Genomic DNA, 71,559 nt, shown 5'->3' on the forward strand with positions numbered 1-71,559 from the left:
TGTCGCCCTGCTGGTATTGGTCTCGTTGCACCGATATGGCAACATTTTCTTGATGCCTCGTTACTCCACGCCTGCGCTTGCCCCCTTAGCACCAAAGAGGAAACAAGGACACTGTGCGTGCTGGCGCCCGCCTGGTCTCGATCGTCATGGCTCATGTCACGAGAACCTCGCGAGGTTTTCTTGGCCTTGAACTCTCTGCCCCTCGTGAGCCAGCCTGGTGAGGCCGCTCCTGAGGAGGTCTTGTGTCGTCCACCTCGCGAGGCTTGGCCCCTCGCGAAGGTCTTGAATGCCTTGTTGATGAAGACGGCCGTACAGGCTTGCTAGCAAAGCCACGCCATGGGACGCAGGCAGGCAAGTCTGGGGACCCCCGTTCCCAGAACACCGACAGTAGCCCCCGGCCCAAGGCACGCTCGGGCTTGGCTTCGAGGCGAAGCTAGAGGTCAAGTGCGGAGTGTCGCGGGCCCCAATAGCCTGCAGCCTTGGTCGACCCGTGGCGGTTGATTGGACGTGGGCATCTCCGCTTCCCCATGCTGCCTCGGCAACTGCTCGACTTGACAAGTCCCTATGACATGCAAGGAAACCATCATTACCTGTGATCGTGGGGGGTGCTGGTTGGCCTTCTCCTGGTATAAATGGCAGGAGGGCAGAGCCCCCGTCGCCCATCTTTCCTCTGCCTCTCCCGCTTCTTCTCCTTCCTAGCTCCACTCCTTGCTTGTGCAGACATGGCACCGATCCGGAGGTTCTCGGCAGCAGAGAAGGGTAAGGCTCCCCTTACTGAGCTTGAGCTGCTCCCGCCGAAGAAGAAGAGGTCTCATCGCCGCGAGATGGTCGTGAGGACGGTGGTGTCGCAGCCTTGGTATGAGAGGCAGCCTCCTGGGTACCCGCTGCCCTTATATGCTCATGCCGACGACTCCGGAGGGAGGAGTGGTGAGCGGTGCCGCCCGCGCCAGGGCCGTGGTCACCGTGCCGCGGAGGCGCACGCTGTCGCCCCAGGGGTCCATGCTGTGGACTCTTCGCGCGAGTTCGTGCTGTAGGCGGCGATGCCCCCGAGCACCTGGATACGCCTCCCGCAGTTCTTCACCGCCGAGATGCCGCCGAGGGGCCTTCACGAGCTTCGGCTGCAACACGACGACTGCGACGCCCCAGCGACTGGAGTGGAGATTGGAGCCGTTGCCTCCGGGAATATCTTCATGACCCAAGGCTGGGGCGAGATTGCCCGAGTCTGCCATGCGGAGGGCGCCCTCGCGATCCACTTTGAGTACGACTGCGCCTCTGTGTTGTTCTTCAAGGTCTTCAACGTGGAAGGCCGTCGCCTGGAGTGCTGCCCTGAAGGAGGTCGCCAGGACGACACTGCGACGGGCACTGGGCCCGCCGCAGGCCTCACCTGCCGCTCCTCCAGCGACAGCGGCGACTCCTGGTGGTCCAGCGACTCTCCTGAGCTCTTGGAGTCTCCGGAGACAAGCGATGACAGCTACGTGCCCCCGAGCTCCCGCCGAGCCCGGAGCAGGGCTGCGGCGTCCAGCTGCCGTCGCCGCTGATCTGGATGGGGTTGGCGCCGGCCTCTCGCGGCCCACTGCTGATGATGGCGTCGGCGACATTGGATGCGTGTAGATAGAACTCCTAGGAATTCCTTCCCTTTTGTTCCCTGTGAGGAATCAAGAAATGAACCCCGTGGGGGCGTGTAAAGCATATGTAATGCATTTTGTCAATATAGCCCTCATTATGAAGATTTGTGTGCACATATCCTGCCGAGGCTCGGCCTCCCCTTTCCAATCCTGCAGCAGCTTGGTGCTCTACGCTGACAGGTCCCGGTTCCCATGCAGGCTGCACCGTCACTGGTATGCCAGGTCGTGTGTCGTGGTCAAGGCCAGGAGGTGAGCGGCCCGAGGTCCAGTAAGAGCTCCTGAGGCGCAATGCTCAAGAGGTCCCCTTTAGCATGCAAGCAGCTGTCTTAGGATGGGAAAGGAAGAAAACATTGCCGCAGCAGGGCAGCGAAGGGAGTGAGTGAGGGTCTCGTGCCGTAGCGACTGGTGGATCCAGAGCGAGAACTTATCTTGGTTCTCTAGGGTCGGCTCCTCGAGTCGTGCCAGACTCACACGTCGGTCGCCGTAGTGTAGCTAGGTCGGGCCCGTGCGGGTCTCCCCCTCCCCTCCATATTCTTCTTGGTTCTCTGCGTCCTTAGGTCCCGGCCCTCGAGAGAGCTCAGCCACTGCTGGTATGCCAGGTTGTGTGCCATGGACAAGGCCAGGGGGTAAGGGCTGGAGAGCCAGTAAGAGCTCCTGAGGCGTGATGCTCAGGATCCCCCCTTTTAACACGCAAGTGAATCGCATGAAAGAAGAGGGTGAGTCCGCGGTACCGCCTGCTGTGGCCCTCAGGAAGTTCCTGCAAGTTAGTGCGAGGAAGGGCACCTGTCGCCGTGGTGATTGCTAGTTCGCTTCTGGTGCGTGAGAGGGGACTCCCTACTATGGAGAGCCCCCGGGGCGTGTACAGCCCCGCCCTGACATGTGGCTTGCACGGCAGGGTCAGACAAGGTGTGTCTGGACACTCGTGAGCCAGTGTGGGACTCACGAGGCCCTACCTCAAGGTGGGTTGCGCCTGGTCTTGGTTCTTGTTCGCTGTCTTGGTCCTACGAGATGGTTAGACAACGCGGAGGGTCCTGAAGAAAGACGGATGGCGTGCGGCTCCCATGGTGGGCGACAATCAAGCAGGTGATAGTCATAGATAGATTAAGCATGGAAAGCATACTGGCTTAAGTAAATGCAGGGAAGATGCATGCCACTGGGTCCGGTCCGAGCGGCTTGGGGATGATGCAACCCGAGGGGCGCCCCCAACAAGGAAAGCTAAAGACATAAAAAGGGATACATGCCACAGGGACGGACCCAAGCGGCCTGGGAATGATGCAGCCCTGGGGGCGCTCCCAGATGAATGAACTTGGAAAATGTCACCTGGTTCTATTGATGAAGGAGAGTTGGGGCAGCTGAAGGTATGCGGCGAAGGGGCTACTCCTCATGAGCCACTGGGGCCCTAAGCCTCGGGAGGCTCTTGGGGTCCAGGGGGTTCCTTGAGGACCGTCTTCATCTCTGTCAGCATAGCGTGGTGCCTGGCCTCCTAAGCCGCCAGGATGCTCCACAGGTTGCGCTGATAGGCGGTCGCCACGCTCGGCAGGCCCAAAGGCATGCGAACGTAGCAGTGTAGTGGGCCCTCACAACGTCCCACGCGCGAAGGCCAGAAAAGCTCCTGAGAGGCGGCCCAGTTGAGCCCTGGGACGTCGATGCAGACGCGCAGCCCGGCATCCTCGCCTGGATGGGGAGCTGCACCTGGTGAGCCGGCCGCCGTGCATGGCCCTTGCGTCTTGCAGTTCCTGAGTGGTCTTGGTGATGAACTCCTGAATGGTGGGCACTCCTTGCCCTGTGTTCTCCTGAGGGAAACGTGCCGCGAAGCACGCCTCCAAGTGGTGCCCAAGCGCCTCCCTCATGATGCTGGCAAAGTCTGAGGCCCTCCAGAAGAGAGCCCCCGAGCCCTGCCCGAGAGGGGCGCTGGGCGCGCTTTCCTATGCAATGGAGGGAGGCGCCTCGGGCGCTGGCGCCGATCCTGACGAGGCACCGCTTGCCTGAGGCTCTGCATGGCACAACTACTTCTTCTTGGGGGTGGCCTCAGGAGGGCGCTCACCCTAGCTGTCGGGGTCGACGATTGCTGCAGCTTGGAAGGCACGCTCGAGGGAGCACACCGCGTCTCTTTCCTCGCACGGGACTGTGATGATTCCGCCGCTTCCCGGCATCTTGAGGACATTGTAGCCGTGATGGGTCACCGCCATGAACTTGGCCAGGGCTGGATACCCGAGGATGGCGTTGTATGGCAGGCGGATGTAGGCGACATCAAAGTCGATGAGTTCGGTGCGGTAGTTGTTGCGTTCTCCGAAGGTAACGGGGAGGCGGACCTGCCCAATCGGGGTAGTAGAGCCATCGGTCACTCCTGAAAAAGGCTTGGTAGGCTGGAGCTGGTCATATGGCACTTGGAGGTTGTCAAACGTGTCGACGGACATGACATTAAGCCCTGCACCGCCGTCGATGAGGGTCTTAGTAACTTGCACATTACTGATGATTGGTGAACAAAGCATTGGGAGGACGCCTACAGTTGCTGCGCACTTGAGCTGATCTGTCGAATTAAACGTGATGGGGCATCTGGACCATCTGAGCGGGCGTGTGTCCTCGAGCTTGGGGAGGACTGCATTCACTTCGTGAGCAAACTGTTTGAAGATACGCTATGAGGCTGGGGTTTGAGCTCCGCCCAAGATGCAAGCGATAGCGCGCGGCTCCTGGAAGCCCCCTGCCCCCTCGTCTTGATGGTGGTCATCATTCCTTCTGGGCGGTGATGGTAGTGGAGGAAGGCCAGCGTTGCCTTGAGGACGATCCTCACGAGGCTGGTCCCTCCAAGCGCCCTCGCGAGGCTGATCCTACCAGCAATCCTCACGAGGCCGGTCGTGCCATTCCTGACGCGGGTCGCGGTCGTCCCAACATCTGCCACCACATCCTCCTCCTCGGCCGTAGCCCCGGTCGATGCGCTCGGGGCGTCGACCGAAGCATCCTTCTCGAATGGCTCTGAGCTCTTGACAGTTGCTGGTGTTGTGGATATGCAGGTTATGGAAGGCGCAGAATGGTCGGCTTCTCTTGGATGACTCGGGCTGGTCTCTACCGCGCTTGGTGTCTGGGTCCGCCGCGAGCACGACCAGTCCTTTGCGCTTCACGTCCTTGGCCTTGGTCTTCTTCTCCTCTGGGTCCGCAGCAGGGAGCTTGAGGAGGGAGAGGCGCCCCTCCTCAGCTCTTGCACACTTGGTTGCGATGTTGAACAGCTCCAAGGTCGTGCACATCTCCTCATGGATGGCGAGCTCCTCCTTCATCTTGACGTCGCGGGCGCCGCCAGAGAACGCTGAGATGATGGCCTCGTCGGTCACCTCGGGGATCTTGATTCGCGCGCTGTTGAAGCGCTGGATGTACTTCTGTAGGGTCTCTCCTGGTTGTTGCTTGATGCGGCGCAGGTCACCCGCGACCGGGGGCAGTCGCGAGTGCCCTGGAAGCTGGCGATCAAGCGGTTGCGCATCTCGTCCCAGGAGGAAGTCGAGCCTAGAGGCAGGTTCAGGAGCCAGGTGCGGGCGCCATCCTTGAGAGCCATGGGAAACCAGTTCGCCATGACTTTCTCGTCGCCGTAGGCCACCTCGATGCTCAGCTCATAGAGCTGCAGGAACTCCGCGGGGTCGGGGGTGCCGTCGTAGCGAGGAGGCAGATCTGGCTTGAACTTGCCCGGCCAGGCGACGCTACGCAGCTCGGGGGTGAAGGCGCGATAGCCGGCCGGGGTCACCGGGGCCCGCCTTGGAGGTGGAACTTGGTCTTGGCGCCCACACGCCGCTACGGCAAGCGGCAAGGCCGGCCTTGCCGTAGCAAACGATCCTGGCATGGTGGTGCGAGGAGTGGCGGAGCGTCCGCTTGCGGTCGAGGGACTTCTTGACAGCTTCTTTCTTCACGCGTGGGCGCCGGACGCGGTGGGTCACGCCGTGGATCCGCGCGCCTTGGCGCTATGGCGCTGTCTTGGTGCAGAGGTGGTGGAGGTGCTTCGTGAGTTGCGTCGCCCGTGGCTGGTGGAGGGCGAGGCAGAGAGTGGGACGGCGTAGGGGAGCCCCCTGCGGCGCGGACAAGCTCGGCGATGCGGTCAAGCCAGTCCTCGTAGAGGTTGTCGACTGGGCGGTAGCACAGGAGCTCGTGCGCCATGAGGAGCGCGGCCCGTGCGTCCGTGGGAACGCGACGAGCGTGAGACAACGAACCAGCGGGAGTCAGTGGTGGAGTGGCGGTGCAGCCGTCCGGTCGCACCGAGGGGTGCAGCGAGGATGCTTGCTGCTCATTCCCCGCCGGGCCGGTGGCGGCAGGCGACGGAGAGCGACGAGGTGGCCCGCCGATAGGGGCCGTCTGAGCGACGCGGGTGGCGAGCGCAGCCCGGCGCTCGGCGCGGGCGCATCGTGTGTCCGCCATGGAGACGATGAAGCGACGTGACCCGAAGCGACGGAAGGGAAGCTTCGGCGCACCCCTATCTGGCGCGCCAAATGTCAGATCACGGGTTCCGGCAAAACCCTTAAGGTTCGAACACTGGGGTGCGCACGAAGATCTCCCCCCTGCTGATCCACGTCCTAGCTCGGCTAAGATCTTACGAACTAACTTGACGAACTCGCAACACAAAAGACATAAGATTTATACTGTTTCGGGCCACCGTTGTGGTGTAATACCCTACTCCAGTGTGGTGGTGGTGGATTGCCTCTCGGGTGAGGATGAACGGTACAAAGGGAAGAACAACCTCCTGAGGTTGGGGTGTTCTTGTGCTTGGCGAACTTGTGTGTGTTCTGGTCTCTCTTGATCTGACCCGATCGATCCACCCCCCTAGCTATGGTGGTGGCTAGTCCTATTTATAGAGGCCATGGTCCTTCCCTCAAATATTGAGCAGGAAGGGAGCCAACAACTGCCAATTTGAAAGGGGACAGCTAGTACAGATTATCCTGACAAAAGTGGTCTTCGCCTACAAAAGACTCTGGTGGTGACGCCGTCTTGGGCTCCACGATGACCTCCATCTTGCCGTCCTGCTGGTCTTGGCCTCGTTGCACCGATATGGAAACCTTTGCTTGATGCCTCAGTACTCCGCGCCTGCGCTTGCCCCCTTAGCACCAAAGATGAAATAAGGACGCTGCGCGCGTTGGTGCCCGCCTGGCACCCGCCTGGTCTTGATCGTCATGGCTCACGTCACGAGAACCTTGCGAGGATTTCCTGGCCTTGAATTCTCTGCCCCTCGTGAGCCAGCCTGGTGAGGCCGCTCCTGAGGAGGTCTTGTGTCGTCTGCCTCGCGAGGCTTGGCCCCTCGCGAAGGTCTTGAATGCCTTGTTGATGAAGATGGGCCGTACAGGCCTGCTAGCAAAGCCACGCCATGGGCTGCAGGCAGACAAGTCTAGGGACCCCCGTTCCCAGAACGCCGACAGTTGCTTCTTCAAGATGATGTCCATCACGCTGAACTGCTTCAATACCTCAGCTGACATGGCAGCTGCAATGTCTCCTTACCGACCCGTTCCATCACCTCGGCTACACCGGGGGCTTCACCATCTCTTCATCAACCTACTCCAGAGACTTCGGTGTCACCAGCCGACCAGCTTCATCACGTTAGCTGGACCACGGGCTTTGCCTCGGCAAGCCAACCTTTGCCAGCATCGCCATGCCGTCGCTTCATGGATGTGCGGATCGAGTCCCAATTTTGGGAGTAACCTTTCTTCACATTGCTACAATAGATAAACCAGGTGCTATTAATCCTAGTAATTTTATCTTGCTTAGGTTTACTTTTTCCGAGGAATTATTACTCTGATTTGTTCCACCATCTCTACACATGCCTGTTATGGCCGCATTAACGATGCTTGTGTGATGGTTTGGTTAGCTTCCCGTCCGCAGTTCGGCGAACGTCTCATCGGGGACTCGGACCGCCCTATGAATACAAGCTTTGTCACGCCAGCGCCCTGCACTGACATTGGCTTCGAAGCCGGGCCACATCTCTTTAAAAAAATATTTTTCGTAAATTAATTATGCGAGGTTTTTCTTATACATTTATATTATTATTTTTTGGACTGCACTGTTTTACATGTGTAGGTAATCGACTTCAACTATGCCACGCGGTCACTTCGGCAAGCCGACGCCGTCGTCCCAATAATTGGCGTAAATTGGCTCACGTGATCACCTTGTTGGTCGAATTGCCATACCGACATGTTCGGTTGCCTCGGTCACTTCGGCATCGCTGACAGAGCTCTACCTCATCGAGTGTTCGGCACACGGACCATATTTCTTTTATTACTCGCTCTGCATAAATTATTAATTATGCAACGATTATTATTATTATTATTACTATTATCTTCGGCTTGCACTATTTTCTGTGCACAGGTAAATGATCTGGGTTGGGCAGCGCTGTCACCTCGGCGTACCGACGTACCACGTCACCTCGGCTGGACTGGGGCTTCGTCATCACGTCATTAACCTACACCATGGACTTTATCGTCATACTGCCGGCCTGCTCTGTCGCCTTAGTCGGACTGGAAGTTCCACCCCGCCACATTAGTCGTGCTATGTCGCCACTTCGGAGTGCCGAGCTCTTCGCTCCGCCACCTCAGGACCGGCATGGGGGCTGGCACCTCGTCCCGCCGTAAGCTCGGGCCGCGTATCGACACCGAGCACATTAACCAGCTAAGTCGCTTCCATGTTCATTTTATTAATTCTTGTTCGGTTCGACCAAACATTATATTTATGCTAAAATATGTTTGTCAAAAACAAGGTTAGTTAAAAACCACTTTTCTTTGCCCATGTTAACCGGGGCTCTTAAATTTATATGAGCCATTTTATAATAAATGTTCTTCTTCTAAGTCATTGCAAAGTCTTTTTCTACCACTCCTTTCTCGACTCGAGTGTGTGGTCAATAGCTGGATAACCTGTTTTTCTCTCTAATGCCATTCGAGTTTAGTTCACTAAACTGGCTTAACGAGCAGTACTCCGCCTTCGGGATAGGAGGTTGCATCCTTAGGCTGACCCTCTTGAAGTCTTGAGATCGGATGTGTCATATTAATGCACGACAGAAGCACAAAAGTAAGACCAATTTTCGGATTGGCACCAAATGACTTGATTTAGTTCGGGCATAAATTTTTTACTGAAGTTTTTTGGTTTTCCAAGCCTATGGCACTTTTAAACTATTTGTGTGTTTTCAGCATAAGTCTCGCAGTGGAACGCCGGACACCTTTAGAGATGCGGCAAAAACATTCTCGGATATTGCTATATATGCATCGGTTTTGAATTGTGTCTTCGGTCAATAGTTGGGTTGCCCAGCTCCTGTGCATGCCTCATATGTCCCGCTTTGTTCGCTAGGTGTGCAAAGGGAGAACCACTGCAATTGTTCTTCCAGCTCGAATGATTAAGCACCTCAGTGGAGAAAGCCGAAAACTGACTGTCACAATGGGCGTAAACTGGTCAGCGATCCGATGACGGTGTCAAACTATAGATCGATACCGATTACCCCGTGATAAACGATGGGCCTTTCATAACATTGGCTGAAATGTTAATGGCTAGACTTCGGTCGGTGCCGAACACTAACTGGGGGCTCGTAGCTAGCTTCCCTAGTTTAAAGCTCCTATGACTAAGTGAAAGTTATAAAGCCCGCGTATCTGATTCCCTTGTTTTCCACTAACACAACCGCCTTCGGACACCGAGACGCCGGCTAAGGGATGTTTTGTTATTGCGGAAACACCCTGCGTAGCATCTACAAGGGGGTGGAAGCCGACGATGGGCCACTTTCAACTGATAAACAGTCGCAACGAAGTCAAAATAAACATATCATCAGCGTTTGTATTTAATGTACGAGGGCTGCCTTCCGTAATCATCGTTATAAAGCCATAAATATACATCAATTTGACTTAAGATTTTGGCTCCTGTGCTTACCCCTACGTTCCCGATTGTTTGGCTAGGCAGTAAAGGGAGCACCTCTGTGATTGTTACTACTGGGTCATCCGAGTTAGTACCTCAGACTGGATGAAGCCGAAAGCTAGCGATCTTAAAGGATATAATTGGTCGGCAACGACGGAAGTGAAAATTTAGGTTCGTTAAAGACCACATAGTTCGGGAACTTTCCCCGAACTAAATCCTCAATATTTTTCTCCCGCATTGATCGGAGGTGAAGTTTCATGATCATGGTCGGCATGACAACCCAAAGAAAGGAACTGATAGCGGGACTATTTTCTTTGGAAGATGTTTTTTTTTACATTACATAGTAATATAACATTCTCTCCGCATACCTTTGTTTATAAAACCGTATGGCCGGATTGCCTTGTTTGTCGTAAATCTTTTCCCTCATAAAGGCTTTATAAAGTGGGACAAACACTCCCTGGCTACTGGCCGAGGAGGTTGAAGTCGATGGTCGGTCAACAAAGTTTTGTACAGTGCGGATCCGAGCATGAATGATGTAGAGTACTTGGATACATATAATCACACACGTAATTTGTGATTTTACTCCGAATACCGATTCTAAATTCGGCCACCCGTGCCCGCATTAAGGCTCGGGGGCTACTAGGCTTCGGGATTATCATTTACTAATATTAAGGGGCACATCGATCCCCTGATCTAGTATTGCCACCCGACCAGTGTCTCGGGGGCTATTGCATTTCCTATTCAATGCAGAAAATTCAAAGTGCTCAGTGTTTGGCTTGACCGAACTATGGGCAAACGTGTCTTTGGACAACAATAGGTGCCATTTGGAACCTATCCGACATCAAGCTAATACATTATGGTGACTTCTCGAGATCCTCTCTCAAGGGCCTGTCCGCCGATCATTATCTTCTCTAAAATATTACACCGCGTTTCTATTCCAACATATGTTGTTGAGTTAGGATTTGATCCTTAGGCCGATTTCTCGAATCGACATGGATCTCACGGGCTACTGGCATCAACGGTTTCATGTTTTTCTTCAGGTGCATTTCGGGTTTTAGACCGACACACACCTTGAGGGCTACTGGTTATATATCTCGGCAAAGAGTAAATTGCACCAATCAAGAAAAATATATCTGCAAAAAATTAGCCCAAGCCTGAGGTGGTGCATCACCTCGGAAGCAGTCCGGCATAAAGCTCAGATACAAGTGGCTGGCTCCGTAGAGGACATTTCCAGCATTAAGCTCAGATGAACTCATTCAAATCTTTTCAAGCCAAGGTGATCTATGACATCTCGGATATAGTCCGGCGTTGGAGCTCGGATACAGTCCGACGTTGGAGCTCGGATACAGTCCGACGTTGGAGCTCGGATATAGTTTGACGCTGGTGCTCGACTGCAAAAGATACCTTGAATGCAGTCCGACATTGGAGCTCGGATGCAAGAGGACACCGCCGCACGGGAACAACACGGGAACAACTTCAAACCCGAGATATGGCGTAAAAAATAACAAGGCATTGATAAAGGCCGAGAATTTAAAGGGGCTCCTCGGATACCCGACGTGTAAACTCTTCGGATTTACTTCGGCGATCCTCAAGATCGAAGATGAGAAGATTTGTTGAACCAGTTTTCAAGACTGACGACCAAAGATGCAGAAAAGTTCGGAAGAATCGAGGAGCGTCCCCAACTTGAAGACCGATTCAGGGGGCTACTGACGGTGTCCTGGACTAGGGGGTACTCACCACATCGTCTCCCGACCAGCTGGATCGGGCCGAGGACCCCACAATGATTCACTAATGGGCCACTTCGGGCAGCCCATGCCGAATACAAGGAGGATTCTACAAAGACTTGGCGCACAAGACAAGGACTCCTCTAAACCCTAGGCCTACAGTGCATATATAAACCGAGGGCAGGCTAGTCAATAGACAATCTCATATTCATTAGAACAATCTCGTGGTAGATACATGCACTCTATACTACACCTATATGAATACAATCAAAGGAGGACATAGGGTTTTACCTTCATCAAGAGGGTCCGAACCTGGGTAAAATCTGTGTCCATGTTACCATCGCTCCAAGACGCCTAGCTTAGGACCCCTACTACGAGATACACCGGATATTGAATCGACACCTGCCGTCCTCATTGATGATGATGCCGGTGTTGCGGGTGTGCCGCTCGAGCGGCTTCTCCGCTGCGGGCTCGGCCTTGACGTCGAACACCGCCGTCGAGTTGGAGGAATGGGAAGAGGAGTGTGAGGAGGAGTGAGAGGAGGAGCCGAACCTCCTGGGCATCCATTGCCCGACGCTCCAGCGGGGGACCGGGGCGGCCGCCGCGGCAGGGTATGCCAGCGGCGGGTCAGTGCCGTCCTCGAGGTGCTGGAGCACCTCATGGAGCGTGCGGCCGGGGGTGCCCCACCATACGTGGCGGCCGTCGCTGTTCTTGATGCCCCCACCACCGGCGTCCTGTTTTGGACACTAGCCGCTGCGCCTGCCGGCACTGGAAGTACGCCGCCCATGACACGTGGTTGTCGGTGGCGTACTGGGGGAGGGCGCGCTGCTCCTCCGTGAGGGACGCCCGCACGTGGTCGACCTCGGCAGCGAAGATGGCGGGGAGCGCGTCGACGTCGGGCACCAGGGGAATGGAGACGCCCCCGTTGCTGAGCCTCCACCTCGTCGGCCCAGCGCGCATGTCCTGTGGCGCCGGGATGTTCGCCTCGAAGAAGAGGTAGGCCTCCCACTCGTGGAGCGAGCGGCAGTCGAAGCCATTGGTCGCCGTCGCGTCGCCAGGGAAGTGCTCGGCCATCGGATGGGGTTGGGGAGAGAGGGGAGGGGAGGAACGTCGGCGGGCGGCTGCGCACGGGAGAGAAGCAGAACTTGGCGGCGGCTATGGGCTGGTGTGGCCAGAGGCGAGGGGGAGGCGCTGGTTTTATAGCCCCACGCCATGTGTACGCGTGGCGGGAGGAAAGGCATCGCCCGTGAGGAATCAATGGCAAGGCTGACCGGCGGCAGCCTTGCCATTGGTTCCCCGCGGGAAACCGAGGCGTTCTGAGGACGACGAGGCGCGTGTCGCTGACTTGGCTGGCCCACGGCTCTTTCACGTCAAAACGCTCGCCCCGGCGCGCTGGGGGGCGCCAGGGCGAGTGGTTTTGGCGCGAAAAAGCCGCGGGCCAGCCGCGTCAACGACACCGCGCCTCGTCTTCCCCCAACGCTTCGGTTCCCGTGGGGAATCAATGGCAAGGCTGCCGCCGCCGGTCAGCCCTGCCATTGATTCCTCACGGGCGGCGCGTCATGAGACGGCGCGCCGCCGCCTCCCCTCCCTCGCACGCGTACACACGGGCGCGACGCGGCTATATAAACTGGTTGCCTCGCTCGCCTGTGGCCACACCAGCCCAGCCCTCGCCACCGAGCTATACCTCTCCCGAGTGCCGCCGCCAAGCCTTCCCCTCTTCCGAGCGCCGCTGCCTAGCCCCTCCCCTCTCTCCTCCCCTCCCCGATGGCCGAGCGTTTCCCCGGAGACGAGGCGGCGACCAACGGCTTCGGCCGCCGCACGCTCCGCGAACAGGAGTCCTGGCTCCTATTCCAGGCGAACATCCCGGCGGCGCCGGACATGCGCGCCGGGCCGACGGGCTGGAGGCTCAGCAATGGGGGAGTGCCCATTCCCCCATTGCCTGACGCCGTGGCCAAACCCGCCTACTTCGCCGAGGAGGTCGACGTCGTGCGCGCCTCCCTCACCGCCGCCCAACTCTCCCCCCAGTACGGCGCCGACAACCATGCGGCTTGGGCGGCGTACTTCGAGCGCCGTCAGCAGCAGCGGATGGCGTCCACCAACGGCGCGACGGTGGTCGGCGGCTTGAAGAACAGCGAGGGGCGCCACCTGTGGTAGGGCGTCCCCGGCCGCACACTCAAGGGCGTGCTGACGCACCTCGAGGGCGGCAACGACCCGCCGTTGACGTACCCCCCGGCGAGGGCGGCCGCCCAGGCGCACCACCGACACGACGGGCCATGGGCGCCAAGGAGGTTCGGCTCCTCCTCTTCTTCCTCCTCCTCGCGCTCTTCCCCGAACTCCTCCGGCACTCCGGCGTTGCTCGGCGTCAAGGCCGAGCCCGCGGCGGAGTCGCCGCTCGGCCGGCACACTCGCAGCGCCGGCGTCGTCATCAACGAGGCCGGCCGGCGTGCCTCCTCGTCGGCTCCTCCTCCGCGCTTCGTCAAGCCAAAGACGGAGCCGGGGCTCGCGCCGGTGAAGGCAGAGCCGGGGCTCGCCGCCGTGAAGACGAAGCACGGCGAGGTCGAGCGCGACGACGACGCGACCCTTGAATGGGCACGCCAGGACTCCCTCAAGATGGCGATGGAGCGCCAGTGCGCCGCCCTGCAGCGCTTCGCGGAGCGCCGCCGGGGCCGCGACGAAGGAGGAGTCGTCGTCATCGACGACGCACCGCCGCCGCCACCAGTCCGCCATGGCGACGCCGGGTCCAGCAGGGGCGCCCACGTCAAGGAGGAGAAGGCCGACGACAAGGATGGCGGCGACGACGGCGACTCCTCGGTGTTCAACCAGTTTCTTTTAAATTAGTTTATTATATATTTGTTATGTAATGAAAATCGGCGAATTTTGTCCAAATATATGTTCAAGTTGGCTGAAATTTGTGGTGTTTAGCCGAACTTCGCCGAACTGTGTCGAAATTTGCTATACTTTTTTAATTTTTAAACGCGTCTGGGGCGACTCTGAGGCCGTCGGCTGGGGACCGACTCGTCGAGATCCATTTTTTACGCCGGCTCACCCACTCGACGATTTTAGGCGCCTACCGCTGGAGATGCTCTTAGGGTGCAGCTCGAGATGGTATAATTGTTTGGCTTTGAGAGTAGTAGACGGCGAGTCGCCAGTTTTCCCCCACCCTCCCTCCACCAGAGACGACAGAGCACGGAGAAAGCGAACGACCGCGGCGATGCTCTACATAGTCGGCCTCGGCCTCGGCGACGAGCGCGACATCACGGTGCGGGGGCTCGACGCCGTCCGCCGCTGCGCCAAGGTCTACATGGAGGCCTACACCTCCCTCCTCTCTCTCGGCCTCGACCCCGCCTCGCTCGCCAACCTCGTGCGTTTCTCTCTTCTCTTGGATGGCCACCACCTGTTCGCGCAAATGTCTGCGCGGCCGAACCAGGGTAAGTGGTCGTCCCTCATCTCCCTTTGCTTCTCGTTTCTTTGCAGGAGAAGATGTACGGCAAGGAGATCACGGTCGCCGACCGCGAGATGGTAGAGGAGCGCGCGGACCAGATGCTGAGCGAGGCCGCGGAAGCCGACGTCGCCTTCCTCGTCGTCGGCGACCCGTTTGGGTAATGGTTGCTACGCTTTCTTCCGGTATTTGGATTGGCTCGCTCTGTTGGGTCGTGCGCGTGTAGGATATGTGTGCTCATTTCTATTTTTTCAGAGACTTCGATATTGTGCGATTCTGTTCAGTGTGCTATTGGCAGTGCGCTCATTTGCTCGTATGTGGATGCTCGTGTGGTCAATTATTTATACTAATAATGATCTGGTTGTGTTTTGCATAAGTATTTGGTATCAATTCTAGACTTCTTTTAGGGAAACAAGCAACTCCCTCATCCCACACGCAAGCATGTTTTTGTGCATTTGTGTATATATGCACTTATTTGCATGCGCCTTTAATCAAACAGACTGTACATTTATATATGTGTATCCATGCTATTTATTTTCTTTGTCCATTCACATGTTTGCCCTGGATGCATGATCCTGTTTTTTGTACATGCCATTGTGTAAGCTAAGTGTGTGGACTTTCTCCCATGTGTCATTTTCTTGTTGCATTCACAGATTTTTATATTAGTTTAATAAGTCAAACGTTTAACCTGCACATGATTGTGATGAAATTTGCAGGGCGACCACACACACTGATTTGGTTGTTCGTGCCAAGAACATGGGGGTAGAGGTTAAGGTTATCCACAATGCATCTGTCATCAATGCTATTGGCGTTTGTGGGTTGCAACTTTACCGCTATGGAGAGACCATCTCTATACCTTTCTTCACAGAGACATGGAGACCGGACAGTTTCTATGAGAAAATTCAGAACAGTCGTCGACTTGGCTTGCATACTCTTTGCCTACTAGGTTGGTATTGCTTTCTTGAACCATGCAAACAACATTTAGCACTTGGTATTCCTGAGATTAACCATGACAGGCTGAGACACATGGCATGTCTGACTGTTAATATTTCTCTTCATGATATTGGGTCTTCGTTCTTTTTATGAAAAATGCACAAATGCTCAACATATTTATATACCGTGACAAGATTAGGATATAATTCTGATGACTGTGTGACATTATTAGACAGTTGCGTATTTCCTAGTCACTGTTTCTTGTAATAGTGAAATTATTATCACTTTGTCTGCAAGTTATGATATAATTCTGATGAATATACGCCATTACTAGTCATTTACACATTTCCTAGTCATGGTTTCTTGTAATTTAACAGCAACTGGCGCTCCTCCAATCACTTTGTTTGCAAGTTAAGATATACTAGTTCTGATGATTTGAATGTACGGCAAATTTGTTTTCAGTACTAGTCCTCATACTACTACTACCACTTTATCGGCTACTGCTAATGGGGCTTGGTTAGGGGTTCTTGTTATCAGATAACTTAGTAGTTCTCTTATCCAATGCAGACATCCGTGTTAAGGAGCCAACACTTGAGTCCTTATGCAGGTAATTTACGTATTATCTATCTTTGTAGTATGTTCTCGTGAATAACAAAATATTTCTAACGAGAATTAGATATGCACTAGAGATCTCTTGTCTATGCATTCTCCTCCCAAAGACTTGCTCAATGTTGTGTGATGTAAGTAGTCTTTTGCCATTTTGTATAATTGAGATGTTTGCTTTCAGAGGAAAGAAAGTGTACGAACCAGCAAGATTCATGACCGTGAACACTGCAATAAGTCAGCTTTTGGAGGTGGAGGAACTGCATGGGGGATCTGGTATTTTCTAGTGTTTGTTAACTTATTTTCCTACGAGTTAGCTTTATTTGGAACATTCTGATCAATGTCACAACCTGATAAGAGCATCTCTAGCAGATCCACAAAAATCCGGTACTGCAAAAATCATTTTAGGGTTCCCACGAAAAGTCGAAAACGATTTTGCAGGAACGTGAAGGCCCTGAAGGCCCCGGCGGAACAGATCCTGTAAATCTCGTACTGCAAATTTTAAAACATCTTCGGCTAGAAAATAGTTCAACACAACCATAGTGCATACATAGCAAATTAAACATCTTCGCGCTACAAATTAAACATAAAGTCGACGGTCACTCGTCGACGCCGAGGTAGAGCTTCACGACAGACTTGTGGAGCGCGTTGGCGAGGTCGGCCTCCTCCTTGGCAACGGTGAGACGGTCGGCGACACCTTCTTCTCTGGCCGCCAAAGCCTTCTCCGCTGCGACGAGCTACGCATCGTCCTCTTGGCAACTTTGAAAATGCGGAAAGAGTTGGTCGTGGATGATAGGAGCTGGGATCCTACCAGTTCTAGCCCTTAGGTTGTAGGGATGGAAGGGAGGATGGCGAGGGACTGGGCGCGGGCGGTGGCCAGTCGGCGCCGTGGCCGCGCGACGAGAGGAGGAGGAGACAGGGTGGCGGCTAGGGTTTTAGGGTTCCGGCTCCTGAAGGGAGCCGGGCAATAGTTATGACTTAATTCCAAAAGGTGGCCTTACAAGTGTTTATATAATCCTCGAAGTGCTAATAAAAATAAAGATAAGTTGGGCTAAGCCCCTAACTAGACCCGCCATTGGGCCTCCGCCGGCTATATGAGACGCCGGTCATAACATCTCTTCCCGCCTGCACAAACAGCTCATCCTCGAGTTGGAAGTCTGGAAAATGCTGGCGGAACTCCTGGAGCCGCTCCCAAGTGGCGTCCTCCTCCGGAAGGCCTTGCCATTGGATCAACAAATGCCACACGCCGCGGCGCTACTGGGCCTTCAACACCTTCGCTGGGCCCGGAAGAAGACGCCCATCGGAGGTTGGAGGAAGCGCTGGCGCAGCCAGGGTGGCTCACTGCGGAAAGGCTTGAGCAAGCCCACATGGAAGACGTCATGGATGCACGCGCCGGCCGAAAGTTGAAGGCGGTAGGCGACCTTGCTGATGCGTTCCACCACTGAAAATGGGCCCGCGTAGCAAGGGCCCAGCTTGCGCTTAGCGCGCGGATCCAGCGACTGTGTAGAGCGGTGAAGGAGCCGCAACCACACCCAGTCGCCCACCGCAAACTCCGCCTCGCGGTGGTGGCCGTCATAGTACTTCTTGGACAGCTGCTAGGCCTGGAGTAGACGCTGGCGCACCTCGGTAAGGATCTTGTCCCTGATGCGGAGGTCGCCAGCCGCCTCCGTGCGGGCCGTCCTGGGGTCAACCGGTAGGATGAGTGGTGGAGGGCGACCATAGACGACCTCAAAAGGTGTGGCGCGCAGGGCGGAGTGGTAGGAGGTGTTGTAGCAGTACTCCGCCCACGAGAGCCAGTCCACCCAAGCTCGGGGACGATCACCTGTAACACAGCGCAAATACATAGCAATCACCTTGTTGACCACCTTGGATTGGCCATCCGTCTGGGGGTGGAATGCCGTACTGAGGCGTAGTTTCACGCCGCCATCCGGAAGAGATCCTGGCAGACATGACGAGTGAACACCGGGTCACGGTCGCTGACGATCGAAGAGGGGAACCCGTGGAGGCGGACGATGCCGTCAAAGAAGGCACGCGTCACGGAGGCGGCGGTGTAGGGGTGGCCGAGCGCGATGAAGTGTGCATACTTGGAGAAGTGGTCGACCACCGTGAGGATGACGGACTTGCTTCCCACCTTGGGAAGGCCCTCGATGAAGTCCATGGAGATGTCGGCCCAGACCTGAGATGGCACCTCAAGGTCTATAGTAGGCCCACCAGCTGCAGTGTCTCCGTCTTGTTGCGCTGGCATGTCATGCAAGACCGCACCTAGTCTCGCACCAGCGCCTGGTTGTCGGGGATGTAGAAATCTGCCCGGAGACGGTGGAGGGTCTTCTGCACGCCCTCGTGACCGACCGAGTGGGCTAGCACCAGGGCCTGGTGACGGAGGTCGCCGTGATCCGGTACGAAGAGCCGACGCCCGTGCAGGACCAGGCCATCCGCCAAGCGCCACGGCTCCTCCAGGTCGCCGGCGTCGAGGCGCTGCCGAAGGAGCCGCGCATTCAGAGCGCTCGCAATGCCCTGGCGGATGTTGTCGATGAGGGCGAAGGAGGGCCCAGAGCGGATGCAGAGGGCTGCGCCCGCGGGCCCGTCCGTGTCGGTGTCGTGGTCGGCGTCGCGGCGAGACAGTGCGTCGGCCACGGTGTTGAGGCGGCCCGGACGGTACTCGACGGTGAAGTCGAAGCCAAACAACTTGCTGATCCACTGATGTTGCGGCACGGTGGAGAGGCGCTGGTCCAACAAGAACTTGAGGCTGTAGTGATCGTGCGAATACGGAATGGCCGCCCCCACAAATATGGCCTCCAGTGGCGCACCACCTGCACCAAGCCAATGAGCTCCCGCTCGTAGGCCGCGAGCTTGTGGTGGCGCGCTGCGAAGGACCTGCTGAAGAACGCGAGTGGCCCGTCACCCTGATGTAGGACGGTGCCAAACCCCACGCCCTAGGCGTCACAGTCCACCACGAAGAGCTTGTCGAAGTCCGGCATCTGGAGGACCGGCCCCGTCGTGAGCGCCTGCTTGAGGGACGTGAACGCCTCGGTTGCCTCAGTATCCCACGAGAAGGCGTCGCAATTGTAGCACAACCCCTGACGGCGGCGCTTGAGCTGCTCGGTCGGGGTGAGCCGGCGGAAATGACGCGTCGCGGGGGCCTGGGCCAGACGTCCCGCCGCTGGTGGTGTCGGTGGCGGCCGGGCGGTCTGTCGGGCGCCCCGGGACGGTGACGCCTGCTGCATGGCCACCGCGCGCCGCTCGAAGGTGCGGGCATAGTACATGGCCGTCTGGAGGTCCTGTAGGCCCTGCATCTCCACGTCCACGCGGATATGATCCGGTAGACCGCCAACAAAGAGCTCGGCCTGCTGGCGAGCCGTGATGCTGGGCGCGTGGCACGCCAGGGCCTGGAAGCGGTCGGCGAAGTCCTGCACCGAAGAGGTGAAGGGTAGGCGCCCAAGCTCCGCCAGCCGGCTCCCGCGTACCGGTGGCCCGAAGTGTAAGAGGCAAAGCTCGTGGAAACGCTCCCACGGAGGCATGCCGCCCTCATCCTGCTTGAGGGCGTAATACCATGTCTGTGCGGCGCCTTGAAGGTGGTAGGAGGCGATCAAGGTGCGGTCGGACGCGAGCGTGCGTTGCCCCTTGAAAAACTGGTCGCACTGATTGAGCCAGTTCAGGGGGTCCACTGTGCCGTCGTAGGTGGCGAACTCGAGCTTGGAGAAGCGCGGCGGTGTCTGGCCATGGACGGTGGAGGGGTACACCTCATCGGTGCGAAGCAGCGAGGACGACAGCGGCCCACCTTGGAACAGGGGCCCGTCGACGCCGCCGTAGGGGTCGGCGGAGCCCGAGGCCCTGCCGAACTGGATGGCCGAGGACGGCACCGGCGGGGACGACACGTGTGGCTGTCCGGAGGCTGTCGTGTAGACCGGCTCGAGGGACCCGGCGAGCCAGGCCGGTAGCGGTGATGGCGATGGGGGAAACTGGACCTGGTGGACGGGCACCCCCGGAGCCGTCGTTGGGGCACCCTGGGTCGCGGCCGGCGGCGGCTGCAACTGCTGGTGCGGCAGCGCCACGGTGGGCGTGACATGGGGCTGTTGCTGCGGCTGTATGGTGGAGGCGCCGATGTGCGCCGCGGGTGGCGGCTATTGCGCGGCGGGAGCGAAGGGCGTCGCCGAGGGGTGCGGCGGTGGCGCGGTGGCGAAGGGCCTCGGCGGCTGCGGCCCGTAGTGGCTGGCGAGGAAAGTGCGGATGCCCGCGACCGCCTGGGTGAGGTCTCGGAGGACAGCCGTCATCTCCTCCGGGGTGTAGACGACAGGGGGAGGGGGGCGAGCGGCGGAAGACATCGGCCCCGACAAGGACGGCGCCCTAGCCGCGGAGGTGGCCGGCGGCGAGGTGGTGGTCGGCTGCGGTGGAAGCGTGGTGGTGGGAAGAGGTGCAGACATGATCGATCCCGAGACAGCTGATACCAGATTGATAGGAGCTGGGATCCTACCAGGTCTAGCCCTTAGGTTGTGGGGATGGAAGGGAGGATGGCGAGGGGCTGGGCGCGGGCGGCGGCGAGAGGAGGAGGAGGCGGAGGAGGCAGGGGGCGGCTAGGGTTTTAGGGTTCCGGCTCCTAAAGTGAGCCGGGCAATAGTTATGACTTATTGCTTAATTCCAAAAGGTGGCCTTACAAGTGTTCATATAATCCTCGAAGTGCTAATAAAAATAAAGATAAGTTGGGCTAAGCCCCTAACTAGACGCGCCATTGGGTCTCCGCCGGCTATATGAGACACCGTTCATAACAGTGGAGCTCGTGGAAGCCGGCCCAAGGGCTATGCCCGCCGCTCCGGGAGAGCCGGCCGTGGTTGTGCGCTTGCTTCGAGCGCCATGGCTCAACGGCGGGCCGGCTGGAGCTGCTGGCCTCCGCGTCGTGCCGTGGGAGCTTGCGGAGGCGACCCGCCATTGCTGCCACACCCTCCAGTGCCACCGGCCATCGAGGAGAAGGAAAAAAAGGAGAGAAGCGGCGGAATTTGTCGCCGGGGTTGGGGAGGTCTAGCGGTGGCACGGGCGGATTGCGGCGGAGGGGATAGGGTTTGCTAACCCTAAAACCCGGCCAACCCCGTACATATAGCTCCAGAGGGGTGGATTTGTGGGCCGCCCGTAAATTTTTTATGGGGCCGGGCTTCGTTTAGTGGATCTGTTCAGGCCCAAAAAAACGGAGATCCTGCAAAACGGATGGAATTTTAAGGGCCGGCGAGCTTTTGCGGGATCTGCTAGAGTTGCTCTAAATTCTGCAACAATGATATTCTTAAGAATGCTTTAGATGTTCTGTTTACTATATATATTAAACTGAGTCTTACTGCAAAATGAACATTAAAAGATGATCTATCTATTTCCAGCATATGGTCCAGATTCGCTATGTATGGGTGTAGCTCGCCTTGGAAGCGATGATCAGAAGATTGTGGCTGGCCCCATGAAGAAACTACTAGATGTTGATTTTGGACCACCCCTTCACTGTCTCATTATAGTGGGAGAGACTCACCCTGTGGAACAAGAGATGCTAGAATTCTACATGATCAAGTAGTGATGAGCTTTCGTGTGAGTTTCACTCCTTCCCTCACTGAAGAAAATCTATGGTTATTAAAAGGGATCTTTACACCTTTTGCTGTCACCAATGTTCACTCATTGTCTATTTATGTCTACATTATTAGATGAGGAACTTGTAGTCTAGATGCACGGTCCCCATATGGAGAAAAGAAGCTCTCTTGAAGCGTTGATGTTTGCTTGCACTCGAAGTGTCCACCAGGAGTTTGCTGCTGGATCAGCGGCTACTCATATACCGAATAGACCTCGAGAGATATTGTTACTTATTCACAAACGTTGATCAGAATACTAGCTGCTATTGCAAGGTCATCACTGAATTCTCTTGTTCTTCCATGTTGTATGTGCACACGCCCATCATTTTGAAAGTTTGCAGATCCATATTGCATTAGCACAGCACGGTCAGTTTGAGAAGGTTTCCATGGTCAGACCCAGAGAGAGAGCAAGGCCACCAAACAAGGCAGCACTGGTCACATTACAAAGAAGTTCGTTTGTGTCTAGCGAATAGGGGTGTAGTGCTCCATCTGCATCTGGTGCAGCGCGGCTTCAGAGCCGAAGCTGTGGCGGCTCGGGGACCTCCTGGAGCGGATCCTCGACGGCGTCATCGGTCCCCCCTTGATGCGCGGCGAACGCTGCGCAACCGGCGGCCTGCTGGAGCGAGAAAAGCCCATGTCGCTGGCGACGGACGGCATCGGCGACATGGACGGGATGGGTGACATGAGGCGGTCGGCGAAGCACTGCTCCGAGTATGCGTCGGATGGCACGGCGAAGCGCTCCTTGGGCGTGCTCATGGACCGGAACTTGGCCTTGGCGGACGCCGTGGACGCCATGTACCCCGGGAAAGCCACTGCCGGCGAGCAGGCCTGCAGCCCATCGTCGATGCTCCCCCTCCCTGGCGTGCGCCTGGCGCGGCCGAAGGACCGCCTGGACGAGTAGCCGAGCCGCCTGCCATAGCCGTCGTCATCGCGGTCGTCGTCGTCCTCGAGGCAGGCAAGGGAGTCCCTGGAGCGAGGCGGCGGCGGGTGGGGGTGGGTGACCACGTCGACGGCCACGTCCTTGTCGAAGGGCTGCGAGCCGACCCACTCCTCCAGCCAGCTCCAGCGCTGGTTGAGCGTCTCCATCTCGTCCCTGGACATGGGCTGCCTCCTGATGCCGATCTTCTCCTGCCATGCATGCACGCCAGAGTTTGTTTTGTTTGTCAGCCACAGTTCGTGCGTCCATCCCGGAACGGAATGTTGACACTTGAGAGATTACTGGAGTAGGAGTATTACGTTTTGGATGGAGGCGTACTGCAGCGCGCGCACGCGCTTGATGGCGGCTTCCTCCCTGCTCCTCATCACGGCGCCCATCTCTTCCTTGGAGAGGGTGCTGCCGTCCCACCCCCGGCTGCTCTGCTGCTGCTCCTGCACGGCACACCACACGGCATGAGGAGAGGAGGAATAACGAAATATACTCCGACTGTAGCAGTACTGCACATATTCGTTCCAGGACACGGCTTTGCTTCAGCGACGGGACGGGACGAGATCAATCATTTCCCCCGGACGGCACACGACACGGCATGAGGACGCAGCAGTATTTTTCACGGCGGTCGAAATATGCGATCTCGCTTTTCCTTTCACTGTAGTACTACTTGCACTAGTACTATTCTCGGATCTGTACGACTGCTTGAGCCTCCTGTCCTGGTGGGCCGATTTTTACCGGCTACGTACTACAGTAGTATTACCTCTGTAAACAAATGTTTTAATGATCTAAAACGTCTTATGCTTATTTACAGAGGGAATAGTGCTTTGTACTATATTATATTTGCGTGATGATAATGCAGAGCGTTAGATCCGTAGAATGATACGCGATGCAATGGCGTACTGCAAGCAAGTCGGCACATTTGGGCTCTACGCTACAGGCTACCAACAAACCGCGGACACACCACGTGCCGAAACGCAAGTGAATAATGTGGGCAGGCAGAGGCAGCGCACATTCGACTCGACAGGCACATGAACACCAACATCCTTCACATGCGTATGCATGCATGCGTGTACGTACTAGAACTAGTCACTAGTGGTCCACATCCACATCAGGAGGAGGAGGAGGGGGATGTCAAAGCAAAGCTGCAGCAGCCAGCAAGCAAGGAGACACATCGACGACGTGACCGCTGCCAACTTTAACCCGCATCACATGCAGATCCAGCCGCAGCCGCATGCATGTGCGTCGCAAATCATTCGCACGTTCATTCACACCGGCCGGCAGGCGATCGATCGACCAGGCGCCGCAGAGTGACCAGTGAGTGAAACATTTATTTATTTTCTCGAGAAAAAAATGAGCTGTGGAACTTACTTGCAGCGCGGCGGCGTACAGCTCCCGGCCTCTCCTCAGCAGGGCGTCCATGCCGTCGTGGGAATGCTCCTGCTCGTGCTCGACGTCGGCCCTGGCGCGCTGCCGGGCCTGGATCTTCACCAGCGACTCGAGGCCCCGCAGCGTCGTCGCCGTCTGCCGCCGCACCGCCTGCCCGCGGATCACCGCCTGCAACCTCACCAGGCCCTTGAGCGCGCGCAGTGCCCTCCGCGCCTGCGCCCACAGCGACAGCGTTACTACAGGACACGGACAGCTTTAATTTTCTTGCCCAACCAGAATGCTTACGAGGTATCCGCGGTAGGCTGACTGAATCGCGACGGCGGCGAACAGCTCGTGGCCGGAAGACGCGGGGTCCTCACGCGCCGGCGCCGGCGAGGGGGGTCCTGTGAGGCGGACCACCTCCGCGGCCGCGTGGGCGGCCGCGACGGCCGCCTCTGCGGCCGCTGCGGAGGCGAGCGCGACCGCCACCGCGTGCTTGCTCTGCTCCTCCTCCGCGTGCCTGATCTGAATCTGACCCGTCGCCGGCTCCGGCTCCGGAGCTGGCAGGGCAAACGAGTGCTGGGTCTTGAGCTTCCCTACCAGCCATCTCTTGCTCTTCACCTTCTGCAAAAAAGGAGAAAATCTTGCACCATGGAATCACCCGTAATTTTACATGAATTTTCCGGAGATTACAAGAAACAAGATTGGGACGATACCTTGTCTGGCTTGGGTTTCTGCTTGGGCTCGGAGATGAAGAGCCTCTTGATGCGCTCGAACCACCCCTTCTTCTTCCTCTCCATTCTTCTGTCTATCTGCTCTGGGATGTCTGGAACAAGGGGAAACAAACCACCGTTCAGCCGAAATGTATAGAAGCCACGAGGATTGGCGGTGGATCATATGTCTCAGTCGTACGATCTACGGAGATGTTGGGAAAAGGCCTAGCAGGATGGCTCTTTGCTGGAAACGCAAGTCACTGTCCATGCGCAAATCAAGAAAGAGCACGAGAAGAAATGTAGAGCATGGGATTTGGGCTTTCTCATGTCTTGTCTTTTCCAAGATAAGAAACCAAATCAAACCGTGGAGAACTGTGAATCATTTTCGGAAACAGGATTTCGATGCAACAAATCAGAAGCGAGGTCGCACCACACGCGAACAATACAATGATGGGGACCTGCTCGCATTGCATCTGAATTCTGAATCGAGCAGAGCATCCGGAGCACTGGGAGAGAAATGCAACCAATATACGGAGGAAGGAACAAAGGGGGCGAGCAGAGAGAGATGTAGATGGAGAAGAAAAGGGAAGTGAATTCCAAGTACGTACCTTGTAGGGGAGTGTGCAGTGATCCAAGAGCGCCTCAGTCTCTTAGCAGCTTCTTGTGGAGCTGATGGCAGAGAGGGAGGGGTGGCCTCATGTAGGCAGATCAGAGTCGTGCTCGCCACATGTGGGAACCAAATTCCAGTGGGGAGCCAGCAATTAGTCGTGAACCCCACATGTGTGAGAACGAACTTAGGACACACAGTCTCTCTCCGAGTCCACTGTTTATATAGGAACAGGATGGCCCATTTGCAACCAGCCCTTTGAGAATTGGTGGCAAGGTGTGAAAACTGATGTCAGGTATATATATCATATTCTGCAAGAAACAAAGAAAAATCAGTGCTATTTTGCACAACCCAGAGCCGTCACTCTTTCCCTTCCCATGTCTCCATTTTATTAAGGTCGACGGTAACGTCTTCTCTTGTTGAACGCAGGGTGGTAGTACAAACAATCCGGTGGGTGCAACTTGACAAATAAACAATGGGATGAAAGGACGCAGGAGAAAAGGGAAAGCTCCCTTTACAATTGCACGGCTGTAAAGGCATGGATCAAGGTCTGTTTTGTGGGCACTGTATCTGGGAGAAGATCTGATCATATAACACTTTGTGGTCACCGACCGCTGGTTTGGAGATCTGATCAAGAAACATAGGGTATGCTGATTTTATTCATTCTGGAACCGAAAGAGAATACTTAATTAGGACGAAAGGACATATGTTCACAACACTACAAAACGAATGAAGATAAAATTCTATACACAAATATATTTAAGGTAGTAACAAATTATTGCATTCTGTAATAAAAAGGGTTACCATCGGTAAGTACAGACATATAGCTTAGGGGCCCCGAATTTGGCACTCAAGTCGTTCCTCGGTAGGCACTCGAAAGGGATAATGACGTACCCACAAAGTAGAGCATTTGGATGTTACACGAGCCTGTAACAGTAGGGTCACCATGTTATTCGAGCCTGTAACAGTAGTACCCATAAACTATTTTCGATCGGAAATACTAACTAGCGAACGTTCTCTACGAGGGGGGTGGCAAGCGAATGTTTTCTAATGGCATTTTTAGGTGGTAGGAGATGGAAATTTCTGCCCATTTTTGCTGCAAAATTTTCTTCTTTTAATGCCATGCGTCTCTGAAGAAATTCTCTGAAGAACCGGCTAGAAAAACGTTCGAAATAGCCACCCATCCCAGTGAATATTCGCCAACTATTCAGTTTCTTTTTGATTAATCTCGACCAGAACTCATGAAATGTCGGCAAATTTAGATTAGATTTGAATCTAATCGAAATTTTGAAGTGATTAATATTTCGGTACCCACCGGTACATTACAAAATCTTCTTCAAGTTTTTTTTTTCCTTTTGCCGAAGCACCGGGCATTTGTTCTAGGGGCAGGAACCTATGTACCCTAAAAAGAACATTTATTCAAGGGCTTTGATGGCAAGAAAGAGTACTCATTTGACTTGTTTTCCACAGGACCTCCAGATCCAATCCGCCAATCTAGGTGCGTGGAAAAGGCAATAATACCAGCAACCATGTGGTAGGACCAGCCTCCCACACACAAGTTGTATATCTGAACAATTATTGAAAAGGTTAACTAACTAACTAACGTGGAGAAAAGGAAGAAAAATGCCATCTAGCCCAGATCAGATGCCATACTGAAGGGCGGCTAGTGGTGCCACGGCTGCATCAGCTCCACTACAGACCATGGATCGTGCAGCTAAAGCAGGGGAAGAGTGAGGAAACTAGGAGAGGAGAAGAGGGACATGTCATATCTGCATATACATCACCTCACAAACATCCTCAGAAACAAAGCTTCCGGAGCTGCTCTGCTCTGGTCAGTTTGTTTGATTGTTTATTTATGCACTCCAGTAGTTCTGAGGACCAAGACTTCCTAGTCCCTGCCAATATTCTGCCATTCAAATTATGCAACCCAACAGCGCCCTCGTTACTACAGTGAGTCGAAGCGGATAAATTTCTCAAGTCGTTGTTCTGGCTCCAAGATCCAATGCCAAACTCGCTTGACTTTGAGAGAAGCTGCAATCTTAACCACACCACTGCATCAGGTTTACCGGTTCAGAAACCTAATTTATACTGGACATCAGTTTTAGTACATGACATGAATCCCAGATCCAATGCTTTGATGATGTCCTTTATTCCAATGGGAGCAAGCATTATTTTTTAATTTATAAAGGGCGGTTTTATTAATCCAAATATAGCATCAAGTGAATACAAAGCATGATGATCAACATTCGGCCTCTGCATAGTTAGGAGATACACAACCAAACACCAACAATCGGACAAAATAAAAGATAAAGGCCGATGTTTCAACAACAATAAAGTGTCGAAGCAGGTGTTGGACCGATCCGGAGATTCTGTTGTCATTCATGTTGGGTAAAAACTGTTAGGAAATATGCAACTTGTATTCCCATGAGGCCATAGGCCGATATATATATACATGTACAGGTGTGGAACATATGCAGGAAACCCCTCATACAACGGGATAAATACAAAGGGGTACATGACTTATATTATAACTCTAACACCCCCCCTCAAACTCATGGTGGATGAACAACACTGAGTTTGGAGAGATAAAAGCCATGTTGTGCTCGAGTCTGAGCCTTCGTCAGGAAATCCGCCAACTGTAACTCGGAAGGCACATACTGAAGAGCAATAACCTGATCCTGCACAGCAACGCGCACATAGAAAGCATCAACACCAATATGCTTGGTGAGCTCATGCTTCACAGGATCGCGTGCAATGCTGATAGCACCTGTATTGTCAGATAAAAGCAGAGTCGGTGTAGTGACAGAAACACCAAAATCCTGAAGTAACCACCGTAACCAAGTCACCTCTGCCGTCAAAAGAGCCATTGCTCGCAACTCAGCCTCAGCACTCGAACGGGAAACTGCAAGCTGTTTCTTCGTCTTCCAGGCAATGAGAGAACCACCAAGAAAAACACAATAAGCAGAAAGTGAACGGCGATCGGAAGGATCACTAGCCCACGTAGCATCCGAATAGGCCTGGAGCTGTAAAGAACTGGAGCGAGGAAAGAATAGACGGTGAGAGATCGTGCCTCGAAGATATCGAAGAACACGAAGGAGATGACTATAGTGAACCGAGGTGGGGGCAGAGACAAACTGACTCAGAATATGAACCGGATAAGAGATGTCCGGACGAGTGACAGCTAGATAGACAAGACTGCCAATAAGATGACGATAACGCGTCGGGTCAGGGAGAGGATCACCATCAGTAGCACGGAGGTGAACATTGAGCTCCATAGGAGTCTCAACAACGCGCTCGTCAGTAAGAGCAGCACGAGCAAGAAGATCCTGGATATACTTTTCCTGGGATATAAAAAAGCCATCAGAGGTAGAAGAGACTTCAATCCCAAGAAAGTAGCGAAGAGGTCCAAGATCAGACATAAGAAACTGCTCACTAAGACGGGCCTTTACAAAGGCAATATACTCGGGGTCATCCCCCGTGATGATCATGTCATCAACATAAAGAAGAAGAAGAGTCCGACCACGAGGAGAAAGGTGAATAAACAATGCTGGATCATGAGCACTTGCTAAAAAACCAGCAGTAGTGATCACAGAGGCAAAGCGCTCAAACCAGGCGCGGGGGGCTTGTTTAAGGCCATAGAGAGAGCGACGAAGACGACATACCATGCCATCAGGAACATAATACCCAGGTGGTGGCTGCATGTACACCTCCTCACGCAGCTCACCATTAAGAAAGGCATTCTTAACATCAAGCTGAGATATAGACCAGTGGCGTGCAGAGGCAACGGCAAGAAGTGTACGAACAGTGGTCATATGAGCCACAGGAGCAAAAGTCTCGTCATAATCACGACCATGCTCCTGCTGAAAACCATGAGCCACAAGACGAGCTTTGTGACGCTCAAGAGAACCATCGGAGCGAGTCTTAACCTTGTAGACCCACTTACAAGTGATCGGACGGACGCCGGGAGGAAGAGAAACAAGATCCCAGGTACCAGTGCGTTCAAGAGCAGCAATCTCCTCTGCCATCGCAAACTGCCATTCAGGATGAACAACAGCCTGATGGTAAGAAGTCGGCTCAAGAACAGCAGCACCAGCGGTGGGAAATCCAAAGCGATCAACAGGCGGACGAGGACGAGAACGCAAGCCATAAGTAGGCTGAGAGGAAGATGATGACCCATCCACAGAGGCATCGACTGGTCGTAGACGATGAGTGTAATGCTAAGGAAGAGATGGAATAATAGAAGGAGGAATCGGCAAGGTAGAATCAGGGGGTGGCGACGAAGAAGTCACCGGAGATGAAGGTGTAGAATCCGGTGACAGACTGGGAGAGGAGACCGGGGAGGATGGTGGCTGCAAATCAACTAGATGTGGAGAAGGAGAGGAAGTGGAACGGAGAGATACAGTCTCGGCGGGGGTGATAGGTGAGTCAGGAAAAGTGAGGAAAGAGATATCCTGCACTGAAAAAGTCGAGGAAGATGGGCGTGGGTAGAAGGGACGAGACTCTTCAAAAGTCACATCTCGAGAGATACGTATCCGACGACCAATAGGATCCCAACAACGATAGCCCTTATGCTCATCACTGTAGCCTAAGAAGACACACTCAACAGACTGAGCGGTTAGTTTGGTGCGTTCGCGAGGGGCAAGAAGAACATAGCAAACACAACCAAATGAGCGAAGCATCGAATAATCGGGAGAACGATCAAAAAGTCGCTCGAAAGGAACACCACCCTGTAGAGCAGCGGAAGGCTGTATATTGATAAGATAGGTGGATGTGGAGACGGCCTCAGCCCAAAAATGAGGTGGGAGAGAGGCAACAATCATCAATGCACGAGCCGTCTCAAGAAGATGTCGATGCTTTCGCTCAGCCGCACCATTCTGAGCATGAGCACCAGGACAAGAGAATTGAGAGAGAGTCCCGTGCTCAGCAAGAACACCACGCAACATCTTAGAGATATACTCGCCAGCGGAGTCAGCACGAAAAACACGAATGGGTGAAGAGAACTGAGTATGAACCATGGCAGCAAAACGCTTATAAATAGACAACACCTCAGAACGAGAAGTCATGAAATAAAGCCATGTGTAACGAGAGAAATCATCTATGAAAATAATATAGTATTTATGACCACCTTTCGAAGCGAAAGGGGCCGGACCCCATACATCAGAATGGACTAAATCGAAAGGACGCTTAGACACTGACTCACTATGTGAATATGGTAACTGAATCTGCTTGCCAAGACGACAACCCTGACACTCTAAAGAGACATCTCCTGAGACAGACCCCAGAAGGCCTCGACGAACTAAAGAAGACAACCGAGAACCACACAGATGACCAAGTCGATGATGCCACTGCTGGAAGGAACCAGTGATGGAGGCGACAGAAGCGGAAGAACTGGCGATGGTGGTGGCGGCAGAAGGAACATGAAGCCAGTCCAACTCCCAAAGACCCTGAGAATCACGGCGGCGAGGGCCAGCCCCAACCAGAGTGTGCGTGTGACGGTCCTGGACAGAACAAGAGTCAACGTCGAGGATGACGCGACAACGAGAATCCGTAAGTTGACCAGCAGAAAACAAATTCATGGTAAGTCGAGGAACATGAGCAACATCAGGAACAGAATAAGAAGGAGTAGTAAGATTGCCTCTACTAGCAACAGAAAGTGGAGTACCATCAGCAGTGAAGACATGAATAGGAGAATCCAGTGATCGAAGAGAGGACAAAGTGGAAGAATGAGAAGACATATGAAAAGAAGCTCCAGAGTCCAGAACCCATGGGGATGTACCTGACTGTGTAGAGGGTGATTGCTCAGTGCGGGAAGCATCAGTCACAGAACCGGCAGTACCCGTCGAGGAAGAACCTGAAGCCGCGAGCAGACGCTTAAGTCTCAGAATATCCTGCTCAGTCAAAGCAATGGCTGAAGCTGTCGAGGTAGATGACGAAGTCCCTGAAGATGATGATCGAGCTTTGCGTAGGTGTTTCTTCTTCGTGTAGCACTGAGACTCAAGATGACCATCATTGTTGCAATAGGCGCAATGTGGACGGGGGCGACCTGAGCCTCCAGAAGGAGTGGGCAAGAGCGGCGGAGCACTCGAGCGAGAAGTGGTCGATGGAGCAGGTGGCGTAGGAGCACGAGTAGCAAGCACAGAGGGAACCTCCAGCAAACCAGCACCACGTAAGCGAGTCTCCTCAGCACGAATCTCAGAAAGCGCCTCCATGAGAGAAATACGGCCACGAGCAAACAACTGAGCACGCTGGGGCTCAAACTCCTTACGGAGCCGAGACAGGAACTCATAGACGCGATGAAACTCCAAATTGGCCTGGACAGCCTGGCAACAGGGGCAGGTACGACACCCAGCACTACGGAGAGAATCAAGCTGGCGCCAGATAGCAGAACTCTGTGCATAGAAGTCATCAACAATAGAGTCACCCTGCTGAAGAGCATGCTCCTGACGGATCACAGAGAGGTATAAGGCATCACCAGAGGGCTGATAGCGCTCACGAAGACGGGTCCACATCTCAAAGACAGTAGGAAGACCCAGAAATTCAGAAGCAAACTAAGGCAGAACACTAGCAGTGAGAACAGCTGCAGCACGAGCATCATCATCAAGCCACTGGTTGTAAACAGACAGAGCACCATGATACGTCTGAAGAGCCTCCTCATAAGCCAAAACCCTCTCATCATAAGCACGATCAGCAGCCTCATCAGCAAGCTTAGCCGCATCCTTGGCGACCTGATTAGCATCCGTAGGAAGAACCGATGGAGTTGGCGGAGTAGGGGCCACCGGAGGAACTGGACGTGGCGGACAGCAGACCTCGCCAGAAAGAACACCCCAAAGACGGATGCCACGCATGTGAATGCGCATGAAGCCAGTAAACTCGGTGTAGTTAGTACCATCAAAGATCACCGGACAGCGAGGGACAGCAACATAGCCCGATGCAGCAGACATTTTTTTTAGAACCGACTAGAGCACCAGCAGAATCAGGCGCGAGATCGGGATCGGGAGTAGCTTGGGCAGGAGGGCGCTGGCGACTGGATCAGAACCAGGGAGATCACGGCGTTGACTCGATGGTTGGTTGCTAGATCGATGAAGCCAACTTGTTCCTGGGCTGGAGTCCCGCGCGTGGAGACAGCTGTTGCCTGCCGTGTGTAGCCCGGATCGAAGCTGGCGCTGGTCCGGCGACTGGCGGCCTGTTCTGGCGAGAGGCGTCCGGATCCGATGAGGGGCGGCGAAAAACCAGGCTGGCTGTGGAAGATCGATTGCGGGCGGAGGCTCCTGTGCTGACTTGATTTAGAGTGATCACGGGGCAGGACCTGGAGCTAGCATGATAGGATCTGGAGCTAGTGTGATCTGGACGGGAAGGAGTTGAACGGCGGCTGCAGGGAAGGAGAGGAGCGGCCTTGGGTTGACCGGCTGCTACGGGACAGAAAAAGGCAGCGACGACGGACACGGAGATCAATAGCACGAGTTGCTGCGTGCAAAAAATTGACCTAGCTCTAATACCATGTTAGGAAATATGCAACTTGTATTTCCATGAGGCCATAGGCCGATATATATATACATGTACAGGTGTGGAACATATGCAGGAAACCCCTCATACAACGGGATAAATACAAAGGGGTACATGACTTATATTATAACTCTAACAAAAACCTCTCTGGTCACCCACTCCAACCACGTACACACTGCCTTGAACAATGGTTCATACTATGTTTACTGTAGCATAGACCACATAATTTTGTTTACAACGGAAAATAACCTGCAAAAGGGTGGAATTTTTGCCATTAAACAAAAAACCATTTGTACATAGCTAAACGACCATAATAAGGCATACACTCCCATCCTTATTAGTGATGTAAACCTATTTGGGATTCTATCCAACCAGTGACTACAAATATTGGCAATACTTGTGGGCGGATACAAATTGGACGCTATTTGGATGGTTGACTACATAAAGTGTGCAAAACTTGCACCGGAAAAGAGGTGTTTGATTGTCTCATGATGAGTACAAAAACTACACTTGTTACTTCCTTGCCAATTACGGGCAAAGTTGTCTTTTGTTAGCACAACTCCACTCTATAGATACATATAAAAATCTTGATTTGTAGTGAAATTTCCGAGTTCCAAATTTGGATATTATTCCCCACTGGGATCTCCTTACTCGTAAGTGCACGATACATAGTCAATTGTGAAGGACCCAGATGTAGTGTGATTCCAGCGAAAATTCTCCCGCCATTGTGTCAGGTTAATCGGATCAAATCGGGAGATTAGATTTTGCCATGACAAGACACATGGACCAAGCAAATCCCGCCCATATGATACATTTGAAGGTGATGAACTGAGCACATCTCAAGCATATCATTTTTTTATCATGTACAATGCAATACAAGGCTGGATATTATTCCCAAAGACTGGCATTGCCTGTCACTTGTCCTCCCAGAAACGTATCTCCGATCCATCCTTTATCGCGAAAGATCCAAAGTGGAAAATATATTTATTTACCGCCATCAGACCAGGCCAGAAGTGTGATCTGCATGTTTCAATGCATTTCACGTTCAATACATTTCAAGGAAGGTGGAACAAATTCTTCTTGAGAATCACTGATTTGCCGCACAAGTAGGGAATCATTTTTTATCCTTAAATCATGATGAACCACTTTCAATTTCTCTAGATCTTGCTTTATTTTGAGGAATTTAAAATGAAGCTTATCATGATCAGATGAAAGAGCCTCATGGAAATTCCTCAAACTATGACTGAATAATCTTATGTTCATTAGTCAAAGCCTGGATCTTCTTCGTTTCCTCTATTAGTAAATCTTCTTGCTTACCAAGAGTCCTTTGTTGTATCTTAGCTAGAGAGGAAAGCTTTGAATAACTAGGCTTCTTAAGACCTTCTAATTCATCAGTAAGCAGATCATCAACACTAGAGTCATAAGAGGGGCTCCTTGAGGATACCTTAGAGTCTTTAGCCATGAAGCACATTGTGGCGACACCACCATCATTGTCTTGAGTGTTGAAGATATGGATTGACGAGTGGGCGATGAAACATGTGAAATACCAGCCATGTCGGAATCAGGTTCCTTGATAGTTGAGGCGGCTTCAGGGGCTTCTTCGAAACCAGATTCCCTAGCTTATGAATCCATTTCCTTACCAAGATAGGCTCGGGATTGATGTGAATTATTCTTGTACGATGAGGAATTGGATTTGGAACTTGAGATCTCTTTCTTCTTAGATTTCTGCTTCTTTGCTCCTGCTCTTGCTCACTTTGTTGCCTTCTTCTTTCCAAACAGGACAATTTGCAATGTAGTGTCTGACTTATTTGCACTCGAAGCAGTTTCGCTTCTTGTGGTTACTTGATGAATTCAAGTCATCCTTTAAATTCTAGTTGTAGCAGCCTCCTCTCCTGAATTGGTCAAACTTCTTCACAGGCAATGAAAGGTTTTTACCAAGCGAGTCAGGGTCAACAGTGATGGAGAACGTTGCATGGAAAACAATTATTTTTTCTATGAAACACCCAAGATCTATTCTATGGAGATGCTAGCAACGAGAGTGGGATGTATAGTCTGGACTTTAAAATACTAACTCTATGGACCAATTATGTCGAATAATAACATAGACAAGCTCAAATTTGATAGAATATGGATGTTTGATGGACCAATGACCGTTTCTTACGTGAATTGCAAATATCATGATCCCATCTTAATATTTGGATACAATTTATATTTTTAATCATTGAGTGGACTTCATGTTGAATTCAAATATTTTAAACCACCTTAAGTTGAATTCAAATGTATGCTAGTTCCTAGCCAGCTATTTAGAATGTTCATTATGTATAATGTGCTTTATACACAACATAAACTATACTCATGTTTATATTTGAATTTCTTAACCGATGTATAGTCCGGACTTCAAAATACTAACTCTATGGATCAATTATGTCGAATAATAACATAGACATGCTCAAATTTGATAGAATATGGGTGTTTGATGGACCAATGACCATTCCTTACGTGAACTGCAAATATCATGATCCCATCCAAATATTTGGATACAATTTATATTTTTAATCAATGTGTACATCAATCTTTTACGTGTAGATTCACTCTCCATAGGCCCCTCCTCACACACGCGCTAACTTTCTCTCTCACACTACGCGCACACGGTGTATATCCATCGACGGTCTCTCATACATGCTCACACATTCTCTCCCGGGGTGTCTTTATCGCACACATGCTCTCTATATCACCCTCACTCTCTCTCACAATCATTTACGACTGTTTCCACAAACCTTTCTCATGAGCACTCTTCCTCTCACACGCATACGCACGCACGATACCCATCAATCCTTTTTCTATACATAGACCTGCTTATGTGTCTCCTGCACACACATTATCTTTAGGCCTGTCTCGCATGCATTGTCTCCACCTCTCTTCCTAGTTAACGAATATGATTCTAATAGAGCATTCAGAAGGATGCCCCTTACAGTTAGGTTGGATGAATTGTAATATCGGAGACAATGGTTTACCTTAGTTCGGGCCTTTGTTGCGATCCACAAAATACCGTACTCCCGATCATGTATATTTGTGAGTATGGTGTGTAGAAAGTACACTACGTGGATACCAATGGATTTTGTGTATACTATCTAAGAACTAGGCCCCGGTCTTGTACATAGCTAGGACCTAGGGTTACAAATCCTAGCCGGCTTTGTCAGTGGACATATAGTCCTTCACGACTCTGGTATCTTTGTCTTGTACGACTAGTCCTCCAGGTGGGTCTCCTTGAAATGTGTCACATGACGACCAATGTGGCGCATGACAGAACCAATCCAGGGGCCTCACCTCGGCTCACAAAACTTCGCACGGTGACACACCCTCTACCCCTAGGTCTCGGTATCTTCTCACACCCGCACATACCAACACACACACACCCACACTGCACAAACTATTTCTCCCCATGCCTCTATCCCCTTCTCCCTTGCACGGACACACTCAAGGGCATCTCTCACCGAGACATCCTATTCATCTCTCTCTCTAGATCACTCTCATTTATCATGCTATATCTCTCTCATCGCTCCCCTCGCCGGCCCCTCTATCCATGCCTCTCTTGAATACATACACATACCCTCTCTAGGCCCTGCCAAATACGTCAACTACACATTCATACATGTTACATCTTATCATGTGCCCCATTGATCTAAAAAGCCCTCTCTTCACTTTTACTTCACATACAACATTCCTTTTAGATAAAAACTACACAAAGTGTGGCCAAAAATTTATTTTAGAAAATCATATATACAACATTATAAAGTTATATGGAGTATGAAAGTTAATTTGCATGGTGCACCCAATGATATTTATCCGCATTGTGAATTTTTATATTTTTATACTATATATAAAGTTAGTCATAATAAAGAGAAACAAAGAGCATCTCTCTCTCCATCGCACCCCCTCTACGCCCCTTTCACATACGCACACAAACTATCTATAGGCCCTCTAAAAGTACGCCCCTAGCACATTCACACATGTTTCATATTTCTCTCGCGAGATATGCACCGACGATCACTGTATTTAAAGCAAAAGCATGATACATTCATTGGACTTCAGAATCCACTCATTACGGTCACCATTTATGTCTTGTGGTTATTATATAGTCATGGGCTCACTGTACAACTCTGTATTTGTTGAAGTCATGACTAGTTGACTAGTTAAATGCTCCACGTGGCGCATCTAGCGTTGCATCATCAGCACACATTATCTCACTACCATAGGACCCACCTGTCAATGGGTATAATAACAAAAACAAATGATAAAAAATATTGGACGGTGGGTATTCGAAGTCGTGATCACGGGCACATCGAACAAGGTGGCCTTGTATTGGTATGATGAACCGTCTCTTTCAATACACATGAGCTAGTGTGATGATTATACACACACACGCATGCACATGAACTGCATGCATGCACACACACATGCACGCAACACTCACACGCACACACGCACTCATGCATGCACACACCACATGACCAACACACGCTCACACTCAAGTGCCCAACCTACATGTGCACACATCAGGCCCTGGCACACATATACAAAACCAGGCGGTTCCCGCGCACGGGTTCGAGTCTTGTCGCGCCTGCATAAATTTGTGTTCATCTTACATTTTTCCTTTGTGAACTAACAGGTGGGACCCACAAGGAACGTGGCCAATTTAACTAGTCAACATAGTGTCATGCTGACTATTTGATCGATCAACAGAGTGCAATCCGATGCTGAACGGTGAGCAAGTGACCGTATAGTCACCGCAAAACGTATATAGTGACCATGTAATGAGCGTATTCTAAAGTTCGGTGACCGTATTAGGCTTCTCGCTTCAAAAGCACTGACCGCCAGTGTATTTATCTCTTCTCTTGCTCTCTCCCTGGAGCCGAGTAGGCCAACCTCCCACTGCCTAAATTGGCGCACGCCACCCCATTATTGTTGTACTAGTTTCATAAGAGCGAACAAGCATTCACATCTACGGTGCAAACTCTAGATATGAGTTACAAATGCTATGAAGACGAATACAAATATTTGAATCCACTTTATGCCCAATTTCTCTCTGCAGGTCCTCCAAAAATACATCTCTACACGTCCTCGCATGTTACATCTAACAACTATGCAATACAACGCTACTACACTCTAACACAATAAATCAGATGTGTTTTTAGTTTTACTAGATCTCATATTGTTATTTCAATTATTCAATTTGCGTACATTAAAATTGCATTGAAATGTATGGCTAGTATAATCTAGTGATATGAAAGGTCGACTACACACACGTACATGCACACACAAAAAAGGGCCCATTACACATTCAAGCACTTCACATCTTTCTCTCGCTCTCTGTGTCAAACCGACTATGACAAACTACCCTGCCTACCACGAGAGAAAAATCCCGCCCTCGCCTGTTTAATCGGCTTTGTATCGATGGATCGTGTGAAACAGCAAAACTACAGTAGTACTACAGTACAAGTAATAGTTCACTGGGCCGCCGTGTCATGTACTCCTCCATCGTAAGAGTGGAGCGCTCGCTTTCATAAATGTTCTAGTCCCTTTCGCCGACATGTGGGACATCAAGCAACCAGGTCCACGTGTCGTGCACCAAATAATAGTGCAAAGCAGTAGGGGGACGCACCCCGGTCTTGGTCCTGTAGTTGTAATGAGAAATGAGGTGTCAAATCACAAAGCTGCACCTTTCCCGTAGTTAAGTTGGAGGGATGAAGTGATGCTCAAAAAAAAGTTGGAGGGACGAAGCTACCATCATTTCACTCTTTGTTGCATCTACTTCTCCCACATCTTCTTCAAGTTAACCACGTGTTGCTTCTGCCGTTGTTTTGCCTCATGTGGGACACTGATTGGCTTGGTACATCACTGACACGTGGGACCACATGTCAGCAAACCACCAGGCCAACCTCCCCTAAAAAAACCTCTCATGCCTTCCGCGCGACAAAATCACCTTCTTTTTACTAATCTTGATATATTTTTTAGATCAATATAATCGAGATTTGTATAGATAGCACCAAGGAGCAAAACCAAGTGGTACGCTTAAGGGCATCCACAATGTGTAGACAAATGGTAAAATAGCTTTTGGCATCGATGGGAACCATTGTGGAGGGTGCTGTCAAAGCTAAAAGAGAGGGAACCGAAGCTCCCTGGTGCGCCGATGCCAAATTGATTGAAGGAATAGAAAAATGCAACCTCTCTCCTCTTTCTTCCGTGCTTGGACGCATGCATAGAGCACATAGTCTACTTGTAACGCCCTCGATGCGGCTATAGCTCCCACGTGTCGAGGCACGACTTAGAGACATAACCGCATTGAAAGCAATGTCGCAAGTTAGGCAATCATCACAACATCCCATGTAATATAGATAATAAAAGGGGAGATACATAGTTGGCTTACACTCGCCACGTCAATCAAAGTACATAAATGGCATTACAACATTCAAACACTCATGGCCCGACTACGGCGCCAAAATAAAAGATAACCCAACATGCGACACGGTCCCGATCACCCCAACTGGGCACCACTACTGATCATCAGGGAAAGGCACGTAGTATCGTTGATAGTCCTCGTCGAACTCCCACTTGAGCTCGAGCGCGTCACCTGGAGCGGAATCATCAGGCCCTGCATCTGGTTTAATAGTAATCTGTGAGCCACAGGGACTCAGCAATCTCGCACCCTCGCGATCAAGACTATTTAAGCTTATAGGTAAGGCAAGGTAATATATGTGGAGCTGCAGCAAGCGACTAGCATATATAGTGGCTATCCTGTTCACAAAAGAGAGCGAGAAGAGGAGGCAAAGCGCGGAAGAGTAACTAGAGGACAACCTGCGGCAAGCATTACTCCAACACCGTGTTCACTTCCCGGACTCCGCCGAGAAGAGACCATCACGGTAACTCACACTGTTGATTCATTTTAATTAAATTAAGGTTCAAGTTATCTACAACCGGACATTAAAAAATTCCCATCTGCCCATAACCGTGGGCACGGCTTTCGAAAGTTCAAATCCCTAGAGGGGAGTCCCAACTTAGCCCATGACAAGCTCTCACGGTCAACGAAGGAATAGACCTCCTCCCGAGACATTCCGATCAGACTCGGTATCCCGGTTCTTCAAGACACTTCGACAGGTTAAAACAAATCCAGCAACACCACCCAGATGTGCCGACAAATCCCGATAGGAGCTGCACATATCTCGTTCTCAGGGCACACCGGATGAGCAAGACGTCGGGTAGGCCAGCCCAGAGTTGCCCCTGGTAGCCCCGGACATCGCTCGGTTGGACCAACACTCAGAGGAGCACTGGCCTGGGGGGGTTTAAATAAGATGACCCTCGGGCTCCGGAAACCCAAGGGAAAAGAGGCTAGGTGGAAAATGGTAAAACCAAGGTTGGGCATTGCTGGAAAAGCTTTAATCAAGGCGAACTATCAAGGGGTTCCCATTATAACCCAACCGCGTAAGGAACGCAAAATCCGGGAACATAACACCGATATGACGGAAAACTAGGGCGGCAAGAGTGGAACAAAACACTAGGCGAGAGGCCGAGCCTTCCACCCTTTACCAAGTATATAGATGCATTAAGATAACATGGCAATATAATGATATCCCAACAAGTAAATAATGTTCCAACAAGGAACGGCCTCCAATCTTCACCTGCAACTAGCAACGCTATAAGAGGGGCTGAGCAAAGCGGTAACATAGCCAACGGTTTGCTAGGACATGGTGGGTTAGAGGTTCGACATGGCAATTTGGGAGGCATGATAAGCAAGTGGTAGGCATCGTAGCATAGGCATAGCAAAAGAGCGAGCATCTAGCAAAGCAAAGATAGTAGTGATTTCGAGGGTATGATCATCTTGCCTGCAAACTTGTCAGAGTTGACTGGATCCTCGAAAGCAAACTCAACGGGCTCCTCGTTAGCGAACTCGTCTCCCGTATCTACCCAAACAAGACAAACAAGCAACAAGGACACAATCAACCACATGCAAGGCTCAAACAATATGATGCAAGGATGATATGCTATGCGGGATGCAATACGGGATGCATATGCAAGATTTGACAAGGAATGCATGAACCTGGCCTCAACTTGGAAATCCAAGTGTGCCACTGGAAAGATGAGATGAAATCGCTTGAAAACGATATAAAGAACGCCGGAATCGGAGTTACGGTTTGGAAATGGCAAGCAATTCTAATATGACCACGTTTTGCGATTTACAGCAAGTAGCCATCTAAATGCAACAAGATGAACATGCTACAGCACCCAAACATGACAACAATACATGGCAGGAATCCATGCATGATGCTTAACAAAAGTCTAGCACTGAGCTACGGCCAATTCATCCATTAACAGGTTCAAACAAGCATGGCAAAAATGCATATGGTAAACAGATCTCAGACTTAGTGAAATTAACACTTGTCTGGAATCTCAGATTAGATACCACACTTTGGAGCATGAAAACAATATGCTACAGGACCTGAACATGGCAAAGTAAAGCATGGTATGGAGCTACTCAAAGAGCTTAACAAAATTCCCTTAGTGACCTTGAGCCAAAAGGGATCAGAAAATACATTTGCAAGCATGTGAACATGGCAAAAACATAATCAGATCACAGACTTAGTGAAAACTGGAGCATGCTGAAACAGATATCAAGTAGGCATGTTTACGAGCTCGATGCACTCACTACAGAGCAAGTCATGACAATCTAAGCATACACCCATCAAGAACACACAAAATACAAGCTAGACATGGCAAGAACAATATCATAGCATGCACGGATCAACTACAACATCATCGGCAAAATCGCTAACAAGTAGACAATTTGCCCAGATTCACGAAATGACAAAAGTAGAGCTCGATTGACTCAAGCTAGGGTGCTCCATAATTGCAAACAAAGACATGGATGGATATAGCACTACAAGATCAACAAAATATCCTTACTGATCATCCTCAAAAGAGGCACGGATCACTAGGAAACAACATGAACATATGGCCATATGAGATAACCAGCTCAAGGACTTAGTGGAAATGCTAAGTCCCTGAAATCAGCATTAACAAATGCCTCACTTTGCAAGCTCGTGCTAGTCACCACACACATCACAAAAATACATGGGTTGCACCTCTGTAAAGATGGCAAAACCCTTAACAAAACATATGTAGAGCTCATGGGCATATCATGCACAAAATAATCATGGCAAAAATGACAAATAACTAAATGGAGCAGCAGATCTGACAATTATCTCAAATAGCACTCTTCTAACAGCATTTCGGGCATCAAGATGAACTCAAATGAAAATGATGCAATGAGATGAAATGATGTACTCTCTGAGACGAACATTTTGATATGCTAAATGTCCAAAACGGAGTTACGGATGAGGAGTTACGACACGAGCAAATTATTTGGGTTTCGGGCAAAGAAAGTCAACCGTGAGTTTTAGATCTCAGATCTGGCACGTCTCCCGAGGTTCGCCGGAATCGGAGGTGAGTTCGCCGGAGTAGCTCGAGGACGCCGGGATGGAGTGGACGTCGAGGAGGAGGGAGGAAGAAGACCGGGCGGTGGTGGCGATGGCGGTGGCCGGCGTTGGCGGGGTTCGGCCGCGGCGGAACGCCGGCGGGGACCTTCGGCCGGACCTCGCGCCGGCGAGGTGGTGCGGCGCCGGCGAATGGCGGATGCGGCAGCCGGAGCCGAGGAGGAAAGCGGCGCGGCGCGGGGGCTTCGGGGCCCGGTCGGGCGGAGGAGAGGGCCGGCGGCTGGGAGGCGGCGATGTGGGGCGCCCGCGCCACGTGGCGTGCCCCGGTTGGCTGCGGGCGGCGGCGGCGATGTGTCCGAATTAGGCGGCGGACATGTCCGTCGGCGGCGGGGCGATTTTAGGGTTTCGGGGGAGAAGGGGATCCGGATTTCGGGGGGTTCTATTTATAGGCATAGAGGGAGCTAGGAGAGTCCAAATGAGGTGCGGTTTTCGGCCACGCGATCGTGATCGAACGCTCTAGATGATGGAGAGGGTTTTGGTGGGTTTTGGGCCAACTTGGAGGGGTGTTGGGCTGCAACACACATGAGGCCTTTTCGGTCCCTCGGTTAACTGTTGGAGCATCAAACGAAGTCCAAATGGTTCAAAACTTGACAGGCGGTCTACCGGTAGTAAACCAAGGCCGCTTGGAAAGTCTCGGTCCAATCCGTAAATGTTTAATCCCCACACACGAAATAAAGGTAGAAATGACCACCGGAGGAGAACGGAGCGCTGGAATGCAAAACGGACAACGGGGAAAATGCTCGAATGCATGAGATGAACACGTATGCAAATGCAATGCACATGATGACATGATATGAGATGCATGACAACGATAACAACACACGGAGACAAAAACCCGAACCCGAGAAAATAAAATAACTTAACGACGGAAACGGCAAGAGTTGGAGTACATATTAGGAAAATCATATCCGGGGTGTTACACTACTCCCTTGTTACTTCTATCACAAATCACAAAGTAGTGAGGCATCAAATCACAAAGCACAGACGAAGCAACCACCATTTCACTCTTCGCTGACTCCGCTTCTCCATCATCTTCTTTAAGAAACCACCTTTACGTAGTAAGCTGGATAGACGACGCTATTGTGCTACATTTAGGCCTCCTTTGGTTCAATGGACTGACTGGATGCAAAGAAGGCAGTTGACTCAGCTTGCAGGTGATACATATCCGTCGTATCTATAATTTTTGATTGTTCCATGCCAATATTATTCAACTTTCATATACTTTTGGCAACTTTTTATACTATTTTTGGGACTAACATATTGATCCAGTACCTAGTGCCAATTCCTGTTTGTTGCATGTCTTTTGTTTCGCAGAATATCCATATCAAACGGAGTCCAAACGGAATAAAAACTAACGGAGATTTTTTTTGGAATATATATGATTTTTGGGAAGAAGAATCCACGCGAGGCGATGCTCGAGGGGCCCACGAGGTAAGGGGACGCGCCCTGGGGAGGCAGGCGCGCCCCTGACCCTCGTGGCCACCCCGTAAGGCGGTTGATGCCCTTCTTTCGCCACAAGAAAGCTAATTTCCGGATAGAGATCGTGTCAAAATTTCAGCCCAATCGGAGTTACGGATCTCCGGGAATATAAGAAACGGTGAAAGGGAAGAATCGGGGAACGCAGAAACAGAGAGACAGATCCAATCTCGGAGGGGCTCTCGCCCCTCCCATGCCATGGAGGCTAAGGACCAGAGGGGAAACCCTTCTCGCATCTAGGGAGGAGGTTAAGGAAGAAGAAGACGAAGGGCCCCCCTCTCCCCTTCTCTTCCGGTGGCGCCGGAACGTTGCCGTGGCCATCATCATCATCACCACGATCTACACCAACACCTCCGCCATCTTCACCAACATCTCCATCACCATCCCCCTCTATCTACAGCGGTCCACTCTCCCGCAACCTGTTGTACCCTCTACTTGAACATGGTGCTTTATGCTTCATATTATTATCCAATGATGTGTTGCCATCCTATGATGTCTGAGTAGATTTTCGTTGTCCTATCGGTGGTTGATGAATTGCTACGATTGATTTAATTTGCTTGTGGTTATGTTGCTGTCCTTTGGTGCCCATCATATGATTGCGCGTGTGGATCATACCCTAGGGTTAGTTGTATGTTGATAGGACTATGTATTGGAGGGCAAGAGTTACAGAAGCTTCAACCTAGCATAGAAATTGATGCATACGGGATTGAAGGGGGACCAATATACCTTAATGCTATGGTTGGGTTTTACCTTAATGAACATTAGTAGTTGCGGATGCTTGCTAATAGTTCCAATCATAAGTGCATAGAATTCCAAGTCAGGGATGACATGCTAGCAGTGGCCTCTCCCACATAATACTTGCTATCGGTCTAGTAAAGTAGTCAATTGCTTAGGGGAAATTTCGCAACTCCTACCACCACTTTTCCACACTTGCTATATTTACGTTATTGTTTCTTTATCTAAACAGCCCCTACCTTTTATTTACTTGCTCTTTATTATCTTGCAAACCTATCCAACAACACCTACAAAGTACTTCTAGTTCCATACTTGTTCTAGGTAAAGCGAACGTCAAGCGTGCGTAGAGTTGTATCGGTGGTCGATAGAACTTGAGGGAACATTTGTTCTACCTTTAGATCCTCGTTGGGTTCGACACTCTTACTTATCGAAAATTGTTGCGATCCCCTATACTTGTGGGTTATCAAGACCTTTTTCTGGCGTGGGGTGAGTATTCTCGTGTGTGCTTGTTTGCTTTATCACTAAGTAATTTTTATTTTCTATTCTTAGTTGTTCTTTATCTTTAGTTATGGATATGGAACACGAAATACCAAAAAAATTATGTGTACTTGCTACTCATGGAGATGGGGAACCTCCTAAAACCCTCGATGCTGGTTATGTGAAAAATATTATGTACTACTTTAATAATCCCGAGAAAACCCCATTCAATTATGTAATGGGAGTAACTTTGGATCAACGTGAATACTTTAGGGATTACCACTTGACACAAAAGGGAAACTATTATGGGATCAAATTCTTATATTGAATTGGTATGCTAGGCAACTATGCTTGAGATATGATTATACTTGTTGCTCTAAGATGAAGGCTCCACACGTTCCCTTTTTATGTGAATTTAATGATAATAAAACCTTAGCTTCTTATGCTAGAGGCATATATGATTACTATGATGTGGAACAAATATAAGAATTTGTTGCTTTTATGGGTGCTTATGAAATTGAATCTATGTTTAAAGAGTTTAAAGATTTTGATGATTCGGTTTATAGACCTGAAAATTTAGCTATCCTTAAATATTGCTATGAGAATTATGAATACAATTACGATATTAATGCACTTATTGAGAAAGTCTCCGCTGTCCAAGAAGAGACTAATATTTTGCAGGAGTCTATGGAAGAAGAAATTGATGAAACTGTGAGCTCATTGGATGAGAAAGATGAGGAGAAGAGCGAAGAACAAAAGGAGGAAGAGCGGATCGATCACCCGTGCCCACCTTCTAATGAGAGTAACTCTTCAACTCATACATTGTTTAATTTCCCTTCGTGCTTACCGAAGGATGAATGCTATGATAATTGCTATGATCCCATCAATTCTTTTGAAATATCCCTTTTTGATGATGCTTGCTATGCTTGTGGCCAAGATGCCAATATGAATTATGCTTATGGAGATGAACTTGCTATAGTTCCTTATGTTAAACATGAAATTGTTGCTACTGCACCCACACATGATAGTCCTATTATCTTTTTGAATTCTCCAAACTACACTATATCGGAGAAGTTTGCCCTTATTAAGGATTACATTGATGGGTTGCGTTTTACTATTACACATGATGATTTTGATGAATATAATATGCATGTGCTTGCTGCTCCTACTTGCAATTATTATGAGAGAGGAACTATATCTCCACCTCTCTATGTTTCCAATACGATAAAATTGCAAGAAACTGTTTATACTATGCATTGGCCTTTACTATGTGTGCATGAATTATTCTTTTATGATATGCCGATGCATAGGAAGAGAGTTAGACTTTGTCATTACATGATATATGTTACCTTGTGCTCACTACTAAATTACAAATCATTGTTAATTAAAATTGGCTTTGATATACCTTGGGATCCGGGTGGATTCATTACTTGAGCACTATATGCCTAGCTTAATGGCTTTAAAGAAAGCGCTGCCAGGGAGACAACCCGGAAGTGTTAGAGAGTCATTTATTTCTGTTGTGTTCTTTTATAAAGTTTAGAAATAAAAATAATGTGCCAAGGTTTGCCTTTAGGATGTTTACATTTGCTTGATGGTTTGTACGGTGCAGGACAGAAACTTTGGCTGTAGTGCACGATTTTACATCTTTATCTGGAATGTCAAATGGTTCTGATTCTTCTTGCACTATCTTCCTATACAATTTTTTTATTTTTTCTAATTTTTGTAGAATTGTTCAAGCATCATAAGTATGGTGAATGTTCAGATTATTACAGACTGTTCTGTTTTAGACAGATTCTGTTTTTGATGCATAGTTTGCTTGTTTTGATGAAACTATCGATTTATATTAGTGGATTAAGCCATGAAAAAGTTATATTACAGTATACAAAATGAAAAAACAAAATATGAATTGGTTTGCAACAATACTTAGAGTAGTAATTTGCTTTATTATACTAACGGATCTTACCGAGTTTTCTGTTGAAATTTTGTGTGGATGAAGTGTTCGATGATCGAGAAGGTCTCGATGTGGGAAGAAGGAAGAGAGGCAAGAGCTCAAGCTTGGGGATGCCCGAGGCACCCCAAGTAAATATTCAAGGAGACTCAAGCGTCTAAGCTTGGGGATGCTGGGAAGGCATCCCCTCTTTCTTCAACAAGTATCGGTATGTTTTCGGATTCGTTTCGTTCATGCGATATGTGCAATCTTGGAGCGTCTTTTGCATTTAGTTTTGATTTTTCTTTTATGCACTATGCTGGTATGAGATAGTCCTTGGTTGATTTATAGAATTCTCATTGCACTTCACTTATATCTTTTGAGTATGGCTTTATAGAATGCTTCATGTACTTCACTTATATCATTTGAAGTTTGGATTGCCTGTTTCTCTTTCCATAGACAACCGCCATTTGTAGAATGCTCTTTTGCTTCACTTATATTTGTTAGAGAGTGGGCACATCTTTTGTAGAAAGAATTAAACTCTCTTGCTTCATGTATATCTATTTAGAGAGATGACAAAAATTGGTCATTCACATGGTTAGTCATAAAATCCTACATAAAACTTGTAGATCACTGAATATGATATGTTTGATTCCTTGCAATAGTTTTGCGATATAAAGATGGTGATATTAGAGCCATGCTAGTGGGTAGTTGTGGATTGTATAAATACTTGTGTTGAGGTTTGTGATTCCCGTAGCATGCACGTATGGTGAACCGTTATGTAACGAAGTCGGAGCATGATTTATTTATTGATTGTCTTCCTTATGAGTGGCGGTCGGGGACGAGCGATGGTCTTTTCCTACCAATCTATCCCCCTAGGAGCATGCGCGTAGTACTTTGTTTCGATGACTAATAGATTTTTGCAATAAGTATGTGAGTTCTTTATGACTAATGTTGAGTCCATGGATTATACGCACTCTCACCCTTCCACCATTGCTAGCCTCTCTAGTATCGTGCAACTTTCGCCGGTACCATAAACCCACCATATATCTTCCTCAAAACAGCCGCCATACCTACCTATCATGGCATTTCCATAGCCATTCCGAGATATATTGCCATGCAACTTCCATCATCATCATATACATGACTTGAGCATTCATTGTCATATTGCTTTGCATGATCGTAAGATAGCTAGCATGATGTTTTCATGGCTTGTCCGTTTTTTGATGTCATTGCTACACTAGATCATTGCACATCCCAGTACACCGCCGGAGAAATTCATATAGAGTCATATCTTTGTTCTAGTATCGAGTTGTAATATTGAGTTGTAAGTAAATAAAAGTGTGATGATCATCATTATTAGAGCATTGCCCCAGTGAGGAAAGGATGATGGAGAATATGATTCCCCCATAAGTGGGCTTGAAGTATTATTGTTTTTATACTTCAACTCAATAATACTTCAAGCATTTTTTATTTACTTACAACTCAATAATACTTCAAGCATTTTTTTGTAAAGACATGATTGCTTTATTAGTGGGCTTGAAGTATTATTGTTTTTATGTCAAATGATAGACTATTGCTTTGCATCACTCGTATCTTAATATTCATGCCATGATTAGATATGTGATCAAGATTATGCTAGGTAGCATTCCACATCAAAAATTATCTTTTTTAACATTACCTACTCAAGGACAAGTAGGAATTAAGCTTGGGGATGCTGATACGTCTCCGTCGTATCTATAATTTTTGATTGTTCCATGCCAATATTATTCAACTTTCATATACTTTTGGCAACTTTTTATACTATTTTTGGGACTAACATATTGATCCAGTGCCCAGTGCCAGTTCCTGTTTGTTGCATGTTTTTTGTTTCACAGAATATCCATATCAAACGGAGTCCAAACGGAATAAAACTTGACGGAGATTTTTTTGGAATATATATGATTTTTGGGAAGGCAGGCGCGCCCCTGACCCTCGTGGCCACCCCGTAAGGCGGTTTATGCCCTTCTTTCGCCACAAGAAAGCTAATTTCCAGATAGAGATCGTGTCAAAATTTCATCCCAATCGGAGTTACGGATCTCCGGGAATATAAGAAACGGTGAAAGGGAAGAATCGGGGAACGCAGAAACAGAGAGAGATAGAGAGATAGATCCAATCTCGGAGGGGCTCACGCCCCTCCCATGCCATGGAGGCCAAGGACCAGAGGGGAAACCCTTCTCCCATCTAGGGAGGAGGTTAAGGAAGAAGAAGACGAAGGGGCCCCCTCTCCCCTTCTCTTCCGGTGGCGCCGGAACGCTACCGTGGCCATCATCATCATCACTGCGATCTACATCAACACCTCCGCCATCTTCACCAACATCTCCATCACCTTCCCCCCCTCTATCTATAGCGGTCCACTCTCCCGCAACCTGTTGTACCCTCTACTTGAACATGGTTCTTTATGCTTCATATTATTATCCAATGATGTGTTGCCATCCTATGATGTCTGAGTAGATTTTCGTTGTCCTATCGGTGGTTGATGAATTGCTAGGATTGATTTAATTTGCTTGTGGTTATGTTGCTGTCCTTTGGGGCCCATCATATGATTGCACGCGTGGATCACACCCTAGGGTTAGTTGTATGTTGATAGGACTATGTATTGGAGGGCAAGAGTGACAGAAGCTTCAACCTAGCATAGAAATTGATGCATACGGGATTGAAGGGGGACCAATATACCTTAATGCTATGGTTGGGTTTTACCTTAATGAACATTAGTAGTTGCGGATGCTTGCTAATAGTTCCAATCATAAGTGCATAGAATTCCAAGTCAGGGATGACATGCTAGCAGTGGCCTCTCCCACATAATACTTGCTATCGGTCTAGTAAAGTAGTCAATTGGTTAGGGGCAATTTCACAACTCCTACCACCACTTTTCCACACTCGTTATATTTACTTTATTATTTCTTTATCTAAACAACCCCTACCTTTTATTTACTTGCTCTTTATTATCTTGCAAACCTATCCAACAACACCTACAAAGTACTTCTAGTTCCATACTTGTTCTAGGTAAAGCGAACGTCAAGCGTGCGTAGAGTTGTATCGGTGGTCGATAGAACTTGAGGGAACATTTGTTCTACCTTTAGCTCCTCGTTGGGTTCGACACTCTTACTTATTGAAAACTGTTGCGATCCCCTATACTTGTGGGTTATCAGCAGGCAACACTTGTGAACGACATACCATCGTCTGCCTCAATGGTGTGCTCCGTAGAACGCACTTCGCCAAAGCCATAGCGATCGAGATATCATCGACGTCATTGTAATGGGGAAGGAAGTCAAATAGTTACTCCCTCCATTTTTTGTATACAAGGCCACTATCAAAATTACAATTTGCAACTATATAAGGCCAGTAACACTAATCGAGTCAAAATTGATGGGGTTTGCCTCGTACTACTAGCAACCAACGACATTAATATCCCTAGCATGCATGTGGAAGTGAGAAGGTTGGTTTGCATGCGCTGCATTAATCAACCAATGGGCACTGAGAGGGTTGGCTTGTTGGGCGTTGAAGAAAAAAGACACATTAGTTGACATGTCAAACAAGGAGGAAAGCTAGCTTTTAACATTGGGTTAAACCAACTTTAATGCTTACCCTGGTATCTGTAATATAAGTTTGTCGCCTTGTATACAAGAATTTGGGGATATATGATTAACACGATGATTGCGGCCAGAGGGGCGAAAAGGACACCTTTTTACGGGATTTAGTAGAAAATTTAGCGTCATTATAATCGGGAATTCCATCGATGTGTTGCGCGATGTCAAAGTACCACCAAATGTTATCTTCACAATTTTATTGTTCAGGGGGTTATCTTCACAAGGTTAAAACGAGGAAAAGGAACACTCACAGAACACCTGTCGCGTTCGGATCAGACCAGCGCATGTTTGATCTGCTCCGCCACTCAACACAAATCGGCTTCACATTTCATTGGCATGCGGGGACGCATGTCAGCAATCCGAGCATGGGCCAAACTATCCCAGCCCATCGTCGCATTTATAATTAGGATTTGCATCGATCGATCCCGGGAAGGAAAACCCGCCCTTCTTTTTAACACAGTACAGTACGTACTGAAATCGAAGTCGCTCACCTTCGTAACCCAAATGTTATGATTTACAAGTTCAAAATGAAAAGGATGTAAACTTACGCACGCCTATCACGGTCGCACTGCACCCTCACACAGTCGGTCCACCACACCGCAAACCCAAGTGAATGCGCGTCGGCTTGCCTTTTTCACCGGCACATGGTACCACATGTGATCAAACCAAACTCAGCCATCCAACTGCCGACACCTAATTTTCGTTCATACAGTATGTTTATGAGGCTTCTATATTTTTTCACATTACCTAAATGACAGTCGATTGAATTTCAAATTGGTGTCAGTCAATTTTTAAGAGTTTGCCGAAGGGAAGGAAGGGGCTCATCGAGGGCTACCCCATTATCTATCTTAGAGTTTCGGGTGGTGGTGGTGGTGGACGGCGGTGGTCGGGGGCGGTGGTCAGGCCTTGCTAGAGGAAATACTCAACACGGGATGGGGGGGGGGGTTGGGGGGCTAGAGGGATGGCCGGGGGCAGCGGTGGCGGGTGGTTCAGACGAGGGAGGGCGACGAGGCAGTGGCGGTAGCGCCACCTGCCACGGGGGGCCGGGGTGCGGTAGTTCCGCCGACGGCCCGTGTGGTGGCCTGTTGGGGAAGAAGAAGATGTGAGGAATGTTGGTGCAATGATAGGCCCCTTATGTTTTGTAGTTTGTTGACATAAACAGTTTGGGACTTATGTGTTTGCTAGTGCACACATAGTAAGAGGTCCCTGAGATCACGAGGAGTTTGATGTAAATGACGAAGGTAATCTCCCAGCGTTGCAGTCTTTTTCTTCTTCTTCTTCTTCTTCTTCTTCTTCTTCTTCTTCTTCTTCTTCTCTTTATTGAGTCATAGGACCACCATACTATTAAGAGGGGTGTAGTGTTCGAAACTTTGATTATGTGATGCTAAACCCAAATCCTATGAAAGTTGCGAGAGAAATCCCTTTGTGTTACGAGCAAATACTTGCCAGCAAGAGACTGTGATATTCTTCGCTGCGAGAGATTTGTCTCAGACCGAGGAGTTAGCATTACTTGTTCCTTAAGTAATGTTACCATTGCTCCAAAATCCGACCATTGTGTCACAGCCCTAGAATATCTGAGTGTATTAGTTGCATCACTGAGCATGCATCATGTTTAATTCAAGAAATTGAATTGAGGAATATTCTAAGCCTCAGAAATTATTTTAAAAGAGGGGCAAGAACCCTTTAAATCGCATTCATTAAATCCAAAGTACCTTAAAAATAGTCCTGAGAATTTCGGCAGAAACTATATATCAAACCAAAAATTATGAACATTTTTAAGAACTATTTTGGGCACTGAATTTAAATCAATATGGTACTTGAATTTGGGTTTATATTCATATTAAATAGGATATAAATTCAAAACCCCCTGGACTTAGCTTATGTCCTTTTGGATAACTCCACTATGCAACATAGAAATATTCAGGGGAATTTTGTCACTGGTTTTGGATTTGTTCTATTTGAAAAGAGTGGCAAAAGAGATTAAGTAAAAGAAAAATAGAAGGAAAATAATACAGAACACAAACTTACATGTAGCTTACCTAGCCTGGCACTGTTGGCCCAGCCCACCAGCGCCACCGTCCTCAAGCTCCTGCCAGGAGGACGTCGAGCGCGTGTTTGCTGCGCGTTAGCACACGCACGGCCACCTCCTTCTTCCCGCCGCTGCCCCGGAGCGGCAAAGGACGCCAATGCGACGCCCTCGACCCCTTGCACCTTTACCCTCTCTCACAGGACCCCTCCCCCTCCTCTACTCTTCCTCGTAGCACCATGGAGCGCGCCTGTCGCCGCCGCTCGTTGTTGCCGTAGCAACAGCCACCTGCTCGACCCGCCAACGTGTCCACGGCCTTTGCCTCATCACCATCGCCCTCTTTGTCGATGCAAGCGATGCCGAACACCCCTAGGGTCGTCACCATCATCGTCTTCTACCTCAGTTGACTGAGATCGCAGTTGCCCATACGTCGCCGTCAGGCCACCCCCGAGCTCGCCGTCCCCTTCATTCGAACCGCCGTGAGCCCCTCTTGCTCCCCCTATCCCCACACTCACGCGCGTGCTCTAGCTCCGACCCCCACCGTGCCCGCAAGCTCCACGCCGCCGACGATGTCACCGCCGTTGCTGCAGCCACTAGGGCTCAAAACCAAGTGTGGCACCGTTCTCCGCACCCTCCCAGGACCCGAAAACCACCACGCATTCGTCCTACGGAGCACGCCAGAACCACGGCCGCCGCAAACCTCGTCGTCGATGTCGGTACTGGCAATCCCTGCGTCCAACCTCACTGCCGCTAGATGCGGGTGAGCAAGGGCTATTCCATGGTGCCCTCAGCATGCCAAACCACTTCCCGTAGCGCGTTCCTGAGAGTCGCCGTCGCGTTTGTGTGCTCGCCGGCGTTCAACTCCGGCGTGCTGACGTGGCAACATCATTAGCCGCTAACAGCCCCGTTAGTTAACCCCTAGTGACACTGACAGCTAGGCCCCACTGCCTAATTAACCACGATTTAGTTCCTGTTTAGTTTTAACTAACCACAGTGACCCCATGCATCAGTTTTGACCGTGCTGACGTTGCCGTTGACCGGACCCACATGTCAGCGACCCTAACCAGCAGCGTGACACTGACCAGTGGGACCCACTATCAGGTTTGACCTAGAATAGTCCCTGTTGACTTGTTGACATGACATCGACTTCATGCTGATGCAGTAAATGTTTTTGGGATTTTGAATAAATCAGAAATGATTTATTTATTTCATAAAATATCCAAAACTTCTAAAAATCATAGAAATTCAACCGTAGCTCAGAATGAAATAATTTATATATGAAAAATCATCAGAAAAATCCAAAGAATATGTTTATGGAATTATCATGCATGTTTGAACAATCTAAAGTTACTGTATATGACAATTTGAACAAATGGCATTTTAAATGTCTCATGTGGAGTTTGAATTTGAACCTTGGGTTCAAACCAACTTCATTTAAACTGGTTCTAGCTACATTAGCTCAAATCACAGCATGTTTCCATGTCATGATCATGCATCATATTTTTGCATTGCATTGATTGTGTTCCCTCTTGTTTGTCGGTGTTATTTCCTCTTAGTGGACGTAGCTCTGACGATGAGTTCGATGACACCGATGAAGAGTTTTACTATCTTCAGAAGTGCCAGGCAGGCAACCCCCATTGAACATTCCGATACAATCCCACTCTCTTGCTCTTGCTCTCTTTTACTGCATTAGGACAACACCGTTTCAATGTTACATGCCACAGTAGTTGAACCCCTTTCCTCTGCATGACCTGTCATTGCCATAGTAAATAGTTGAAACCCACTAGCATGATTAGTATGCTGGAGGCCGTGCACAGTGCTGGCCCTAGGGGTGGGCTGTGATGCGGTAGGCATGTGGCCCGGTGTACCGAGTCGCCTGTTTGGTGACCCGGGAACCCTGCACACATCGTTTGGGGCCGTAGTGGAAACCCCGGCCGGATCTCCTTGTGGATGGAACCCGAATAGGCGATAAACCTAGACTAGAGACTTATGTGGTTAGTAAGGTCGTGGCCGACACCCTCGCTGGGCTTCTGCTTGAAGGTTGCCGAGAAGATGTCATGTAAATGGTAGTAAGTGGTGAGAGTGTGTGTGAAGAAGTACACCCCTGCAGGGTTATCAAATTATTTGAATAGCCGCGTCCGTGGTAATGGACTACTTGGTTGCTTATGCAGTTCATAGACAAGTTAATGGTTACTCATAAAAGTCTCAAGACAAGTGTGAGTGCTATGGATGGCCTTCTCGTAGGGAGACAGGAGAGAATACATAGTGGTGTATTGATATGGTGAATATGTGGACTCGTGTGCGCCACCTCAAAATAGTTACCTGCGGTCGTAGTTCATGGTAGCCACAGTCAAAGCTGGCTTGCTACAGTTAAACTCCACAACCCCCCTTTTGATACTGATGCATATGTAGATAGTTCTGATGTAAGTCTTGCTAAGTACATTTGTACTCACGTTTGCTTAATTTATGTTTTGTAGAGAGACCTAAGTCTCACTAGTAGATCCGCGTGTACTTCGACGTTTAACTTGTTACCTTAGCTACGATCTTGTACCCTTGGGAGGGTCCTGTAGATAGTCAGGCTCTAAAGCCTTCTTCCTTTTCAGATGTCTGTACCCAGACATGTTTATGCTTCTGTTGCCTGTGTGCCCTGTATTTTCGGTCATGTGACCCATGAATGTAATTCTTACCATGTATGACTCTTCGGAGCCTTATGAATAATTGAATAAATACTTTGAGCCGTAGAGTTTTATTGTGATGCCATGTTGTATTTGCACATATTGAGCATGTTGTTTGTATGATTTTGGAATGCTTGGTATGTGTGGGATCTGGCAATCTAGTTGTTTATTCTTGGTAGCCTCTCTTATGGGGAAATGTCTCCTAGTGCTTCCACTGAGCCATGGTAGCTTGCTACTGCTCCCGAACACATGGGATGATCGGCATGTGTCCTTCTTTGCTCCTGTGTCTATCCCTTCGGGGAAATGTCGCGCGTTGTTCCTTTAAGTCCTTGTAGCTTACTACGACTTGGGTTCATACGTTGATGACTGACACGTGGATTGCTGGGTTATGTATGCCTGTCCCTGAAAGTTAGTTCCACCTTGGGTTTGCGACTAGTCATCTCGGCCCGGTTTCTCTGTCATATGGATGCTAGCGACACTATCACATACGTGAGCCAAAAGGCACAAATGGTCCCAGGCCAGGTAAGATGGCACCCGTGGGGATACCGTGCGTGAGGCCGCAAAGTGATATGATGTGTTACATGCTAGATTGGTGTGACTTAGGATCGGGGTCCTGACAGCTTTGGTATCAGAGCCTGACTGCTTGTAGGATTACGAAGCCAAACTGGTCGAAGTCGAGTCTAGAAATGGTTTAGCTATATAAAGGAATTGATTGTGGAAGGGAATGTAAGGCTCTTTTTACTCCTTTACCTTATTTCCTTCTGATCTGAATCACCCTCTTCTTTCCCGCGGGGATTAAGGACTAGGGTTCTCATCTTTCTATCAGGATCACGTGTTACCAATTCGTAGACTTATAGGATTGTTTGATTCAAGCCTCAGTTCAGTTCCTACTACTTCCGTGTGTTGACAGTTGATCTCGGAACCTTGATATTACAATGTTGAGTGGTTATGCCACCATTTTGCACGATGTCTCAAAATCCTTTTTGAGCATTTACAACCGTTATGCTGTCTGAGTCATCCCAGGTTTCTAAATAGTCCGATGCATTTGTAAACCCCTTCTTCCCATTCCCGGTGTTCCTTTGGACCAGATTAGCCACACTAATCAGTGTGTTGAGGTACTCTATTGCTTCGACATATATGTTGAAGCTATTAATAGGACACTAGGGTATCTTAGAGAACCACCTAGAGATTCAGTGTTTGTGTTGTATTCCTAGTGCAATGATTCTGGCCATCATTCTTGAAAGCATCTTGTGATGTTATTTAGTTAGTAGGTATTCTATTTCTAGGTTCTTGAACCCAAGATTCGTTCTACTTACTTCATGTTGATAATGTTTCTTGTTCCTTTAAGATATTAGTAACCTTTGTGATAGTCCTCGAGGTCCATGGTATATCATTCCTCCAGATACCATGAACCAATGTGGCAGAAGTTCTTTTGAACCAAAAGATCACAACCAGAGTGCTCTTGATGAGTTCTCCATTCTACATTGTGAATCTGCCAGTCCTTTTCTCTTCTGCATGGGTTATCCGGGAGAAATATGTTGTGTGCATTCATGTTCATCGATGCCTTTTATTGTTGTGGTACGTCAATTCATTCCATTTTAGAATGGCTTAGGAGAAACAAACTCCAGTACCTCATCCATATCTAGGATTGGGTCAAAATAGTTGTATTCTGCAGATCATAATGCTAATCCAGCTTCTGTTCTGTTCTACCTTGGAGTATTACCATCTTTATATCAAGAATATCATGGGAATTGCACACCAGCCTATGAACTCTTGATACAGTGATACTTGTAGCCATCATTATTCATTTCTCGGTTCCTATGTTGTTGTAACCGGAATGCCAACAAGTTAACCATGATGTGTGAAATCAACACTTCTAGCAACCCTGTTGCTTGTAGTTAATGGACGTTAATTTCATTCCTAGTGTGATGGTTATTGAATCATCATGCTAAGATTGATCGTGCTATCTTGTCCATTTTTCATGGTGCACCCTTCGATCAATGAGTGGGATCGTGTCAACACCTCTCTCTTTTGATCATATCGTCTTGCCCTGAAAAGAAAGGTTGTTCTCGAGCTTAATAACATATGGTGGTTCATGATTCTTCAGATATCTTCTCGGAAGTATCACCAGGCTGTTCCCTGACTATTATGTTGAGCTCGTGATCAAGTTGGTTTCTTGTAAACCACCCTTTCTCCAAGAATCTGTGTTGGATACCCCTAAGCTAGTTGGTTAAGCTAAACAACAACTTGGAGAGTTGGCAGATAAAAGTTTTGCCTAACTTAGTTCGTTTCAAAGGGATATCTTTTATGTGTGTGTTGAAGAAAGATGATACCTTCATCAATTGGTCTTCGTGATGAGTTGTTGGATCTATTGTCTTGTAAATACTTTTATTTGAGTGCGGATATCGTCAAATCAAATCAGAACCAACGATGTTTGTAATGTTGTCTTACTCGTGGTTGTTTCCTCGAGCATACACCATTATATCTTTTGGGTCTGACCAATACTACCACCTTGTTCACATAGTTGTGGAATTCCATGTTCATTGGAATTTTGAAGAATTGTTGTTGACCCCATCAACAACATTTTACCTTCTCCATGATTCATGTTGAAAATTAAAGCTAGCATTGTAAACTTTGTAAGCATTATCTTCTTGTCCCGTTCATGAAGTATATGTTTGGTGTAAGAAGTGACTTCCTCTAATTCATGTGCATTTGATGCAAGTTGCCGCCGTGGATTCGAGAAAGATTGTTTTTTCTTCCTCTGGAATCATCCCATGTCATTCATGCATGTGCGAAGTATTCTGTGGTTTGATAGATTAGCTACCTTCATTCCATATGTATTCCTAGCACACCAAGCCACTGATTTATTTGTTCAAGGAAAGGAAGTTCCTCGATGATGGTTCCCCACCTGAACTCGGTAGTGTTTCGTTGTAAGATTACTATGTGGTCTTGCTTGTCTAGGAGAACATGTTCACGTGTGTGTAGCAGAACCAACTCATGTTTTGGAGCTTGCTGCTGTAGTTCATTTCCCAAGAATCTTGCAACGTCATCTCGTCAATTTGTGTTGCAACCTTTCCTTTTCAGAAAAGTTGTCTGAACTATTCTGTTACCAACCAGATCTGAATCTCAGACAGGTATGATGGTTGGAACTATTCCAAGATCTATGATGTAGGTTCTAGCAAGGTTGATGTTTTGGCCGACACACCTAGCTAGAAGATCTATTATTATATTATCTTGATTGAGCAATTTGACCATTTTCTCCATGAGGATTTCATGCGACTTATTCTAGAAGTTGTTCCTTACGGATTCTTGTGCTCTGCTATCTATTGAGCTTGCGTTGGTTTTTCCCTTGAAGAGGAAAGGGTGATGAAGCAAAGGAGCATAAGTATTTCCCCTAAGTTTTGAGAACCAGGGTATCAATCCAGTAGGAGACTACACAACACGACACCGAATACCTGCACAAACAAACACCAACTTGCAGCTAACGACAAAGGGGTTGTCAATCCTTTCACGGTTATTCGCAAAGTGAGATCTGATAGAGATGGATAAATGGTAAAGTAATATTTTTGGTATTTTTGGTTTATGGAACAAAAAGTAAAAGATTGCAAAGTAAGGAAACGGCGAGAGAAATTGGCAAGTTGACGGAAAACTAATATGATGTAAAATAGACCCGGGGCCAGAGGTTTCACTAGTGGCTTCTCTTAAGATAGAAAATATTATGGTGGGTGAACAAATTATTTCCGAGCAATTGATAGAAAAGCGCAAAGTTATGACTGTAACAACCCGACCCAAAATCGGTCAAGTATTTGTGTAGCTGTACCATCCCAAGAATGCTGACACACACAGTACATTGATGAAAAGATTCAAAGTTCAATCACACCTGAATTTATTACATGATTCTCATATTGAGTCTTTATTACATCATAATAAATTCGACCGAAGGCCAACTCATGAGAAATAAACTAAATAAAGCTGCGGAAGCGTAGATGAATAGCGAGTCCATCCGACTCCATAGGGCAATCACCAAGCGTAGATCATAGCCTCACTCCTGGTCGGAAAACTCCTCTGCAACATGAGACGTTGCAGCCGTGTAGGTCAGCATTTTTAATATGCCGGCAATTCATAGAGAAAACAACAAATAATAATACTAACACTATATGCAATTTGGCTGTGGGGCTCTAAGTTTTATATTTTTGTGAAAAGGCAGTTTTTCCCTACAACGAAGGTCTTTCTTGCAATTACTACAAAATGTTTGTAGTTATTGAGATGGTTCCGCCAACCAATGTCTCATTCCCAATTATTAATTAACCCCTCAATTAATTTATTTGTTCGGTGTTGAGATTTCCAAAATACTCCAATTTCCAGAGGCTCAAATGTCCGTAACCGGGGACACGACTAATCGATTAGGTTGTTACTCTGCAGAGTCTTGTGCACTTTACCCACAAGATTTGTTCCCTCCTTTATGTCCTCGCACTGCATGGTGTTTGAAGACGGGACAAATGAAACAGGGTCTTCCGTAGAGTTTCTCTAGGCACTGCCAGTGCCCATGCATGTCCTACCGTTCTTCTACATCTGCTGGCACCGTCCGTCCAGAGTAACGCCTAAGGTCAACCCAGCCAGAGCCCATAATGGCTTGCGGCTGCACATGTAAGCTTCCGGTCAAGGGGTATCCATCCGTCTCTTCATGGCTGGGTGAAGCTTTCCGCAAGATGTCATGGCGCATCTCCATGCATCCCGGCCATCCGCTGGTTCCTCCAGGGTGCCCGTCAACCGTCCTCCACCCAGTAGTGAATTTGAAGTCCATATTGAGCTTGAAGTCATGGGGTTGTCATCATCTTAACTCTCACATCTCCCCTATGAATCTCTCAACCAACCCCGTCTACGAGCATAGCAAAGTAAACTACATCGTCCCGGGCAATGGTAACAAGGGGAATTGGGTTCATCCTACCTCATGATACTACTCAAGACATAACTTAAAATTCTCCTACTGCATGCATGGTGGGGAGGAATAATTTTAATGCAACAAAATCATAGGTATTGTAAAACATGATCAAATGACTTGCCTGGCTGACGGTCTTCAAATGTTAGTGACTCGAGATAGCAAGCTTCACACTCCGGAAATTCTATCAAGTCAAACAATAGCACAAATAAATATTCCACTAAATATCATAACAGCAAGCTAAAGGATATCACACAAGCACTCAAACCAAAACCAAAGAAAACTCGAAGAACTCCAAACCAACAACTAGCAAGAAACAAAATAAACATTTTATTTTACTGTAAATAAAAGTTCACCCTCTGTAACTACAGAAAGTAATCTAAAATATACTATAACAGAGGTGAAATAAAATCCTAAATTAATTAGAACAACAGAAAACAACAGCAAGCTAAATAAAACTAGATAGGCTATTTTCGAGTAAAACTATTTTTAATAAAGACTAAAAATACCCAAATAAATTCCTAATGTTAGGCAAGGTCAAAACAAAGCAGTGACAAAAAGAATCACTAAAAAAGAATAATCCTACCTCAAATTATAGCAGAAATACTAATCTGACTAAAACTAATATAGAACTATTTTTATAAACTTAAACATGGCCGAATCTATTTTCTACAGAAACTATAGGAAATTTGTAAACTAACAAAAGAAGAATCAACTAAAAATAATAAATAACCTAAAAGATATAGATTTTACAAAAACAGAACTATTCTGCTAAAAACAGAAACTGAAATAAAACTAAAATAAACTAATGCGCTAACGGGCCGAAACAGTGAGCGCTCTAAAACTATCTAACGCGCGAGCGACCTTTAACTAAAACGTATACAGGCTAAGTAAAAAAACCGATCGGGCTGGTCTAACTAAACTAGGAACTAAACCGGAAAATAAACCGATCTATTGAAAATAACCTAACCCTTCGCGGATCTAATCTAAACCCTAGGTTTCAGATCGGACGGTGAGGGGAGGTGGCGGCTTACTGCGACGGTGGTCGACGGCAACAGAGGGTGGCGGCGGTCAGCGTCGAGCGGGGCGGGGTCTCCGGTGGTCTGCGAAGGTGGCGAAGACATTGGGGAGAGGCGGCGGAGTGTTGCGAAGGCGGTGGTGATGTCGAGGTCGCTCGGGGACGACGGAAATGGCCGAGGCATCGACGGCGAGGTCCTGGTGAGCTGCAGCTCTAGCAAAGAGCGGCGGTGCTCGGGCGGATTTCTGTAGGCGTCGAGGGAGATCAAAAGGATGTCAGGGGGTGTGGGAGGATGAGGCGGTTCGCGTGGTGGAGCTTGGAGGTCGAGGGGTTGCTCACAGGCGGCGGTGGCGGCGACGAACTGCAGTGGCGGCAGCGAGATCGGAACGTCGACGGCGCGAGCTACGGGTGGAGTCGGGATAGGGTTTTTTTTGGGGGGGGGGTTCGGAAGAGGAAGGGCGTAGGTATTTATAGGACATCAACTTGGAGCAGGGGGCGTCTCGGGATCGTGATCCCGTGGAATTCGGACGCGGCGGCGGCGTCGAACGCGCTCTGGCGCGGCATAGCATGGGTGAGGGGAAAGAGATGAGGGCGGGCCTCATGGTCAGTGAGAGAGAGGGGGGAGGAGGTGAGCGGGCGACTGAAGCGGAGGCGACTGATACGTCTCCGTCGTATCTACTTTTCCAAACACTTTTGCCCTTGTTTTGGACTCTAACTTGCATGATTTGAATGGAACTAACCCGGACTGATGCTTGTTTCAGCAGAATTGCCATGGTGTTATTTATGTGCAGAAACAAAAGTTTTCGGAATGACCTGAAACTTCACGGAGCATCTTTTCGGAAATAATAAAAAATCCTTGCAAAAGAAGAAGATCAGGGGGCCAACTCCCTAGCCACGAGGGTGGGGGGCGCGCCTGCCCCCTAGGGCGCGCCCCCTACCTCGTGGCCCCCCTGGAACTCCTCCGACCTCGACTCCAACTCTATATATTTTCTTTCGGGGAGAAAAACATAAAGGAGAAGGATTCATCACGTTTTATGATATGGAGCCGCCGCCAAGCCCTAAAACCTCTCGGGAGGGCTGATTTGGAGTCCGTTCGGGGCTCCGGAGAGGGGAATCCATCGCCATTGTCATCATCAACCTTCCTCCATCACCAATTTCATGATGCTCACAGCCGTGCATGAGTAATTCCATCGTAGGCTTGCTGGACGGTGATGGGTTGGATGAGATTTATCATGTAATCGAGTTAGTTTTGTTAGGGTTTGAACCCCAGTATCCACTATGTTCTGAGATTGATGTTGCTATGACTTTGCTATGCTTAATGCTTGTCACTAGGGACCGAGTGCCATGATTTCAGATCTGAACCTATTATGTTATCATCAATATATGAGAGTTCTTGATCCTATCTTGCAAGTCTACTGTCACCTATTATGTGTTATGATACGTTAACCCCGAAGTGACAATAATCGGGATACTTACCGGTGATGACCGTAGTTTGAGGAGTTCATGTATTCTCTATGTGTTAATGCTTTGGTCCGGTACTCTATTAAAAGGAGGCCTTAATATCCCTTAGTTTTCGCTAGGACCCCGTGATACGTCCATTTTGCATCATGCTTTTATATCGATATTTATTGCATTATGGGCTGTTATTACACATTATGTCACAATACTTATGCCTATTCTCTCTTATTTTACAAGGTTTACATAAAGACGGAGAATGCCGACAGCCGGGATTCTGGGCTGGAAAAGGAGCAAATATTAGAGACCTATTCTGCATAGATCCAAAAGTCCTGAAACTTCACGGAAGACGTTTTCCAAATATATAAAAAATACTGAGAGCAAGAACTTCACCAGGGGGCCACACCCTGCCCACGTGGGTGGGGGGCACGCCCTACCCCCTGGGAACGCCCCCTACCTCGTGGGCCCCCTGGTGGCCCTCCGATGGCCATCTTCTGCTATATGAAGTCTTTCGATGGAAAAAAATAATAAGCCATCTTCTCAGAAGAAACTCCGCCGCCACGAGGCGGAACCTTGGCGGAACCAATCTAGGGCTCTGGCCGAGCTGTTCTGCCGGGGAAACTTCCCTCCCGGAGGGGGAAATCATCACCATCGTCATCACCAACGCTCCTCTCATCGGGAGAGGGCAATCTCCATCAATATCTTCATCAGCACCATCTCCTCTCAAAACCCTAGTTCATCTCTTGTATCCAATTCTTGTCTCCAAGTCCGGGGATTGGTACTAGTAGGTTGCTAGTAGTGTTAATTACTCCTTGTAGTTGATGCTAGTTGGTTTAATTGGTGGAAAATCATATTTTCAGATCCTATATGCATATTAATACCCCTCTGATTATGAACATGTTTATGCTTTGTGAGTAGTTACTTTTGTTCCTGAGGACATGGGAGAAGTCTTGCTATTAGTAGTCATGTGAATTTGGAATTCGCTCGATATTTTGATGAGATGTATGTTGTCTCTCCTCTAGTGGTGTTATGTGAACCTCGACTACATGACACTTCACCATTATTTGGGCCTAGAGGAAGGCACTGGGAAGTAATAAGTAGATGATGGGTTGCTAGAGTGACAGAAGCATAAACCCTAGTTTATGCGTTGCTTCGTAAGGGGCTGATTTGGATCCATATGTTTCATGCTATGGTTAGGTTTACCTTAATACTTTTGTTGTAGTTGCGGATGCTTGCAATAGAGGTTAATCATAAGTGGGATTCTTGTCCAAGTAAGGGCAGTACCCAAGCACCGGTCCACCCACATACCAAATTATCAAAGTACCGAACGTGAATCATATGAGCGTGATGAAAACTAGCTTGACGATATTCCCAAGTGTCCTCTGAAGCGCTTTTCTCTATATAAGAGTTTGTCCAGGCTTGTCCTTTGCTACAAAAAGGATTGGGCCATCTTGCTGCACTTTATTTACTTTTGTTACTTGTTGCTCTTTACAAACTATCCTATCACAAAACTATTTGTTACAATTTATTTCAGTACTTGCAGAGAATACCTTGCTGGAAACCGCTTATCATTTCCTTCTGCTCCTCGTTGGGTTCAACACTCTTACTTATCGAAAGGACTACGATAGATCCCCTATACTTATGGGTCATCAAGACTCTTTTCTAGCGCCGTTGCCGGGGAGTGAAGCGCCTTTGGTAGGTGGAATTTGGTAAGGAAAAATTTATATAGTGTGCTGAAATTTACTGTCACTTGTTTCTATGGAAAGTAATCCTCTGAGGGGCTTGTTCGGGGTATCTTCACCCTGACCAGTAGAGCAAAGAGTTGCTCCTCAACCTACTGAACCTACTGAAAATGAAAATGAAAATGTCTGCTTTGAAATTCCTTCGGGTATGATAGAAAAACTGCTAGCTAATCCTTTTTTAGGAGATGGAACAAAACATCCCGATGAGCAACTAATATATGTGGATGAAGTTTGTGGATTATTTTAGCTTGCAGGTGTACCCGGAGATGTTGTTAAGAAGAAGGTCTTCTCTTTATCTTTGAAGGGAGATGCATCGACATGGTATAGGCTATGTGATGATATGGGGTCTTGGAATTACAAATGATTGAAATTGGAATTTCATCAGAAGTTTTATCCTATGCATCTTGTTCATCGTGATCGCAATTACATATATAATTTTTGGCCTCGCGAAGGAGAAAGCATTGCTCAAGCTTGGGGGAGGCTTAAATCAATGTTATATTCATGCCCCAATCATGAGCTCTCAAGGGAAATGATTATTCAAAAATTTTTTATGCTCGGCTTTCTGATAACAATCGCACCGATACTTCTTGTGCTGGCTCTTTTATGATGAAGACTATTGAATTCAAATGGGATTTATAGGAAAGAATTAAACGCAACTATGAAGATTGGGACCTCGACAAAGGTACGGAGTCAGGTATGACACCTAGTTTGGATTGTGTTAAATCTTTTATGGATACCGATATTTTTCATAAATTTAGCACTAAATATGGACTTGACTCTGAGATAGTAGCTTCTTTCTGTGAATCTTTTGCTACTTATGTTGATCTCCCCAAGGAGAAGTGGTTTAAATATCATCCCCCATAGAAGTAAAAGTAGCTGCACCTATTAAAGTTGAAGAAAAGATTGTCACTTATAATGATCCTATTGTTCCTAATGCTTATGTTGAGAAACCACCTTTCCCTATTAGGATAAAGGATCATGCTAAAGCTTCAACTGTAGTTCATAAAAGCAATATTAAAACTTATACACCTCATGAGAATATTAAAGTTGAACCTGATATTGCTATTTTTAAAGATCTCTTGTCTGATAATATTGATGGACATGTTATTTATTTCTATGATGAAACTGCTAGAATTGCTAAACCTTGTGCTAGAGATAAACCTAGACCTGTGGTAGGCATGCCTGTTATTTCTGTTAAAATAGGAGATCATTGTTATCATGGCTTATGTGATATGGGTGCTAGTTCTAGCGCAATACCTCATTCCTTATACAAAGAAATTATGCATGATATTGCACCTGCTGAGATAGAAGATATTGATGTCACAATTAAACTTGCCAATAGAGATACTATTTCACCAATGGGAATTGTTAGAGATGTTGAAGTCTTGTGTGGGAAAACGAAATACCTTGCTGATTTTCTTGTTCTTGGTTCCCCACAAGATTGCTTTTGTCCCATTATATTTGGTAGACCCTTCTTGAACACTGTTAATGCTACCATAGATTGCAAAAGAGATGTTGTTATTACCGATTTAGATGATATGACTCATGGATTTAATTTCTCTAAATTTAGTAGACAACACCATGAAGAAGAATTACCTAGTAAGGATGAAATTATTGGTCTTGCTTCTATTGCCGTACCTCCTAGTGATCCTTTATAACAATACTTGCTATACCATGAAAATGACATGTTTATGAATGAAAGAAGGGAATTAGATGAAGTATTCTTTAAATAGGAACCTATTTTGAAAAAAATTTTACCTGTTGAAATCCTAGGGGATCCTCCTCCACCCAAGGGTGATCCCGTGTTTGAGCTTAAACCGTTACCTGATACTCTAAAATATGCTTATCTTGATGAGAAAAAGATATATCCTGTTATTATTAGTGCTAACCTTTCAGAGCATGAGGAAGAGAGATTATTGAAAACTCCGAAGAAGCACCGTGCTGCTATTGGGTATACTCTTGATGATCTTAAGGGCATTAGTCCCACTCTATGTCAACATAAAATTAAGTTGGAAGAAGATGCTAAACCAGTTCGTGATCATCAACACCGGTTGAAGCCTAAAATGAAAGAAGTGGTAAGAAAGGAAATACTAAAGCTCCTTGAGGAAGGTATAATCTATCCCGTTGCTGATAGTCAGTGGGTAAGCCTTGTCCATTGTGTCCCTAAGAAGGGAGGTATTACTGTTGTTCCTAATGATAAAGATGAATTGATCCCTCAAAGGATTATTACAGGTTATAGGATGGTAATTGATTTCCGCAAATTAAACAAAGCTACTAAAAAGGATCATTACCCCTTACCTTTTATCGATCAAATGCTAGAAAGATTATCCAAACATACACATTTTTGCTTTCTAGATGGTTATTCTGGTTTCTCTCAAATACCCGTGTCAGCCAAAGATCAATCAAAGACTACTTTTACATGCCCTTTTGGTACTTTTGCTTATAGACGTATGCCTTTTAGTTTTTGTAATGCACTTGCTACCTTTAAATGATGCATGATGGCTATATTCTCTCTGACTTTTGTGAAAAGATTTGTGAGGTTTTCATGGACGACTTTTCCGTCTATGGATCTTCTTTTGATGATTGCTTGAGCAACCTTGATCGAGTTTTGCAGAGATGTGAAGAAACTAATCTTGTCTTGAATTGGGAAAAGTGCCACTTTATGGTTAATGAAGGTATTGTATTGGGGCATAAAGTTTCTAAAAGAGGTATTGAAGTTGTTAAAGCCAAAGTTGATGCTATTGAGAAGATGCCATGTCCCAAGGACATCAAAGGTATAAGAAGTTTCCTTGGCCATGCCGGATTTTATAGGAGGTTTATTAAGGACTTCTCAAAAATTTCTCGGCCTCTGACTAATTTACTACAAAAAGATATACCATTTGTTCTTGATGATGATTGTGTAGAAGCATTTTAAATACTTAAAAAAGCATTGATCTCTACACCCATTGTTCAGCCACCTGATTGGAATTTACCCTTTGAAATTATGTGTGATGCTAGTGATTATGCTGTAGGTGCTGTTCTAGGACAAAGAGTTGATAAGAAATTAAATGTTATTCAATATGCTAGCAAAACCTAGACAATGCTCAAAGAAATTATGCTACTACTGAAAAAGAATTCTTAGCGGTTGTATTTGCTTGTGATAAGTTCAGACCTTATATTGTTGATTCTAAGGTAACTATTCACACTGATCATGCTGCTATTAAATATCTTATGGAAAAGAAAGATGCCAAACCTAGCCTTATTAGATGGGTTCTTTTGCTACAAGAATTTGATTTGCATATTATTTATAGAAAGGGAGCTGAGAATCCCGTTGCAGACAACTTGTGTAGGTTCGAAAATGTGCTTGATGACCCACTTCCTATTGATGATAGCTTTCCTGATGAACAATTAAATGTCATAAATGCTTCTCATACTGCTCCATGGTATGCGGATTATGCTAATTACATTGTTGCTAAGTTTATACCACCTAGTTTCACATACCAGCAAAAGAAAAAGTTCTTCTATGATTTGAGGCATTACTTTTGGCATGACCCACATCTTTATAAAGAAGGAGTAAATGGTGTTATTATACGTTGTGTACCTGAGCATGAACAGGAACATATACTACGCAAGTGTCACTCCGAAGCTTATGGAGGACACCACGCTGGAGATAGAATTGCACATAAGGTATTGCAATATGGTTTTTATTGGCCTACTCTCTTCAAGGAAGCCCGTAAGTTTGTCTTATCTTGTGATGAATGTCAAAGAATTGGTAATATTAGTAGACGTCAAGAAATGCCTATGAATTACACTCATTATTGAACCATTTGATGTTTGGGGCTTTGACTATATGGGACCCTTTCCTTCCTCTAATGGATATACACATATTTTAGTTTCTGTTGATTACGTTACTAAGTGGGTAGAAGCTATTCCAACTAGTAGTGCTGATCATAACACTTCTATTAAAATGCTTAAAGAAGTTATTTTTCCAAGATTTGGAGTCCCTAGATATTTAATGACTGATGGTGGTTCACATTTTATTCATGGTGCTTTCCGTAAAATGCTTGCTAAATATGATGTTAACCATAGAATTGCATCACCTTATCATCCTCAGTCTAGTGGTCAAGTAGAATTGAGTAATAGAGAGCTCAAATTAATTTTGCAAAAGACTGTTAATAGATCTAGAAAAAAAATTGGTCCAAGAAACTTGATGATGCATTATGGGCCTATAGAACTGCATATAAAAATCCTATGGGTATGTCTCCGTATAAAATGGTCTATGGAAAAGCATGTCACTTACCTCTCGAACTAGAACACAAGGCTTATTGGGCTATTAAAGAACTCAATTATGATTTTAAACTTGCCAGTGAGATGAGGCTATTTGATATTAGCTCACTTGATTAATGGAGAACCCAAGCCTATGAAAATGCCAAGTTGTTTAAAGAGAAAGTTAAAAGATGGCATGACAAAAGAATACAAAAGCGTGAGTTTAATGTAGGTGATTATGTATTGCTATACAACTCTCGTTTAAGATTTTTTGCAGGAAAACTTCTCTCTAAATGGGAAGGTCCTTACTATCGAGGAGGTCTATCGTTCCGGTGCCATAAAAATCAACAACTTCGAAGGCACAAATCCGAAGGTGGTGAAGGGTCAAAGAATCAAACATTATATCTCAGGTAACCCCATAAATGTTGAAACCAATGTTATTGAAATCGTAACCCCGGAGGAATACATAAGGGAAACTTTCCGGAACGTTTCAGACTCCGAAAAGGAATAGGTATGTGGTACGGTAAGTAAATTGACTCCAAAATAGTTTTTAAGGCAATATTTCTCCGTTTTGGAATATTTAGAAAAATAGAAAAATAAGTAGCAGTCCAGGAAGGACACGAGGGCTCCACGAGGGTGGAGGGCGCGCCCCCTACCTCGTGGGCACCTCGTGTGCTCTCCGGACTCCGTTTTCATACACGACACGTATTTTGGTCGGTAAAAATTCATTATATAATCTCCCAGAGATTTTGACTCCCGTATTATGCAAATATCTCTTGTTTTTGTTTTGAACCATCCTGCTGCAGACAGAGCAACATGTCGTCTCAGGATTCGGAAGGAGAAAGCTATGTGGCTGATTACCTCGCAGATCCTAAGGTCTATGGGGATGTAGAGCATTTCGGTTGGACTACGGAAGAAGAAGAGGACTATGAACCCAAGGGAAAGGAGGAGACGAGCTCAGATGAAGATGAAGTCCCACTACCTCAACCTGGGGACATGCATGTGGAGTTCAAAAAGTCAAGCCTCCTGGATAGGGTAAAGAAACCTAAGACCGAGTTTATCCCTTTTCGCCTCTTGCAGGAGAACAAGCAGGAACTATGCAAAAAGATACTGAGCTTGGAGCAGGAGATCGAGGACCTAAGGGACCAAAATTCTGTCCTCAAGCGCAAATTAAGGAAGAAGCCTACGCCATCAACAAAATCACCACCGTCTCCACCAACAAAGAAGAATTGAGTATCTGGTGTGGGCACTCTACTTGGCAACTGCCAAGCTTGGGGGAGTGCCCTGGTATCGTATCACCATCACTTTTATCTTTACCGTTTTCCTTAGTTCGATCCTTTTGGTAATTTCTTGATCTAGTAGAATAAAAGTTCTTAGTATGATCTATTTGTGAGTTTTGCTTTATAATTCTTCTATGTACTCGAGTTCGTAATATATATAATAAAGATTAGTGTTGAGTCAAGGGATTGATTATTTTTCCATGATCCTAAAGAAATAAAAGAAAAGAGAAAGAAATAAAAAGAAACAAAGAGATCATGTGAGTCTTATGGAGAGTAATGAGCTCACATAGAAAAAGTATGATGAATAAAAGTTGTTGAGAGTTGACAAACATAATTTTGGTCATCGTTGCAATTAATAGGAAGTAATAAAGAAAGAGAGGTCTTCACATATAAATATACTATCTTGGACATCTTTTATGATTGTGAGCACTCATTAAAATATGACATGTTAAAGAGTTGACGTTGGACAAGGAAGACAACGTAATGGGTTATGTTTTCTTACATCTGAGATAAATTATATTGCCATGGATCCTCCAACATGTTGAGCTTGCCTTTCCCCCTCGTACTAGCCAAATTCATCGTGCCAAGTAGAGATACTACTTGTGCTTCCAAATACCCTTAAACCAGTTTTGCCATCAGAGTCCACCATACCTACGTATGGATTGAGTAAGATCCTCTAAGTAAGTTGTCATTGGTGCAAGCAATAAAAATTGCTCTCTAAATATGTATGACTTATTAGTGTGGGAGAAAATAAGCTTTATACGATCGTGTGATATGGAAGAAATAAAAGCGACAGACTGCATAATAAAGGTCCATATCACAAGTGGCAATATAAAGTGACGTTCTTTCGCATTAAGATTTTGTGCATCCAACCATAAAAGCGCATGACAACCTCTGCTTCCCTCTGCGAAGGGCTTATCTTTTACTTTTATCTTCTACATTGCATAAGAGTCATGGTGATCTTCACCCTTACTTTTTACATTTTATCCTTTGGCAAGCACATTATGTTGGAAAGATCCTGGTATATATGGCTAATTGGATGTGAGTTTTCATGAACTATTACTGTTGACATTACCCTTGAGGTAAAACGTTGGGAGGCAAAACTATAAGCCCCTATCTTTCTCTGTGTCCGATTAAAACTCCATACCCATAAGTATTGCGTGAGTGTCAGCAATTGTGAAAGACTATATGATAGTTGAGTATGTGGACTTGCTAAAAAGCTCTTATACACTGACTCTTTCCTATGTTATGATAAATTGCAATTTCTCCAATGACTGAGATTATAGTTTGTTAGTTTTCAATGAAGTTTACTATTCATACTTGAGATTGTGATTGAATTATTACTCTAGCATAAGAAATCATATGACAAGAACTATATAAGTTGTTGTTCTAAGAATGATCATGATGCCCTCATGTCCGTATTTTATTTTTATCGACACCTCTATCTCTAAACATGTGGACATATTTTTCGATTTCGGCTTTTCGCTTGAGGA

At 48.0% G+C, this 71,559-nt stretch overlaps 3 protein-coding genes across 6 annotated transcripts; 1 reads left to right on the plus strand and 2 right to left on the minus strand.

The window, feature by feature from the left end:
• The first annotated feature begins 14,296 nt into the window (after positions 1–14,296).
• LOC125508964 (probable diphthine methyl ester synthase) lies at positions 14,297–26,037 on the plus strand. 3 transcript variants are annotated; one of them, XM_048673789.1, is made up of 7 exons: positions 14,297–14,567; positions 14,681–14,805; positions 15,362–15,591; positions 16,146–16,185; positions 16,366–16,457; positions 21,542–21,740; positions 25,821–26,037. In XM_048673789.1, the coding sequence occupies exons 1-6, from the start codon at positions 14,418–14,420 to the stop codon at positions 21,724–21,726; spliced, it is 822 nt and encodes a 273-aa protein (XP_048529746.1). In that variant the 5' UTR covers positions 14,297–14,417; the 3' UTR covers positions 21,727–21,740; positions 25,821–26,037. The 3 variants fall into 3 exon arrangements, with proteins under 3 accessions (XP_048529746.1, XP_048529745.1, XP_048529744.1); XM_048673788.1 differs by lacking the exon at positions 25,821–26,037 and adding an exon at positions 21,854–22,079; XM_048673787.1 differs by lacking the exon at positions 25,821–26,037 and having other exon boundaries at positions 21,542–22,079.
• LOC125508963 (protein IQ-DOMAIN 12-like) lies at positions 22,101–25,695 on the minus strand. 2 transcript variants are annotated; one of them, XM_048673786.1, is made up of 6 exons: positions 25,393–25,695; positions 24,788–24,897; positions 24,378–24,695; positions 24,075–24,305; positions 23,015–23,146; positions 22,101–22,906 (listed from the first exon to the last, which is right to left on the minus strand). In XM_048673786.1, exons 2-6 carry the CDS (start codon positions 24,869–24,871, stop codon positions 22,241–22,243), a joined length of 1,431 nt encoding a protein of 476 aa, XP_048529743.1. In that variant the 5' UTR covers positions 24,872–24,897; positions 25,393–25,695; the 3' UTR covers positions 22,101–22,240. The 2 variants fall into 2 exon arrangements, with proteins under 2 accessions (XP_048529743.1, XP_048529742.1); XM_048673785.1 differs by lacking the exon at positions 25,393–25,695 and adding an exon at positions 25,215–25,336.
• A 4,421-nt stretch (positions 26,038–30,458) lies between the features above and the next one.
• On the minus strand, positions 30,459–32,342 carry LOC125555983. Its single transcript, XM_048718787.1, has 2 exons — positions 31,168–32,342; positions 30,459–30,889 (listed from the first exon to the last, which is right to left on the minus strand). The coding sequence occupies exons 1-2, from the start codon at positions 31,898–31,900 to the stop codon at positions 30,843–30,845; spliced, it is 780 nt and encodes a 259-aa protein (XP_048574744.1). The 5' UTR covers positions 31,901–32,342; the 3' UTR covers positions 30,459–30,842.
• Positions 32,343–71,559: the final 39,217 nt, after the last annotated feature.

Source organism: Triticum urartu, chromosome 5 (assembly GCF_003073215.2).
Source record: "Triticum urartu cultivar G1812 chromosome 5, Tu2.1, whole genome shotgun sequence".
Taxonomy (NCBI): Eukaryota; Viridiplantae; Streptophyta; class Magnoliopsida; order Poales; family Poaceae; genus Triticum; species Triticum urartu.

Coding starts and splice junctions, on each gene's coding strand:
- LOC125508964 (XM_048673789.1), top strand. CDS start 14,418: ATGCTCTACATAGTCGGCCTCGGCCTCGGCGACGAGCGCGACATCACG. Junction 14,806..15,361: donor GTCGTCGGCGACCCGTTTGG/GTAATGGTTGCT, acceptor TGAAATTTGCAG/GGCGACCACACACACTGATT. Junction 16,458..21,541: donor GGAACTGCATGGGGGATCTG/GTATTTTCTAGT, acceptor ATCTATTTCCAG/CATATGGTCCAGATTCGCTA.
- LOC125508963 (XM_048673785.1), bottom strand. CDS start 25,257: ATGCAATGCGAGCAGGTCCCCATCATTGTATTGTTCGCGTGTG. Junction 24,696..24,787: donor AGAAACCCAAGCCAGACAAG/GTATCGTCCCAA, acceptor CCTTTTTTGCAG/AAGGTGAAGAGCAAGAGATG. Junction 24,306..24,377: donor CAGCCTACCGCGGATACCTC/GTAAGCATTCTG, acceptor CTGTGGGCGCAG/GCGCGGAGGGCACTGCGCGC.
- LOC125555983 (XM_048718787.1), bottom strand. CDS start 31,900: ATGTGGACCCGTCTTCGTGAGCGCTATCAGCCCTCTGGTGATGCCTTA. Junction 30,890..31,167: donor ATCACCCTCTACACAGTCAG/GTACATCCCCAT, acceptor TGTTCTGTCCAG/GACCGTCACACGCACACTCT.